The sequence below is a fragment of the Carettochelys insculpta genome, chromosome 2 (assembly GCF_033958435.1).
Source record: "Carettochelys insculpta isolate YL-2023 chromosome 2, ASM3395843v1, whole genome shotgun sequence".
NCBI classification, from domain to species: Eukaryota; Metazoa; Chordata; order Testudines; family Carettochelyidae; genus Carettochelys; species Carettochelys insculpta.
The window spans coordinates 278,948,344-279,016,653 of NC_134138.1; the positions used below are offsets into that span (position 1 = coordinate 278,948,344).

At 45.9% G+C, this 68,310-nt stretch overlaps 2 protein-coding genes across 6 annotated transcripts in view; both read left to right on the forward strand.

Moving 5' to 3' along the window:
• Positions 1–10,587, forward strand: part of GJC2 (gap junction protein gamma 2) — a 10,922-nt gene extending 335 nt beyond the window's left edge. Inside the window, exon 2 of the mRNA XM_074986354.1 lies at positions 7,591–10,587. Coding sequence (XP_074842455.1) covers positions 7,611–8,855 — 1,245 coding nt within the window. The 5' untranslated portion in view covers positions 7,591–7,610 and the 3' untranslated portion in view covers positions 8,856–10,587. The remainder of the gene's footprint in view (positions 1–7,590) is intronic.
• Positions 10,588–25,114: 14,527 nt separating this feature from the next.
• IBA57 (iron-sulfur cluster assembly factor IBA57) lies at positions 25,115–56,472 on the forward strand. 5 transcript variants are annotated; one of them, XM_074986357.1, is made up of 5 exons: positions 25,115–25,524; positions 34,316–34,662; positions 37,929–38,171; positions 43,869–43,935; positions 56,423–56,472. In XM_074986357.1, the coding sequence occupies exons 1-5, from the start codon at positions 25,190–25,192 to the stop codon at positions 56,430–56,432; spliced, it is 1,002 nt and encodes a 333-aa protein (XP_074842458.1). In that variant the 5' UTR covers positions 25,115–25,189; the 3' UTR covers positions 56,433–56,472. The 5 variants fall into 5 exon arrangements, with proteins under 5 accessions (XP_074842458.1, XP_074842456.1, XP_074842457.1 ...); XM_074986355.1 differs by lacking the exon at positions 56,423–56,472 and adding an exon at positions 45,799–48,608; XM_074986356.1 differs by lacking the exon at positions 56,423–56,472 and adding an exon at positions 45,694–48,608 and having other exon boundaries at positions 37,929–38,021.
• The last annotated feature ends 11,838 nt before the right edge of the window (positions 56,473–68,310 follow it).

A 68,310-nucleotide genomic window follows, 5' to 3' on the forward strand; every position in this document is an offset into this window, starting at 1 on the left:
AATCAAAACTCTCCAGCCAGCCGCTGCTGTTACTTTATATTTTCACCTACATAAGGGCTTGATCCAAATTCCTCTGAAGCTGGTGAAAAGCTGGTAATGTGCTTTGGATCAGCCCGAGGGGAGTAAAATCTGACACACACACACACACACACAGTCTGTGTTTAATTATCTGGGAATGAAACATTTATCTGGCATGCATTGTATAGGCTGGATTGGAATTTAGATTCATAGATTTTAAAAACAGAAAGAACCCTTCAATGAGCTAGTCTGAGTTCAATGGTAGGTAATCTGCATGATGTAGTCCTCCTGTCCACTAGTGCAGAATTGTTCCTCACTATTTTTGTCCAGAGTCAGAGGATTGCATAGGCTCTTATACTGTACAGTGAAGAGATATGTAGGTGCCTATATGGCATAGGGCTTAATAGATATTGTTTATCTTCTTTGTTCTTTGACAGCACACAGCACTGGGAGATGATAGGTAGTATTTGCAGAATACTCTCCTGTCCTTTAAGAAAAATTAGTTTATCTTATGCATGCTTTGAAATTATAAAGGGAATATTAAAAAAAAGCAAAAAACAAACCTGCAGTTGACGTTGTCACCGTTATTTTTGGCAGATATTTAGTTTCCTCGGCTGAACAGTTGCAAAAAGTTTCCCCACTCCAACTGAACTGAGCATTGCAACTGGAGCTCAAACACACTGAGCATCTATTTCCATCGTTTCCTGGCCTGGTGAAAATACTCACAGCTATTTTGCCTAAAAGGGGGGTGGACTCGTAGCATTATAACATGGCTGCTAAGATGTATGAATTTGCCTGATGATGGAGGCAAAGGGACTGTGCTGGAAATTAAAGAAGCTACTACATGCAAAATTAGGCCCTATGCCTGTGTGCATTCAAACATGCGTTTCAGTGCTTGGGCAAGCTTTGAAGTACACTGAGCTCAACTTTGGCTGATAACTGAATAGTCAGTTAAAGGTTCACATTGACTATTGTAGGAGTCAAATAAGAGAGTTAATTGCCTGTGCCCCGTAGCCACAATTAATTTAATTACATTACTTTGCAGTCTTCCTCTATTCTCTCTGCCAACCCCCACCCCAGTTTGGCTTGTGGATTTTTCAACCTCCCAAACTGCTTCCGCTGGAGGGGGTGGGAAGTTAGCCAATGACTTCAGTGAGAGCAGAAGTAATTCCTTACATCCTTGCTTTGCAATCAGACCTTGTGACCGTCCCTACGGCCTTCCTCAGCCAAAGCTGCCAGTTGAGACACCGGTGAAGTCAATGGGAGCCTTGCCTCAGCCATGACCATGAGAGTCTGGCCTCTCTTCTTAGCAAGGCTGCGTAGCTGAGCAAGGAAGGGCACAGGGAATATTTCTGATGGTAAAACACGTTTGACTGGAAGACTGAATCCCATTTAACGAACACGGACTTCAGAGGAAATACTCTAAGGTCCCCCTGGCTGCCCACTGGTCACATCCAGCCCACAGGACAATTCCCTCCAGCCGTTACAGTGTCTACAAAATGGCCTCCTCCGTATGACCGCTCACGTGTGGCGCACATGAGGCTATGCCACATGGAGGACGCCATTTTGTTTTTTCCAGGGGCCTGAAGAGGTGCCACGAAATTGCCCAGGAAAGTACTGGAGCTTCCAAATTAGGGCCGGATTTTTGAAGTAACCTCTAACTGTGTGCTTGTGATTAATTGCAGTGGCAAATGATTGCAGTTAGAGGTCTACACATGCCCTGGATCCAACCCAGCGCTCTACTTTGCTATCCTGCCCCCCTCAGTCGACAGCACCAGTGGGTCTGACACCCTCACCTGGACCCTGGGCAAGTCTGGGTAGGAGGGGACCTGGATCCATAATCCCAGAAGGGGCAGGGCCTTGGGTGGAAGGGGTGTGGCTGGCTTTCCCCAGACAGCCTCAGTGCTCCCTGGAGCATGGCATGCCGGTTTCCAGCATCACTTTAAGGGGTTTGGGGCTCCAGCTGCTGCTGTTGCTGCAGTAGTAGTGGTGGTGGCTGGAAGTCCCAGGCCCTTTTGAATCACCGGGCCCTGGGGAAGTTGCCTCTTTGCCTCCCTGCCCCTGTCATCAGGCCTGGAAAGCACCAGGGACTTTAAAGGAAGGTGTAAGAAACCCTGAGTGGTTAATTATAGCATAGCCTGCTCAGAAGGGAAGTTTCTTCCTACCCTTGCGCTGTGAAAGGCTGGCTGGATGCTCAGGATTTATGCCTGCAAATACCTGAGCTTAGACTCTATCCATGTTTGACAATGGACCTCAAATAAGATATTGGTTAAAGGTCCCTTAAAAACGCAACCACTGGAGTTTGAAGAACAGGCAAAAATCTTGTGAGAGAGAGAAGGTGCGGGAGGTGATATCTTTTATTGGACCGAGTTCTGGGGGTGGAAGAGACAAGCTTTTGAGCTCCACAGAGCTCTTCTGCAGGGCTGGGGCAGGTACTTGGCATGTCACAGCTACATGCAAGGTGGAACAGATTGTTTGGAGTAAGTAGTTAACAGCTATTCTAAGGGAGGATGTCTGTGTACCTTGCCCGGACCAGAAGAAGAGCACTGAGTGAGCTCCAAAGCTCGTCTCTTCCCTCAACAGAACTTGGTGCAGTAAAATATATTCACCTTGTCTCTCTAATATCCTGGGACCAAGGTGGCTTCTAGCAACATTGCAAACAAAAATCATGTAACGAATTTAGGGATTTTCCCCTGCTTGCTCTTGTTTTTCAGTCCACACATGGCGTGAGACACTTTCTGCATTGTCGCAGGGGAACGTGGTGGCATTTCCTTGAGTTGTAGTTTGATTACACTCAGGTCGAACAAAGACATTGTGTAACTACCACTTAGTCTTTCTGAAGCATCACGCAGCATTTCCCAGTAACTCGTAACAGAACTGTCTCCCTTACCTGTGCTCACTAACCTTAGATCATTTGCATGACGGGGAAACATTGGATCACAGATCAGAATTCCATTGTGCTAGGTGCCATAAAAGCACAGAACAAAAAGACAGTTTCTGCCCTGAGGAGCTTACAGTTCCCCAGCGTAGTTTGCTGCCTTGGGTCACATTCATGGCTGGAGATACACAATTTGACCAAGAAGGCTTTTGCAAGATGTTGGGATCCAACAGCCAGGCTTGTGGTGTAGGAGACACTCCCATCCCGGCCATGAACTGGTTTGCAAGCACCTGCAACTGTTTTGCCTCTCTGTCTCAGTTTCTCCATTCTGTAAAATGGGGATAAATAATACCACCCTCCTTTGTGAAGCTCTTTGATGGAAAGTGCTAGATTATTAGTGTTCCTAGAAATCTTGTAGCCAGGAAGATTTTAAAGACTGGTGGTTCTGTGTTTATAAAGAGATTATTATATGGAAAATATCAGCACAGGAAATTTCCACCAGACCTCTTGACAGCAAAAGAATTTTCACTGTATTTCAAGTCCTGGAGCTGATTGTTATCTTCCATGGTAAAATCAAGGTTGTTGTTGGAGCAGGACTGTTGTGTTTGGCTCATATCCTAAGAACCATCAGTAGAAAAAGGTCTCCTCCATCACAAGAACAGAATTTAGATGTAAAAGGAAAAACGTCACTGAGGTACACTGGCTTCAGATGGATCAGGGAAAGCTCTCAGTGACTTCAGTGATCCAGACCTGGGTCATTCGAGAGGGAGCCCATACCATGGGAAAGTTTCAGTAATGCAGATAAAGTGACAGGCACTTCTGGACAACAGGTCAAGCCCAGACCTATGTATAGGGAAGGGAATGAGAATTTCAAGCCATCCCTCCGGCTGCAAAGGAACAACCAAAACCAACAGGGCCTGATTCTGCTTTCGATGGCAAACCTAACGTGTGTGAGATCAGAACTGGGTCCATCAGTTTTATTTGTATCATGTGTAGCAGGGTTGCTTGATCATCTTTGCTTGAAAACCCATGGGGAGAGGCCTGGACGTGCACCATGTTCTGCTGCAGGAAAACACTTGGGGTTTGGTCCTGAACTACACCGGGTGAGTCAACTCAATGGGCTGGAGTGATCCCTGGAATAATTCTATTGACCAGCCGCATTAATGAGCACCTGCATTACCGCCAGCAGCAGTGGTCAGCTCTGCCCCCTCCAGGCCAATGATTCCTGCCTGGGAGTGTGAGCAATCTACACTGGGAGCTCTGCCTAAGAGTTAGTGCTGGAAGATGACTGGGGGATATTCAAATAGGTCCCAAATCCTGTGTGCAGCTGAGCACCTGCAGCTCCTATTGCCTTCAACAGGCCTTGCAGGTAATTGGTGCTTTGTCCATAAATATGTAGGCCAGGCCCCGAGTCCCAGCTCCAGAATGTCCCTCGGTGACCTGCGCACAGAGCCCCATTTTGTAGTGGGAGTCAGCTAGAGAGGTGGCCATATTTGGCACCATGCTATCATCATTGGGCATGGTAGAACAAGAACATAAGAACAGCCACACTGGGTCAGACAAAGGTCCATCTAGCCCAGTGTCCTGTCTGCTGATGGCGACCAATGCCAGATGCCCAAGAGGGAGTGAACAGGCCAGGTCAGCATCAAGTGGTCCCTCCCCTGTTGCCCATTTGCAGCTTCTGACAAAGAGAGGCTAGGGACACCATTCTTACCTATCCTGACCAATGGGTATTCTGGATCTAACTTCCATGAATTTATCTCACTCTTTGTTTGAACCCTGTTAAAGTCCCAGTCTTCACAACCTCCTCTGGCAAGGAGTTGCCTCTCGGCCGGGGGGTGGCAGCCATAGCTGTTAGGGTTTAGCCTCAGTATTCAATGTGTGGCCCCTATGGTTTATTTATGTCACCATATTCAAATCCCCCTCCCCACATGAATTTCCTTTAGGACTTTTCTTGGGCGCGCATCACTATAATATCCAGCGCTTCATACGGATTGATTTATTTTCAAAATGCCCTTGTGAGGTGTGAGAATGGTGTTGTGCCCATTTCACAGAGGCAGAACGCATAGAGAGAGTCAGGTCAAAAGAGTAATTGAGGGTGATGCAGCAGGGACCTCATTTGTCAGCACTGAATAGCATTGTACTCACTCAAGCCACAGCTCCTGGGGATTGCAATTGCAGCTGTGAGTGTTCTGCACATTGGACTTCAGGGGCTCAAGTTGGGCTTCCAGAGAATGAGGAACCACACAAGTGGTGAGCCCGGGAAAAGTTTGGGTTAAGTGACATGCCCAACACCATATGGGGACTCAGTGGCAGAGGCAGGGATAGAGTCCAGATCCCCCAGGATGCACTCAACTGCCTTAACCCATATGACCATCCTTTCGCTTACTGGGATTCCCCCATCTCATTCATTACAGGCTTTCCTGCTTCCTCATTAAATGAACAATGTTCGCTATCCATCCCCAGAACAGGCTTGTCCTGTGCACCGAATGAGTCAGGAGTTCTGGGCAAGGGGCAGGGCTAGCCTCTTTTTGGTGGGGAGGCTGCATCCCCCTTCACCCTGAGGCCCTGTCCTTCTCCATGGCTCCATCCTCTGTTCCTCCTGATACCCTATCCCCTGCCCCCCATTGGAAGCCGGAGGTGGGGAATGCTGGCAGCTGCCATGGGTAAGAGTCACTTGGGCAGTGGGGGACCCGACTCTGGGGCAGGCAGAGCCTTCAGGAAGCTGTCCTGGGCAGCAGGTCCCAGTGGGCAGGGACACAGGCCAGGCACTGCTCCCAGGCATTCATGCCTCCACCCCTGCCAGGCCCACAGCTGCCACTCTCTCCACTCTGTGCCTTCAGAACCGGGCAGCTGGAGGGGGGCAGCTCCTATAGGAGAACTAAAGCCAATTTTGGAGTGCATCTTGCCCCCTGCAAGCACTCTTCCACTCTCCAGCCCTGGTTCTATGGAAAACATACTCTGTCATCTTGTGAGTAGAGCCTGTCATAATGCGTAGACAGAAGGGAGCCAAGTTAAGGTTGCACAGGCCACCTTAATTCTGGCATCTCCACACCTTTGTCTGCTTGACTTTGCAACTTTATTACATTCTTTTAATGTAGCATTTGTGTGCATAATGTATATATGCTTCCAGCATTGATGCTCTAATTGACTCTCTTTTCAAAATTGTGACTGACTACTATGTACGTGTATTATGGCACACCACTCAGATCATGACAGCTGATGAGCTGTGTCATAGGGTCTGTACAGCTAATGCAGCCTTTCAGCAGTTAGCTCATGTGGTTGTGGGAGGGGCTGCGCCATTGGAGTAGGGGAATCAGATCTCTGTCCTCACTTGATCAAGTTCAACATGGCAGTGGTGTGCAGCACATTTACAGCTGTGAGAGTCCTAAATCTCATAGTAAACAGTGTGCCTTTGTAGCCAAGAAGGCTAAGGGCATACTGGGGCGCATTTGGAGGAGCATTTTCAGCAGATCTAGAGAAGTGGTTGTTCCCCTCTATTTGGCACTGGTGAGGCCACACCTGGAATATTGTGTCCAGTTTTGCCCCCCCCCCCACAGTATAAAATGATGTGGATGTGCTGGAGCAGGTTTAGCGGAGGGCAACAAAAATGATGAAGGGGCTGGAGCACAAGACCTATGAGGAGAGGCTGAGGGATTTGGGCTTGTTTAGTTTGCAGAAGAGAAGACTAAGGGGTGATTTAATAGCAGTCTTCAACCTCCTGAAGGGGAGCTCTCACGAGGAGGGTGAGAAACTGTTCTCAGTAGTGTCAGATGGCAGAACAAGGAGTAAAGGTCTGAAGTTAAAGAGGGAGAGGTGTAGGTTGGATATTATGAAAAACTACTTCACCAGGAGGGTGGCGAAGCACTGGAATGCGTTGCCTAGATTCTCTATCCCTTGAGGTTTTTAAGTCCCAGTTTGACAAGGTCCTGGCTGGGATGACTTAGTGGAGGTTGATCCTGCTTGAAGCAGGGGGCTGGACTAGATGACCTCCTGAGGTTCCTTCCAACACTATGATTCCATGATAAATGGCCATTGGTGAGATTATGGTATAAGGCGCTGATGCATCAATGAATTTGCTATGGACAGACCTCTCAACCCACCTGGAGTCCCACTGATTTCAGGGGTTCGTCCATGGGAAGTTCACTATAAGATCATGATCTAAACATAGCCCTTGTATTGCATTTATAAGGAAAACTACTAATAATGGGTTTGGACATAGTAACATAAAGGAGGAAAGTTGGTCACCCCCATGATAAGTGGTCATCCAGCTACCTAAATTCATGCTGGATTATGAATGCTGCTGGACAAGAGAGTGCCAGACTAGAGAGTTTCAACCCTTAGCAGCATCCATAACCTGGCATGATTTTAGTTAGCCAGATGACCACTTATCATGGGTGTGGACATGTTTCCTGTGGTCCCATAAAATTTGTTTCCAGCCACCAGTCCTGGCTCTCAGTGTTCGGTGCTAGTGTTTAGTTGTACTTACCCCTCAACATGTTCTAAGAGCCCAGTAAGCAGTGGAAGTGTTGGTACTGCTGTTAGACAATGTTGACCTCCTGTGGTTCGGCAAATTCATCTGGTACCAGTCAGGTCCTGAGGATTCAACCTACATTGTAGTAAGGTCTGTTGCCATGAATACCGAGCTTCCTTAACTCATATGTTATGTTTTTCTCTTCCTGCATTTCTTGCAGGTTATAAATGATTAGCCCTTATGACCAACATGAGCTGGAGTTTTCTCACCCGTCTGTTAGAAGAAATTCACAATCACTCCACGTTTGTGGGGAAGGTCTGGCTCACCGTGCTGATAGTCTTCCGTATCGTCCTGACGGCTGTCGGAGGGGAGTCCATATACTCAGATGAACAGAGCAAGTTCACGTGTAACACTAAGCAGCCAGGCTGTGACAATGTCTGCTACGATGCCTTTGCACCACTCTCACATGTCAGGTTCTGGGTCTTCCAGATCATCATGATCTCAACGCCTTCCGTCATGTACCTGGGCTATGCCATCCACAGAATTGCTAGGTCTGCCGAAGAGGAGAAGAGGTTTAAGGGACTCAAGAAGAAGAAGCAGTTTGCTTTGAACTGGCAGGCTGTCCGTAACTTGGAAGACCCTCTGGAAGCAGATGAAGAGGAGCCTATGATTGCCGATAACGTGGCAGCAAACGAGAAGGCCAAAGCAAAGAACAGCAAAGAGCCACAGAAGCATGATGGGAGAAGACGCATCCAGCAAGAAGGACTGATGAAGATTTATGTCTTCCAGCTCATCGCCAGAGCTTCGTTTGAAGTGTGCTTCTTGGTTGGGCAGTACTTGCTCTACGGCTTTGAGGTGGAAGCGTATTTCGTCTGCAACAGACTCCCTTGTCCTCACACGGTGGACTGCTTTGTGTCCAGGCCAACGGAAAAGACCATTTTCCTCCTGGTGATGTACGTTGTCAGTTGCTTGTGCCTGTTGCTCAACTTGTGTGAGATGTTCCATTTGGGTTTTGGGACCATTAGAGATGCCATTCGCAACAGGAAGATCAACAGTTTCAGGCAGCCTCCCTACAATTATTCCTACTCCAAGAACATCACTTGCCCTCCGGAGTACAACCTGGTTGTGAAATCAGAGAAGTCTGCAAAGATCCCCAATAGCCTGATGGCCCATGAGCAGAACTTGGCTAACGTTGCTCAAGAACAACAGTGCACAAGCCCAGATGAGAACCTCCCTCCGGATCTGTCCGCTCTTCATAAACACTTGCGGGTGGCCCAGGAGCAGTTAGACATAGCATTCCAGAGCTACAATGCCACTCAGGTCAACACGCAGCCTTCCAGAACCAGTAGCCCTGCTTCAGGGGGGACTGTGGTGGAACAGAACAGGGTCAATACTGCCCAGGAGAAACAAGGAGCGAAGCCGAAAGCCAGTTCAGAGAAAGGTAGTTCAAGCAGCAAAGACGGAAAGACTTCTGTATGGATATAATTTAGGTGCTTGACCGTAGCTCATAGAGCAATGTAAGTAGGAGGTGCGTGTGGGTTTTCCCCGCAAATTGTCTAGAATTCAATTCACAGAGCACAGGCACAATGTGTGTATGAAGGTAAATGAGAACGAAGGCTGAATTGTTACATTTGAATAACGTCTTTTGGTGTGTCAACCAACAACACTCCCTTTCCTGCCTAGTCCTGACATATTCTCTCTGGGATCTTCCATCAAGGTAGACTGAATGGTCCCTATCCCCTCACCCCTATCCCCACGTTGTTTGGGAGCGGGAGTAACAGCTTTCCTCCTTATGTCACTCAGTAGCTGTTTGTCCAGGACAACCCGCACTGTAGGATCTTGACAACAGAGACGATCCTGACAAGTGAGATGCCTTGTGGGAAGGGGAGTCTGTTGACCATTTGGAAGAAAGTCTTGACTGCCCTGAGCAGCTCATGTCGTGCCTCCTGAGGCTGTAGTACTGTACTTGCATTGAGCAGTGTTTAATTACTAAATGTCCTTCCTGAAATTAATTATAACTCCTTTCTTAGAGGGGAAAGCTAGGACATGTTGCATTAAGGGCCACGATCCACTAGCATTACTAGTGTCCTGCTTGGATTCTTACATGCACTAAGAAGAGGCGATGGTAACATAACTGAGGGTTGCAGCCAACCGTTCTAACCATGCATTAATCTAACGTGAAGACTGTCACAAGCACTTTAGCCACATTTAAAGAACGTACACGACCCCGAGTGATTAGCCTTGAGGTAAATGTGGTATTTTTTCCGCATCACCATTGACCTGCAAAGCAAACCCGATCAAATGCTGCATGGTGTTTGCTTTCAAACATTGTAAAGATGCTGCAGCCCAGCAGAGTGGGGGGTGAATGGCAACAGGTTTTTAACACTGCTATTGCACATCTTAAGCACAAGTGCCTTTAAGCAACCAGGAAAATGAAATTCCACATTCCTGATGTCTGTGTTAGCGCTTGGCAGAGATCAGAAGACCATGTACTTTTGTTTAATCAAGAGCTTACAAATAGTTGTGACATATAGATCAATGCTTAGTGTGGAGATACATATGAACATTGTGTGCGAGATACAGCAATATCTATAACATACTATCAACCCCACAAGGATTTTTGCAACTCCCGCTGCCCATCAAAACCAGACCCATGCTGAATGGCCGATCTTCTGCTCCTCAAGAGCAGATGGACCAGATCCTCAACCACTGTCCGTTGGCTCAGTTTATTTACTTCAGTGACCGACGCTGAGAATTTGTCTGCTTGACTTTAACGGGAACAGGAAAGGGGCCATTCACAAGAAGTGCTTTTCCACTGTATAAGGATCAAATCTCCCTGTCCTTGCTCACATGAGTAGTTCCAATGGACATGTCTATTCCGGGGTATTTTCACTAAAGTTTAGCACCAGGGGTAGCTGCGATCCAATGCTAGTGCTGACCAGGGTTCCCTTTAATTTCTTCTATTCACAGGTGGAACTAATTTTGTTATGTGCACCCAGGTGTGTGCAGATGCGCACCACCAATAGAAACACACGCTGCCCCCATGGATGGCTTTGGGCACCCTGCTAATCAACTGAGCAGCCCTGAATCTCTCCTGGTCAGCCACCCGAGCGCTCAGCTTACCAGGAACATAGCTAATGACATGCTGCTTACCCAGCAAGCAGCTAGAGGCAGCTTGCCTACTTTGGTGCGCCAGGAGGAAGAGAGCCGATGGTGGGAGGTGCAGGGAAATTTTAAGAAAGGAAGCTCGGTTTAGACATGACCGTGGACTTCCATGTCTACTCATGCCAGTGAGGCAGTGCAGCTGACGAGGAGAGTTTCTCTTTTTTAAAAGCTTCCCGTAAGTTACACGTTGACCATATTTTTTCATCTCATAGCTGACTTGTAAAAATATGACTGCGGCTGGGGCTTCAATGCGCTTTAATTCCAATAACTCAGAGCAGAAGCATAACCCTGACCACTGGGAACGTGGCTGGTGATCTACCAGGCTAGGCATCTGTGTTCATAAGTAAATAACTGCCTCATTTTCTGCTCTGTTGCCCCTTGTGCAGGGCCTGATCCTGCCTGGTGCCTAAGTCAGTTCCTACTGCAGCTTTGCAGGATGCATTTAAGAGCTCCCAGGATTACGCTGCTCAATCTCAGCTCATGATAAAGATCTACATAGTCGGAGGCCGTGTCTACACAGCAGCGTTATTCCTAATAAGCTGTTTCGCAAGAGGTGTTCTAGAATAGCTTATTCCAAAATAGCGCAGCTACGCACCAAATGCATTTCAAAATTGTACTCAGCTATTTCGCAATAGGGCACCTACACACAACAGAGCCTATTTGTAATAGAGCCATTGGACACACTAGAACTTATTTCAAAATAGCCCCTATTTCCTGTCTTAACCGCACCTAATTTGAAATAACTATTTTGAAATAGGCAATATTCCTCGGACAATGAAGTTTCCGAATTCCGAAAGAAGGCATTGGCTATTTCAAAATTATTTTGAAGTAGCGGTTGTGTTGTATGGATGCTCACATAGTTCTTTTGAAATAGCGGCTGCTGTGTAGACCTACCCTGAATGAGCAAAGCACTTAGGAATGTGCTTAACTCTAAGTAAGTAGCTCCATGCCCAACTCCCGTACTGTGTTGAATGAGGATGCAGGAACGCACTGAAAGCTGTATGACATCACCAGTGAAAGAGACAGAGCAGATGATTGTTTTATACAGACGACAGTGAACAACTTGTGAGAGCTGCTGGTTAAATATTGAATGCGTTTTGTTTAGTTGCCCATGAGCTAATTGAGGGTGTGATCCTGCTCCCATTGGTGGGCATCTCCTGGAACCACAATCTGCTGTTAACCATACTGCCTTGGAAAATGAGCAAGTGACCCGAAGTGAACAATCCCAAATCATCCGTTCTATTTAACGGAATGCAGCTTTATTCTGCTGAGCTGCAGGGCAGGTGTTGAGGGTATTCTCAGCAGGAAAGATCAGGCTTGCGCCAGGGGTCTGTCTCAGAGAGGACCTGACTTTTAGCTATGGGATTTGCACAAGAGACTCCTAATATTTACAACATAGGAGAGAGGGGAGAAACATATCTGCTTGTCCTTCAGGGCAGAGCCCTTTCTCTGTGCTCCGTGGAACGACTTCACATTTTACATGGAGTTAAATTAATCCTGTGAAACTTGGGCCAGACCTACAAACCAAAAAGGGTTGTTTGATAATGATGAGTTACATTAAAATTCAGTGCGCTGCAGAGCCCTTGATTCCAAGCCGTGTTCAGAACAAGAGAGAGGCTATGATGAAGTTGGGCCCATAGCTGGGCAGCAGCGTATGCTTTCTGCTGTCCAGTGCAGATGTTTATAATGCTCCTCTATGGGAATCTCCCTAGTTTAGCTGTGGCCCCCACAGGAAATGGAAGGCATTTTACAGGATGGAAGGTCTGAGGGTTGGCTGCAGTGTGTTTGTTCCTTAGAGATGACTCACAATGCAGCAGACCCATTGAAACGTGTCCTCCTGGAGCACTGCTGGGATTCTCTGCTGCATGGGGGAAGTCTGGTTTGTAAGTTTATCCTGGTTATAGCAGCAACAACAGCCTCCGGCCCTCAGGACTTCCTGGCCGTGTCTACACATGCCCCAAACTTCGAAATGGCCATGTCCTTTTCGAAAGGACGCCGCCTACTTCGAAGTCCCCTTATTCTTATGAGCAGATGGGAATAAGGGGACTTCAAAGTAGGCGGCGTCCTTTCGAAAAGGAGCCCCACCTGGACGCGCCGCGCAGCGGCAAGGCGCGGCAATTTCGAAGCGCCGCGGCAGCCCACATGCTAATGAAGCGCTGAATATGCATTTCAGCGCTTCATTAGTAAACTTCGAAATGGCCATTTGCGTGGCCATTTCGAAGTTTGGGGCACGTGTAGACACAGCCCCTGAGTAATTCTTGAGGGATGTCATGGACCTCAGGTTTCCACAGGACTCCTCAGCTAGTCATTTATCTTCAGGGAGTGCTATGTGCCTCTGCGGCTGCTGTGTAATGCAGTCCTGCTGTGATTAGTGTTGCTGTACCGTGAGTAGCCAGCAAGTGAACCAGAGCCAGACCCTTGGCTCTGAGTTTAGCTCGAAGTGTGATTGAGGCAGAGCATTTGCCTGGGAGGCAGAGAAAGACACTTTCAACTGGAAAGCTCAGTCTATCACATGAGCACAGGCTAATAAATATATAATTAGCCCTTATTGTTCATTATATTAGGAAGGGTTGCACAACCTCCTTGGGTCTGTGAGGGCCTTGTGAGCCCTGCCTTATTGCAGCCACAAGCCTTGGGGAGGATTGTCTGCTGTTGCAGGACTGTGCTGTTAATACTCCCTTGTCTGTTCTAGTATAACCTCCTTTCTGTGTGGTCTGGAATGATAATAATATCGTTTCACCCAAGCCTAGGGCTGTACAAAGAGCTAATTAACTATCTTTACTCCTGGGGGGGTAACTATTATTAACCCCACTTTATCCAGCATGGTTAAGACACACACCCAAGGCATCCGGCCGGTCAGTGTCAGAGAGAGCAATAGAATTCAGCAGTTCTAACTGCCCCACCCAATGGCCATCCTTTTGGCTTGGGTGACCTGTTTTAGGCAGCCCATGGCAAGCATGTTTCCTGGGTAGGAACATCTTCTGTTACAAGATGCCTGTGTTGGGGAGCTGGTTGGTTTTCTGGCTTTTCTTGCTGTGGTGAAAAGCAGAGTATTTGAGATCCCTGAATTCAGACTTGGTCGTGATGCCTTGTCAAAAAGAGAGTGCATTCAGGAGGGGATTTCAGACGTCTCTTTGAATTTCCTGACCCTTCCTGGTAGCCTGTGCCAGGAGCTTTGTTACCATAAGTGGCTGAAGAGCTGTATTTCTGCTGGAGGGGCACCAAATTATAACCCACACTGTGCAGAGAAGTTGGACACTCAGTATCTGTTCAATGTTTCTTTCTGTGATTCCTGCCCTCCCCCAGTTCCACATGAGCTTAACGGGCCAGATGATGGTTGCAAGCAGGTCTGGGTTGCACACGGAGTCGTGCATGTCCACTTTCTGGCCTGATTAATTGGCTGCTGTGGTCAAGTGAACCTATAAAATTAGTGAGGTGCATGGGACATAAGACATAAGGTCCCCAGAGACCTCTGTGGGTGTACACTGCAGTGTTGCACAGTATGCCTGCATGGTTAGGCAGTGACAATGTGACTTCTGGACCCATTCAAGTCAATAGGCGTCTTCCCAGTGACGTCAATGGGGACAGCATTTCACCCAGAAAAGACAGAGCTGGGCAAGAGCTAGGAAGTCACATCTGGAGCCAGCACTAGCTCACTCCTGGCAGCACATTGTCCAGGGCCCTGTCCAGTCTGGTGTTAACCTGTATAAGACCCAAGCATGGTGCTTCCACCACTCCCCTTGAGAGAACTTTTCACTTGTCATGGTTAGGAGATTTTTTTCAGGTATTTAGCCCATAAGGCAGCTGTGACCTAGTGGTTGGTGATAAACCTGAATCAAATGACCTGTGTTCTGTTCCCCGCCCTGCTACTGATAAACTTGGTGACCTTGTTTGAGTCACCTACCTTGTTTCCTTATCTGTAACATAGGGCTGATAATGCTTATGCACCTTTGTAAAGCACCGGGAGACCTGCAGGTGAGAGCATATGCTCCGTGCTGCAGCTCGACAGAGCTTCTGTAACTCTAACATCATTGCTGAGGCTGTCTCTGGGGCAGTCCAAAGGCCCAAATCTCTATAGCATGCAGTGCTGTGGTAGATTCCCTCCTAAATTCCAGCCAGCTCAGCAAAAGCCCTATGCTGGGGCTGAGAGGAGAGTAGCTTGGGGACACTTACAGCAGTTCTTACACTGGGAGAATAAGTCCACAGTTCCTTTGAGACTCAGTTACAGTGCTCATTTGCCAGGGGAGCAGCATGCAGGAGACACAGCCAGGGACAGAATTAGCCCTGAGAAATGTATATTGATGTTGTTCTTATACTATGTGGAATGTCCTCCAATTACTCCTTTCCCTTCCAGTGGGACCCTTCCAAGTCACTCTCCCTCTCTGGTAGGCTATACTCTCCACGGCCTTCCAAGCTGATTATTGCACCCTTCCCTGGGTCATTACCTGGCTCGCAGGATTGAATAAATACCTTCTTGTGAATGAATCCATTCAGATCTGAAAAAAGAACTCCCTTTTTCAAGGGAACGAGAAAGATTAGGAGGCCCAACAAACATACCCTTCCTAACCAACATGGCAAAAGGTAGGATCACAAATGAGGTACATATCCATCATGAGCTAACCATTCGCCTGCTCCTGCAATTGCAATGAATTCCTATGCAGCACCCTTACTGAAAGCGATCACTGTATGGTATAATGCTTTGCTTCTTCTACAGGTTAGTAGTTTCATTCACAGAGCAGATGGGTTCCACTGTGTGGTTTTTTTAATTCCAAATGCTGAATATATTCACTGAAATGTGTCAGATAATGCACTCATCTTTTTATTCAGGGCCTGGGATGTCCCAAGAAGCCAAATTACCTTGTTGCTTGCATTCCATTCCACTGGAAAATACTTGAACTTAACTAAAGGCCATAACAAGTTTGTGCTGTCACAGAGTTTCTTTCTTTCTTTCTTTCTTTTTTTTTTTTTTTGTACTAACTGTATTTGTATTTGAAACTTTTTGTGTATGGAAATGTTTCTCATTGCATACTTCCATCTGGAATGTAGTTAGAATGTTACACATATTTGTCAACAAAACAAAACAAACCCTAGCTCTTTGGATATTCAATTTCCAACATGACTAATAAAATGGACATATTGTTTACATATGCACTGTGTGTGGCATTTGTGTTGCAAGGATCATTTTGATGCTAACATTGGAAACATTAAATTAATTGGAAGATGCTGGTGATGGCATTAGAGATGGCCAAGATTTTTAAACCTAATTGGGTGGACAATACAACCATACAAATGATACAAATGATATATTTTCATGGATTTAAGTACATAAGAACACATCCTGGTTCAGAACAATGATCTAGGCAGCCCACTATCCTGTCTTCTGAGGAAACCAGAGCTAGGATTTGTCAAAGGGGATGAACAGAACAGGCAGCTAACTGAGTGATCTATCGCCTGTCATCCAATCCCAGTTTCTGTCACTCAAGTTGTGACCCTGCCTGTCTTGGCTACTAGCCATTGATGGATCTATCCTCCGTGAATGTATCTAATTCTTCTGTGAAGCTAATTATACCTTTGGTCTTCACAGTCTCCCAAAAGCAGTGACTTCCACAGGCTGACTGTGTTGTGTGAAAAAGTACTTTTTGTTTTTATCTGCTGCCTGTTAATTTCATCAGTTGACTCTGAATTTGTGTGTTAAGGGGGTAAATAACACTTCCCTATTTACTTTCTCCACACCACACATAAACTTAGACCTCTGTCATATCCCCCCTTAATTGTCTCTTTTGTAACCTAAACAGTCCCCACTTTTTTAACCTCTCCTCACAAAGGAGCTGTACCATATCCCAATCATTTTGTTACCCTTTATCATATCTTTTCTAATGTATCTATCTTGAGATGGGGCAACCAGATGTGCGTGCAGTGTTCAAGGTGTGAGCCTATTGTGGACTTACACAGAGGCATTATATTCTGTTTTTATACTTTTCATTGTGCTTCCAAATAATAGATTTTTCAACTGCCCCCACTGCATGTTGATGGGATATTTTCAGAGAAAGATCACTTATAAGTGGTAACAGGTAATTCAGAGCCTATCATTTTGTGTATATATAGTTGGAATTATTTTTTCCAGTGTGCACTGCATGTTGAACCTCTCTAATCCAGCACCCTTGGGACCTGAACAGTGCCAGATGAGGGAATTTGCCAGACCATGGGGAGGTCACTATTACGTATCATATTACTAACACTTCCATTGCTTACTGGGCTCTTAGAAGGTATCTGGGGTAAATTACAGCTAAATAACAGCTCAGAACATTGATAGCCAGCACTGGTGGCTGTAAACAAACTTTATGGAACCACAGGAAACTTGTCCACACCCATAAATGGTCATCCAGCTAACTAAAGTCATGACGGATCATGGATCTTTTCAGATGAGAGAGTTCTGGATTAGAGAGGTTCAAATTGTATTTGCAAATTACTTTTGCTTTACTGCGGACTGCTGGTTATCAGCACTCTGCTAAGAGGCAGAACCTACAACTCCTTTATACACCAAGTAACAATGGAATACACTGCCTAAATTTTCAAAATTCACCAGTGATTTTGGGGACCCAACTTGGGACATCTTAAAGGGCCTGATTTAAAAACTGGACCCATTCAAGATGACACTGCTTCCAGGAGCTCTAATGTGAAATACTATGTCTACACAGCAGGTTTATTTCAGAATATTTTGGAGTAGGCACTAGTTCTCATAGAATGAAGTTTACCAAATCCGAAATAAGACGTCCACTATTTCAAAATCATTTCAAAATAGCGGTTGTGTTGTGTAGACACTGGCAAAATTATTTTGGAATAGTGGTCATTATTCCGAAATAACTCTGCTATGTATACACATTCTAAGGCTACTTCTACATGACAAAGGTTTTCCAGCAAAACTGGGCTTTTGTGGGAATCACCCATGGAGCATGTGCATGCAAAATGTGCTTTGTCAAAAGTCTGGTGACAAAACTTGGCACATCCGCCGGCAGCGTTACACCTCTCCACATTCAGGTATAACGCCTTTCTCAACAGCTTTCTATTGACAAAAAAGCCGCATAGATGCTCTGGGACCCTCTGTTGACAGGGCTTCCATTTCACTGGGCAACCCTGTTTGCAGAGCTTCCCGTTGGCTGTTCTGTTGAGAGAGGGCCAGGTAGTCTGGCTGCTCTTTGTCAGAGCGGATTGCTCTTTCGATCTGCTTTTGTGTGTAGATGCAATCTGCCGACAGAAATTTTGCTAGGAAATCCCTTCCGACAGTGACTTCTGTCAATGGAGGCTTCTTGTGTAGAAGTAGCCCAAGTGTTGTGTCTGGGTGAGAGTCAGCTGGTGTCCTGACACTGTTCTCCAGTACTCCTGTACTGGAGAGCATTTCTCCCAGCCTGAGCCCAGGCAGGGAAACTTCTATGCAGCCTGTATTCTCTATTCTGCAGCAGCTTCCCATCATTCAGGCACTGCACTGTCCTCCAGCTGATTAAGAAGTGAGTAGCTCTTGAAGCCAAATTATCCTTGATTTACACCAGAATTGCCTAAACACATATGGGCATAGCGAGTTTCTTCTCCAACCTAAACTAGCAGTGGCACTTTTGAGGTGGCAAATCCAGACACAGGTTTACTAACAGAGCAAACAAAACTGGAGCTCACGCTACAGAAAACTTGGAGCATGATTTGTCCAGAGTCCAGCACCGAGCTACCCCTTTAGTAGGGCCAAATCTGCCAGCTGAAGCCCTGGCAGTTGAAGCTACAGGCTGTTGTACAAGCCTAAAAGCCATTATATCCCAAATATAGACTTGAGAAAGGCTGGCTGCCATTAAAGCAATGTAATCCCTGGGAGGAGAGGCAGCCTAAAGCATTTACAGTTGTTTGGATTTCTAAAAAGTGGAGTTTTTCCACCTTTTATTTGTACTTGTTAAGTAACTTAACCCTTCAAATTCGCCCTAATATATTTGCCTTAACTTCAGTGACTTACACCAGAGATTGTTTTGGCCAACTGTCTTGTACTGAAGAGATGCATGTAAAATGACAGAAGTCTGGGAGACCTGGCTTGCCCATATGATTCCAATAAACGGTATGTTTCATTCCCACTCCCTGCTCCTCCCACCCACACAATAAGCACACTAGGATGACAGTGGTCTCAAACAAACAACACTGTTAACTTGAGTAGTTAATATTATCAAACACTGTAGACATGTAAGGCAGTCAGGCATATTGTCAATCAACAGGTGTGTTCTGTCAATGCTGCAGAGATGCTATAATATACCAGTGCATCCGTCTGAACTAAAGTTTATTCTCAAGTTCAACACCCTGTGGCCTCTCTGTCTTTGATATTCCTAGTGATCTCAGGCATGTCACTTAACAGACACTTGCAGTAAGTAATTTTCTTCCCCCTTTTCCCAGGCCTTCACCCCATCCTCTCTCCTATGCAGCTGATTTGTCAATTTTCATTTCTTTCTCTCTCTCTCTCATATTTTTGTCGTGCCAGTTTACTTTCATCAGAATTTCCAGATCTGAAGAAGTGGGGCTGTCCCACAAAAAGTCATCACCTAATGAATTATTTTGTTAGTCTTGGAAGTGCTGCAGCAGTGCATTTTTGTTTTGTGAAGACACAGACTAACATGGCTACCTCTCTGTGACCGCTCAGTGAATCCAGAGACAGTAAAAGAAAATGGATAGCAAATTGTTTCAATAGGTTTGTTTAGTACTTGGCAGAAAGGGGCCACCCTTCAAGAGTCTGTAATGCCATGCCTGTTGCTTGAAGAGGACGCAGTTGCGGTCCCAGGAGAATGGCAAAATCTGGCTTTGTATAGTGCGTGGGTATCAGGTGAAGTACTTGTAGAGCCAAGTATTGCTTAGCATGGGTGAGGGAGGGTAGCAGTGTCTGGTCCAGGAAACAACAATGTTCAACAGCACATTTCTGTAGCAAGGTATGATTCTCTCTGGCCCTGAAATTGGCTGAGATGCTAAAGAAAAAAAAAAGGTTAATCAAATGTTGTTTAAGTCACCAAGAGCTGCAAGTCTGAGGCACGTGCTGCAGGATGAAAAATGAGAGCTGATGGCAACCTCTGACAAGAAGCTGGCCAAGCAGGAATGAACAGTGCTCTTCTGTCATTCCTTGCCAAGGAGGCAGAACAGTCGGAGCAGTGACAGCTGACGAGGGTCACTGCAGCAGTAGTTTTTGCATCTGAGTAAGTCAAATGTCCTCAGCTCACTTGGCTGAAAATCCTAGCGCATTGGTTATCATAATTCCCACTTCAGTTCTTTAGTGTCCTGGAGAGATGACGGAACAGAGCAATGGCAGGAGAGAGCTGTGGGCTTGATCCACCACTATAGTCCTCGAGCCCAGTGTTTCCCCACCAGGGGTCTGGTACCCGGGAGAGGTACACTGAGGTCTTCCAGGGGTACATCAGCTCATCTAGATATTTGCCTAGATTTACAACAGGCTACATAAAAACACTAGTAAAGTCAATACAATCTAAAAGTTCATTCAATGTCTTGTTTCTACTTCTTCATATACCTTATTCTGAAATGGAAGTACAATATTTCTATTCCAATTGATTTATTTGATAACAAGATGGTAGAAAGTCAGCAAGGTTTCAGTCATAGTCTGCTGTGATATTTCTGCATGTTTTGGTAAGTGTTTTTAAGTGAAGTGTAACTTGGTGCTTTACAAAACAAATCTGAGTCCTACAAAGAGTACAGTAATCTTGAAAGGGAGAATGGCATCTGTTTCAAGACCTCAGGTTACCTTAGGACCATGTTTCTCAACTACTGGTATGTGTGCCCTGAGAGGTACATGAGCGGAGTCTGGGGGTAGTTATAATTTCTTTTGAAAAAGGGGTACTTTATTAAAAAAAAGGTGAGAAACACTGGTCTAGTTGAGGATCTGGACCTGGTCCTTTGCCCTTGATTAAGTGTCAGAATGCCCCTAATGAACATCATGTTACAGGTTCAGAAATAGGCACAAACAAGTAATGCAATTTGCTCAGTCACATAAAAAAAAACACATAAAACAAAAACAAAACAAAAAAAAAAACCCTCTTCTATGTCCAGCTCATCTGGCTCTCACACAGTACTTGAAACACATCATCCCGCATCTCCCCTTTCTCCCTGCCTCTCCTTGTGGCTGTTAATCCTCATCACCACTGCTAGCATTTCCACCGGCTAGAACCCTGCTAATAACTCAGCAAAATGTGTCTGTTGGACTGTCCAAGGTCATTCAAAATCACATCCCCAGGCTCTTTTGCTTACTTCTCAACATTGTGTTTTTCTGTTTATGCAGCTGCCTACTGATCATCTACTTTCATCTGGGAACACCCTGTGCACTAACCAGAATTCAAAGGTGGATAACACTGTACTGAAAGGGAGGGAAAACCCTACACTCTTCAAAAGGGGCACTGGGAAGAATGTGGCTCCAACTGAAGGCCTGCTGTTTAAAACGGGAGTCAAATCCACCACGGCTACACAGTTGTTGCAACCACACAAGGTTGTATGCCAGAGAACACTGTGGACTGTGGTCATGGTTGAGACACTGCTGTCATGCTGCTAATGCAGGCACATGGGAGAGGTAACTACTGTAGAGTGAATTTCACCTGGTTGCAGAGGGCTAATACAAGGGCCATTTAAATTCAAGATCTGCTCCCTGTCCCTCCCCCTGCTCCCACTCAGCACCTGCAGGATCAGCTCTTTTTTAGCTTTGAGTTCAGTGGAACCCTGGCCTTATGGATTTCACCCATGGTGCTCAAACATGGCTGAAGCCATAGTAAGCCTACTATCACAAGGGCCCTACATTTTTCAGCACTGCACCACTCCTTATGCCTGTTTGTACTCACTCCCCGCCCAGAGACAGGCCATCCATCTAGGGGAATGAGGCCAGCTAAGAGAGCCAATGTTAGGGTTGCAGCTGGGGGTGGTCTGGGTCATGGCTGTTGTCAGGGGGTGTAGCTGAGAGTGGAACAGCGCTGGGTGGCACTCCTCCTTTGCTCCCCCCCAAACATTCCTCTGACCTCTTGGGGGATGCACCCCATGGTTTGGGGATGTGTTTCACAAGCTTCACAAGTCCCAGATAACACTGTGAGCTAAGGCTGTCACAGTGTAACCATAAAAGATTATTTGACATTCACCCTGTGCCCAACATAGTTTGTATTTAAGTACAAATTAATTTACCCAGCATCACACCCCAGAGGTTGACTGAAACAGATAAAAGCTGGGAAATTCAGGGTGAAGCAGACACTAAGTCCTTATTCATCATTGCATGTCTGGCTGCTGAAACCAAATATGGTATAAAGCAGCCTGACTCCCCCAAGATCCTTATAGAGGAGTCAGAAGCTGTAAGGCAGCAGAGATAAGTGCTGGATTGGGAGGCTGGAAACCTGGCCTTGATCACTATTCTGCTACCTGATCTTGAGTAAGTCCCTGTCCCCTCACTCTGTCTTTCCCCACTATTGCTGGTGTCTGTCTCTTCTATTTAAACCAGGGGTGGGGCACCCCCCCAGTTCATGGCCTGGATCCAGCTCCCCATGCTTCGGTCCCCACTTCCCAGCATCAAACCCATGGTGAGGTGTGGGGGGTGTAGGGCCCCAAGCTGCAGAGGGCAGAGTCTGGCAACCAGGGTTGAATCTGGCCCACGGGCCCTGCCTGGTTTGGGGCAGTGGACAGGAAGCAGTTCCATGCTCTGCACACTTACCTCCACTGCCACTGTTTGCCTTTCACCTCTCCTTCCCCCAGAGTGGGGAACGGCAGCACAGCAATACTTGGAGAGGCTCCCCCTCCACCACTCTGATTGGTTGGAATTCTGGCCAATCAGAGTGATGGGGGGCAGTGCCTGGGAGCAATGGGGGAGCTGCACCAGGTCCCACCCATTGCCTGGCTCCTAACCCCCAGACTGCTCCTGCATCCTCTCTCCCACCAGTCCCAAGACTACTCCTGTACTCCACCCCCACTAAGGCCCCCTTCCCCCCAGCCTGCTCCAACACCCCTTCCCACCCAGATCCCGATGTCCCTTGCTTCTGCACCCACCCCCCACCCAGACCCCCCACTCCCAGCCTACTTCCTGGCAGCCCCCTTCCACGATGATCCCCTCTTTTTTAGGTCCATTCCAGAGCCTAGGGAGCCCCACAAAATCTACGAGTCGTGACTCCCCTATGTTCTGTGTGAGGGGCATGAGAGGAGCGTACTTTTTTGATATTCAGTCAAGGACCACATCAGTGAGGTTTTTTTTTTTTTTTCTTTTTGTTTTTTTTTTGCAGGGAAGTGGGTTTGGCTTCTCATTTGTGTGGCCCCCAACGGATTTTTTTGTGGTCAGTGACTGCCCCCATCCAGAAAAGGTTCCCTACCCAATTTAAACTCTGAACTCAAGGGCACAAACTCTCCTAATTATGTGTACAAATAGCACCTAGCACAATGGGGCACCAGTATCAGCTGGTCTGCAGGCACTACTGTAACATAAATAGTTCAAGCTGAGTGGCAGCCTATAGACTGCTTGCTTCTGTCAGTTCTAATACATTAATTTTATACTTTCTTCAGTTTTGAAATTTCTTCCTCATTGTACAGCTGAGGTTCCGGGGAGATAACTGCTGCTGCAAAACTTCAGTCAGATCATTTTTGCTGTCCTGAGTATGCAGAACAGCCAACAAGCTTCTGTGGCAGAGGAAGAAGGAACACAGAGAACACGCCTTGAGAGATGACTCATTAGTATTCTTTAAATCTGTGAGATGAATTCCACTCTAATGAGCTGAAGCTTAAAGCAAGGTTACCATAGCTTTGAGCATGTTCCTCAGAGTTATTCTAGTGATAATGAGCCAGGGAATGGTAATTTTTAAGCTCTCATTTCCACGTTGGTGAATCATGATAAGACACACACCTACCAGGGGACTTTTTAGTACAGAGCAAAGTAAGTAATTCAAATTCCAATCTTACTAAATATTCTGTGAACTACCAACAAGTGCCACAGTGTGCTAGCAAAGAGGCTTTTGATAATGTTCTGCCTCAGTTTTCACTGAGGCCTAGGGGGTGCTGAAGTGCTTAGAGTGCAGCAGAAAGCTTGGGAAATGCCAGAGAACAAGCTTGAACAGGCAGGCTTCCAGGAAGGCAACAGGCAGAGCAGGAAAAAGCAGAAAGTCAGGACACAGAATCAAAGGAGAATTAGACAAGGCTCAGGGAGCAGATAAGTGGGGAAGAGGCCCCAGCAGAATGGAAGAATCTGCAGAGGAGCAGGGTTGGAAAAGCTTAACCCTTTGAATGACAGTATTTTCCAGTGTCTAGCCAGAGTGCTAAAGAGGCCTGCTCCATTGATTAAAGGAGAAACAGAAACATTTGGACAAGATTTTAAGCAACCTATTGAGGGGCCAGAGAGACAATGGAAGAGGATAAAGGAGAAGCCCAGACCACAAAAGACTGTTAGAATAAAAACTGATTTTGAGGCATGTCCCTTTGCTTCTTTAGATATGTACCACACTTCCATATGTGCACTATGACATGTCAGTAAAACCCTACCTTCAACCCCGATGGCTAGCAAATAATAATATAGATCTTAAAGTAATCCAAACTTATAGATCAGAGTATAACAGCATTGCAACCAATACTGAAACTCCATAGCAGATACATAGAAACATACTGAATAAGATCCCCAGGCCCAAAACCTCCAGGTCCCAGACATCCTCCTCTTACCCCTCCCTACCACATGGCTAACAAAGCGTGAAAGAGCAGAGCCATAGCATGGACAGATAACCCCAGCTGGTTTAGTCAGAAGATAGCACCACACAGTGTGTGTCAGAACTGCACCTGATCAGAACACACGTTACAATTTAATCCCAACGACTTCAAACCCAGACACGTTCAAAGAAAGCCAAGCAGGTGTTCTTGGTTCAGGCTACGTATGGGCCAAGTAGATGCTATGCTGGGTTACTAAGGGGCTTAGGAGCTTGAGCACTAGCCTAGGATTTAGGAGACCTTGGTTCTCTTGGTTAGCCCTGTCACTGGTCTGCTGGGTGGCCTTGAGCAGTCCTCACCTCACCACGCCTCAGTTTCCCTGCTTCTCCAATGGCAGCACTGACCGCTGCTGCCTCGTGCTGCTGCCGCAGGCCGGCATCGCATGGTGCTGGAAGGGGCAGTCTCACCCCACGCTGTCTCACATGACGGGCATTCCCTAGGGCTGCTGCTGCTCTGGGGAAGCACCCCCCGAGTCAGTCCGTCGGCAGGGTGCTGCTGTGCCGTGGGGGCGCGCGTGGGGAGGGCGAGGGGGAGGGGGCACGTCAGGGCAGCACAGAGCCCTACAGGGCCAGGTGCTGTGGGAAGAGTGCATGGGGGTGGCTTCCGCCCCCGCCTCCTACGGGGCCCCAGTAGGGACCCCACAGGCAGCCGGACAAGTCAAGCCTGACCTGCGCCCTACGCTGTGCCACAGGCGCCACCCCCTTATCCATCGCCCCCGCCCTGCTCCAAAGCGAGGCTGCAGGGCTGCGGCAGGGCAATGGGCGTGGTTAAAGGCTCAACAACGGCCGGACGGCGCCACGCGAGGTGGGAGGGAGGAGCCAGCCCTCCCCCCCCGCCCAGGTCTGAGACACGCAAGATGGCGGTGGCTACAAAGGTTGCTCACAGCGGTCCGCCCTGACGGCCTTCGTGCCTCGCCGGTCGCCATGTTGGTGAGGGCAGGCCTCTGCCTCCGCCCTCCCCTGAGGCCAGGTGGGGGCGGGGGGCTGAGGCGGCTGAGCGGGGCACACGCTCCTCCACCCGCGGCCGTTCGGTGCTTCCCGCTCAGCCGCGCGCTCCTGCGCGTGCAAGGGCCCGAGGCGGCCACCTTCTTGCAGGGGCTAGTCACCAACGACGTGGCGCGCCTGCTGTGGGGGGGTGGAGCGGCCCGTCCCCCCGAGGGCGGGGCCCCCTCGCCTCCGCTCCTTCCCCCTGCGCGCGCACAATACACGCATGCGCTCAACGTGCAGGGCCGGTGCCTCTACGATCTCATCCTGTACAGGTGAGACCAATGCAAGGCGGGGGGGCGTGGGGTGGAAGAGACCATGGCTGGCTTCGAGACTCAGTACACTGGCTAGGGACTGTGATGAGTCTGTGGATTGTGAAGTCATGGGGAACTCGTGGCCCTTCTTGTGCACCTTGTTCTGATGGGGTGCTTGCAAAGTCAATTTAAGACCTGATTGAGCAAAGCACTGACACCCCAGGAGTGGCACTATTGAAACTGTGGGTTTGTGTCTTGCTCATCTGGGGTTTCTTCAGTTACTGGGTGTGGACTTCTAAAAATGTAACAAATCCCCGAGGCCAGTGCAAATTAAAGCAATCCTGCAATAATAAACTGGATGTCCTGTGCTATGGAGGGAGATCTTTATCCCTTTACAGGGATGGCTTATTGTGAATAATTATTGGGCAAAAATACCTTTGGAAAATGATGGTATCCTTTTAATGCCTTCTAGGTGCAGGTAGGATCAGTGGGACTACTTACATATGAACTTTACGTACTGCAGGTCTTTGTGAGATCAAGACTATATTTGAGTGTGGCTGGTCTTACAACATAAAAAAGGTGGATAAAAGATCTCATTTTTCCTCCTTTAAATGAATTTGTATGGTTTTTCTCCTTTCATTTGTGTTCTGCAGAAGTAATACCAGCCACTGTAGCGTAGCGTAGCATCCTTCAGTCTACATAGACTATGGAACGCGCCCTTCGTAGTTCCGTTTGGCATCCTCATTTGCAGCATTGGCTGTGACTGTGAAGACCCACACGAGAGTGACAGTCCTTCCTGCATCTGTTGCATCTGTAATGGGTGTCTGGCAAGTCCTTGCTGTGCTTTCTGTGGGCTCGCTTCTCTTTTGCTAGCTGTCTGATCCTCAACTTACCCTTCCGAAGGCCCGTGTATAGTTCCTGCCTCCATCTGCTGCGATCGTCTGCCAGCTCCTCCCAGCTGTCTGGTTTGATGTCTGCTTCCCTGAGGTCTCTCTTGCGAACATCTTTGTAGCGCAGCTGTGGCTGTCTGGGAGGTCTTTTGCCAGAGGCTAGCTCGCCATACAGGATGTCTTTTGGGATCCTTCCATCATTCATCCTGTGGACGTGGCCAAGCCAGCGGACCCACTGCTGCCTGAGGAGGGTGTGCATAGTTGGGATTCCAGCTTGCTCAGGGACAGTAGTGTTGGACACTCTGTCTGTCCACAATATTCCAAGGATGCGCCTGACGCAGCGCAAGTGGAAGACGTTCAGCCTCTTTTCCTGGTGGGTGTACAGGGTCCAAGTCTCGCTGTCGTAAAGGAGGGTGCTGAGGATGCAGGCTCTGTAGACTTGCATTTTGGTGTGAGTGTACAGCTTGTTGTTATTCCACACTGTCTCGCTGAGTCTGGACAGAGTTGTGGCTGCTTTACCGATCCTCCTATTTAGCTCAGTTTCCAAGGACAGGGTGTCAGTGATGGTGGACCCGAGGTAAACGAACTCGTGGACGACCTCTAACGTAGAGTTGTCAGTGCTGATTGATGGAGAAACAGCAACGTCCTGAGCGAGTACATTCGTTGTCTTTAGGCTGATGGAGAGCCCAAAGTCCTTGCGTGCTTTGGGGAACCGATCCAGCAGCTTCTGAAGCTGGTCTTCTGTGTGTGACACAACAGCAGCATCATCTGCGAACAGCATATCTCTGATGAGGACTTCCCACACCTTAGGTTTAGCTTTCAGCCTTGCAAGATTAAACAGTTTCCCCATCAGATCTTGTGTGCAAAAAGATGCCCTCTGTTGAAGATCCAAAGGCGTGTTTAAGGAGGAGTGCGAAGAAGATCCCGAACAATGTTGGAGCAAGGACGCATCCTTGTTTGACGCCGCTCCTGATGCTGAAAGCATCTGATAATGTGCCATCATATTGGACGGTTCCTCTCATGTCTTCGTGGAAAGACTGGATCATTTTGAGTAACCGTGGCGGACATCCTATCTTGTGGAGCAGTTTGAACAGTCCATCCCTGCTGACCAAGTCAAAGGCCTTGGTTAGATCAATGAGGACAGTATAGAGTGGCTTCGTCTGCTTCCTGCATTTCTCCTGCAGCTGCCTCAGAGAGAAGACCATGTTAACGGTAGATCTCTCTGCATGGATTCCGCACTGAGATTCAGTATAAACCCTCTCAGCAATCGTCTGGAGTCTGCCGAGGATGATGCGAGCAAACAGTTTACCAGTCATGCTTAGGAGGGAGATTCCACGGTAATTGTTGCAGTCGCTTCTGCTCCTTTGTTCTTATACAAGGTTACGATGTTAGTGTCGTGCATGTCCTGTGGAACTTCTCCCTCTCTCCAGCACAGGCACAGTAGCTCATGTAGGGGTTCCAAGAGAGCGTCTGTGGCACATCTGATTACCTCTGGTGGTATACCATCCTGACCCGGGGCCTTTCCTACTGCGATGTCATCGATGGCTTTGGTTCCTGGTCCAGCTCATCCATTACTGGTAGGAGTTCGACAGCATCGAGGGCTGAGTTGACCACAGTGTTCTCGCGTGAGTACAGCTCGGAGTAGTGCTCGACCCAGCGCTCCATCTGTTCGGCTTTGTCAGTGATGACTTCACCAGATTTGGATTTCAGAGGTGCCATCTTGTTCTGGGTGGGTCCTAATGCCTTCCTGATGCTCTCGTACATTCTCTTGAGGTTACCAAAGTCAGCACTGGTCTGGATGCTGCTGCATAGCTTGAGCCAGTAGTTGTTGGCACAGTGCCTGGCCGTCTGCTGTACCGTTTTTCTGGCTGCTTTGAGCGCTTTGCATGGTATTCTGGCTCGGCGAATGTTTGTACTCCAGAAGCGCAGCACGCTTTTTTTCGATGGCTGGAATCATCTCATTGGAGTTAGCTTCGAACCAGTCATTTGTGTTTCTAGCTCTTTTTCCACACACCAACAAGGCCGTGTTGTACATTGTATCCCTCAGATGCTGCCATCTGGATGTCACATGGGCACCCCCAGGGTTTCTGCGCAGATTCTCCTCAAGGGTCGCTCTGAACTTTTTCAGCTCTCTCTGAGTTAGCTGTCTTTCTGGCATCGATGCGGGGCCTTCCAGTTGGTTTAGAGTGGTGCAGCTTCTTGGGAATCACCTTGAGTTTGGAGCAAACTAACGAGCGATCTGTATTGCAGTCAGCACTATGATAGCTGTGTGTCAGAAGGACGTTTTTGAGGTTATCACGTCTAGCAATGACCACGTCTAGTTGATGCCAGTGTTTTGAGCATGGGTGTCTCCATGACACTCTGTGCTGTGGCTTGGTTTGGAAAAATGTGTTTGTGATGCACAGATTGTGGTACGTGCAAAGTTCGAGAAGACGCTGACCATTTTCATTCATTTTTCCCACCCCAAAGTGGCCTAAGCAGGAAGGCCACGAGTCACGATCGGCTCTAACTCTCGCATTGAAGTCACCCAGAATGTGCAGTTGTTCGCGAGCAGGTATTTGTGCTATGGCAGCACTAAGCACATCATAAAAGCTGTCTTTTACTTCTCGTGCGGCACACAGGGTTGGGGCGTAAGCGCTGATCAGGTGGACAGGACCGGCGCGAGTTTGAAGTGTGACCTGAAGGAGTCTTTCTGATCCACCCATGACTAATTCCACCTTTTGTAGAAGGGTGTTTCTGATGGCAAAGCCAACACCATGCTCCCTGGCTTCTTCTCAGGCTTTACCATGCCAGAAAAAGGTGTAGTCCTTTTCCTTTAGAGATCCTGAATCTGCAAGACGTGTCTGTTGCATAGCAGCAATGTCAGCTTGGAGCCTCTTCAGTTCCTTATTGATGACAGCGGTCTTTCGGGTGTCGCTGATGTCCTGAAGATCTTCAGTCAGACCTGTCAGCATGGTCCGCGGATTCCAGCAAGCAAGCTTAAAACTTTAGTTTCCTTTTCTTGTTGATTTTATTGGTTTGCCTGGTGCTCAGCTTTCAGGTCACTTATCAGGTTTGGGAACCTTAAGCCTCACGCACCCAGTGAGGCAGGTGAACTGTGGTGGGACAGTACCCTATTGGCTGGGGGCTGCCCAGCTTGAGGCGGGCCGTGACTGTCCAGTGAGATGCGATAATCTCTCCCACTGTCGGAGGCAACCCCTGGCGCTTGTTCTCTACGTCAATCGAGCAAGAGCTTATAACCGGTATCTGTTGCCTCCCGTGTTAGTTCAACGCTGTTAGCGATGCTGGAGAACCTCTCCAGGCGCGAGCTTGGGCAACTATTGGGACCCTGGGCTGCCCAGACGCCAGTGTTCCCCTCTCCGCTTTACTGATATAGTCCAAAGGAGAGGATAACCTCCACGTCTGGTACCAGCTCAGCTGCAGGAGTTGCCGGGTCAATGCCAGAAGCTGACACAGAACTGCCTTAGGGCTCCCCTCCGGATTTTCTGTCAGGGTTTACTCCCTTAGCCTTGCTCCTTTCCAGGATAACCCACAAGGCAGTGGGGCATGGAGAACGTGGGTACGGTCCCACTACCTCTTGCACCTTCCTGGCGCCACTTGTCCCCAAAGCTCCTCGTGATGACCACCTCTCCTCCCCAGGACCCTCCTCCCCACCCCCTGCCTCTATTTAAATATTTATGTATTTCACATTTTGCATGTAATAATCCCCCAAGCTCTTTCACGTTTCATATTTATCTTTTTAAATGTGTAAATAGTGCTAACACAATGGGCTCTTATTTGCTGAGGGGTTTGTAAGCACTATCCTAATATAAATAAGAATAAGGTGTCTTGCTAATGTATTTCTCACTACATTACTGAAACACCAACTCTAAAATAAAGACTAACAAAATACTTTATTAGGTGATGAGCTTTCATGGAACAGACCTGCTTCTTCAGATCATAGCTTTACCAGAACAGGCTCTTACCAGTGTGTTTTGGTAAGGCTATGCTCTGAAGAAGTGGGTCTGTCCCACAAAAGCTCATCTAATAAATTATTTTGTTAGTCTTTAAAGTGCTACATGATTGCTTTTTTATTTTTTGGTAGAATGCAGACTAACATGGCTAGCTTTCAGTCACTATTCAACTCTACAATAGTGTATGATAGTGTGTGTGTGGTGGTGGGGGGTGGGGCGGAAATCAGACCCAATGTGTTTGTATGCTACCATAGCCAGCCATTTACATCTGTTCAAACTTGGCTTCACTCTGCCTTGAAGCCTCTAGGGATTCAGGGCAACTACCAAGCCTAGTTAAAGGAGGAGGGTTGGTCAGGTGAGTGTTGATGTGCTAATCATAAAACAATACAAATGAAATTTGATGCCATTATCGGACGTTGTCTGGTTAAACAAGGTCTATGATACCAATTGAGCAATTGGGGTTGGATTGATAAGTTGACTACCGAAAGAAAATTACAACTAATGCATATACTATCAGTCGGAACCTCTGAACGCTATGGGTGACTGGAAAGTTAAAGCTGCTTCGAAAGGAGATGAGATACCGATGTGATATACTTGGACTGGCAGAGACGTGTTGGAGGGCATTGAGAGATATCTGCGGTTGCTAAGTCATTTTGGTCAGGAATGAAACAAAGCATGAGGTAGGAGTTGGATTCCTTCTTAGCAAAAGAGCTAGAGGGACATTGTTCGGATACAAACTGGTGTGTGTGAGAATGACAGTAGCAAGAGTTCAAAGCAAAACTATTATTAAGCATTTCGGTCGTTCATGTGTCTGCACACAGGTTGAACAGCACAGAGGAGGAGATTGAGCCATTCTATAAACACTTGACAAAGACACTGGAGCAGATACCTATGTTGATCATTGAAGGAGATTGGAATGCAAAGGTCAGAACATATAAAGAAGGTTGGGAAAGAGTCGTGGGAAGGTTTGAATATGGAGAAAGAAACAAATGAGGCAAGAAACTACTAGAGTTTGCTATAGAGCATGAGATGGTGATCTGCAACATGGGATTCCAACAGAAGGACGGTAGGAAGTGGACATAGCAATCCAATGATGGGAAGTCCGAGAACATGATAGATACGATTTTCATAAGAAGATGGGTAACATCAATACAGCAGTGTCAAACTTTCCAAGGAATGGATTTGGACTCAGACCCCAGTCTAGTGACTGCAAACATCAAGATGAAACTCAAGAGAAAGTATAAGACACAGCTCAAGAAACAGAGATGTGGCGAGGCTAGGTGAGGGAAAAATAGGGAATGTGCACAGAGCAGCATTCAAAGAGAAGATCAGGAATGTGAGCACAAAGAAAGACCATTGGAGTGTAAGAACTACAGAATGGTTGCCCTAACGAGTCGCCCTAGGCAATGTGCTGCTGACACTGATGGAGAGATTGAGATCGCAGACAGAAGAACATATAGCAGACGAGCAAGCAGGATTCAGGAAAGGTAGAAGTATCATACAGCAGATATTGGCACTAAGATTGATGGGGGGGGAAGCTCGATGAAAGGACAAGAACATGTATAATTGCTTTGTTTTTTTTTTTTTTTGTTTGTTGTTTTGTTTTGTTTTTTGTTTGTTTTTTTTTCCAGCATGCATTTGACAGTATAGATCAGAAAGTAACTTGGGACGTGATGGAGTCGTACAGAGTTGATAGACTGATATGGTTGAAGGATAACAGCAATGCAGAGGCAGCGTTGAGAACATGTGGAGAGTTGGGAAGCTGGTTTAGAACAAGTAGAGGTACGAGACAAGGAGATCTGATATTGCCTAGTATCTTCATCGTGCGCCTAGAGAGAGCGATGGACAAGATCGAGGAAGAGGTAGAAGGGGATATCTGTGCATGATATGAGAATTAACCTGAGGTTCACGGATGATATCGTTATTGAGGAAAATGAAGAGAAACTGGCAAGAACGGTGCACATGCTAAATAAGGAAGGCAAGCACTATGGACTGATTATGAACATTGATAAAACAAAGACAGTGGTATTTGGAGATAAGGAAATAGGAAGGAAGATCAGTGTAGACAGGATGGAACTCGAGAGTGTAGAGTAGTTCACGTGTCTGCGGAGTAACATGACCTATGATCTATATTGTAAGAGCGAAATAGTGACTAGAATAGTGAAATCAAGCAAGTTCAAAGGCAGTTAATAAGATTTGGAACAGCAAAGTGCTCAGCTTCAGAACAAAGCTGAGCATCTTGAAAACGTGTGGTTTTTTTCACCAGTATGTTTTAGGATATGAGACATTGGTGATAATGAAAGATTTGAAAAGAAGAATATTGGCATTCGAGGGAAGTTGTTATAGAAAGAAAGATCCTGAGAATAGGATGGTTGCAGAAAGTCGCCAATGCGGAATTATATAGGAAGATACAGCTGAAATAGAACCTATTGCAGAAGATTATACAACAGAAGTTGCAGCTATTCGAATGCATCGACAGAATGAATGATGAGTGAAAAGCCAAGACCCTGGTATTTGGCATAATGGACAGCTCAAACAGGAGAGGCACACCCCGCAGAGAATGGGTAGATTGGTGTGGAGCTAGTCTACAGAAACTAAGACACTTCATGCTGGACAGGGGAAGATATAAGGAAATAGTGAGGGAGGCATTGGACACCAACAGGCACTGAACCCATGGATGATGAGGATGATGAAGAAACTTGGCTTAAACTGCTCCAATGAAGAAAGGTTGTGAAATGTTGCCATTCTACTTAATTGTAAGCAGTTACAAATTGTTCACTGGGATATTTGCACCTCAGTTATTATTACCTAACATTTGCATTGTGAATAGTCACAGGGAAGTAGCTGTATGAGTCTGTATCGTCACAAAACAAAAAAAGCAATCCTGTGGTACTTTAAAGACTAACAAAATAATGTAGTAGGTGACAAGTTTTCATGGGCAAGACTCACTTATTCAGATCAAAATTTCCAGATCTGAAGTGGGTCTGTCCCATGAAAGCTCATCACCTAATAATAAATTATGTTGTTAGTCCTAAATGTGCTACAGGACTGTATTTTTGTTTTATTTATATTGTGGTAATGCATAGAAGGCATAGACAGATCAGGCCCCATTGTGCTAGGTGCTGTGCAAAAATGTACAGAAGCTGCTTATAACAAGTGTATGAGATGAACAAGCAGTCTGCAGTAGGGAACATAAAGTATCTAATATATTAGAATGAATAGCTAAGAATTAGTAGTCATGGTCACAGAGTTCATCACAGTGGGGAGGAATAGGTCAGTGGTTTGAGCATTGTCCTGCTAAACCCACCGTTGTGAGCTCAATCCTTGAGAAGGCCATTTAGGGATTGGGGCAAATAGATGTCAGGGATGGTGCTTGGCCCTGCCAAGAGGGCAGGGGTCTGGACTAGATGACCTCCCGAGGTCCATTCCAGTTCTAGGAGATGTGTATCTGCATTACATAGCTTCCTAGCTATTATCAGACTACAATTTAATCTACTTATTGGGGAGGAAATTAGTTTTGAGGAGGGACCTTAAGGAGGGTAAATTGATGGCTTATTGGGACTCAGAGCCTTTTTTCCTTTCATTGAAGGGAGGCAGGCACATGGGAAAAGTATAACCTTTGTTGGTGCTGTGGAGGATTGGATGCTCAAGACTGGCATCGCTAATGAAGTCAGTAGCTGATATTGCAGTAATTAGAATAGGGTGGACAGGTTTGGTGGGCCTTGGTATGTCTAAGTCTAGATGTCCATTTCCTACGTAACTTTACAATTTTTAGTTTTATTTCTTGTATTTTTAAACTGAAAGTAAGGTGTAAACCTTTGCTTGTTGCCCAAAAGTTTGAGTACTGCTCATATCAGCACCAGTAGCATTCAGTAGATTCTATGTATCCTTGGACTTGGCCCAGGAGTAAGGTAATTAATGCTCTGATGAAACTACTTCTTCTTAACCTTGCATGTGATACTTTTTCAGGCTTCATCAAAGTCAAGAAGAGGAGCCAAATATCCTGTTGGAGTGTGACTACTCAGTGTTGGATTCAGTTCAAAAGCATTTGAAATTGTACAAGATCCGGAGGAAAGTAAACATAGCCCCCTGCCTCGACCTCTCTTTGTGGGCCATCATCCCAGGGGAAGAGTCTGGAGACATTTCCAGTATCCTTGATAAATGTGCACACAAAACTCTGGTTTTAACTCCTGATCCCAGAGCAGAAGTCATGGGTTGGAGATTGATCATGAACAAAGAGGGAAATCCACAGGAAATTGTCCCTGGAAGTCATATTGGAGATGTTAGTGATTATCACAGGCACAGATACAAACAAGGTAAAAGCTGACTTCATTTTTTATACACTAGTGAATTTAGAAAATGAGGGAGATATTTGTTACTAGGAGAACTCCACGCTCAAGCTCTAATGCAAGACAATAGAAATAATAAATGCTAAGTATTGGATGTCTGAATGCATTTGCTGATTTTTGAAAAAAGCTCTTGTTTAATGCTTTTGGACTAAATTTAGATTTAGAAACTATATTTTTAATACAATAACTAGCTGCTGGGGATAAATACATGTATGGATGTGGGCATGCCTATAGGGTTGCTGGTTTCCACATGATCAGACACTTTTGTGGTTTGAGTAATTTTGTTTATTTTTTAGAATATTAACTGTGCTGGATATTTATTTGTCTGTTTCTGTGGGGGAAAAAGACAGAACATGGCTTGTTTAATAAAAACATATGACTGGATTCATAACAAAACTTATAATCAAAGTGATATGTTTTTGCTTTGAGTTGGTAACTAAGGCCCTGATACTTCAATCTCATGTGCATGGGTGACCATTGTGCCCATGCAGAGCCCTGTTGACTTCCATGGGAGTTTAGCCAAGCATCAAATGAATCTTAATTACTGGATGGGAAGTTGCATTCAATATGGGCAAAGGAAGGAAGGTTATAAAATATACATTTGATGCTTTAAAGGGATTAATTTCTGAAAGCTAAGGAAAAGTATGTGTGAGGTTAATGGAGAGGGGGAAATTGAGACAGAAATGTGTGAAATTGATTGAAAATTCTTCAAGAAGATTTTTCTTAAATGTACAAAATCCGTAATTTTACAATCAAGAAAAAGGACAGTTCTGTATGAAAGCTTGTCCTGGTTCAGTGGCAGAATGAAGACAGTCATTACAAATAAAACAGTATATAAAATGGAGAAAGGGGGAATGCATAACTTCTTATTTATTCTGAAGTGCATAATGCATGGAATTAAAATAATTGGGGAAGAATCTATGGCTGGCAGAGCTAAGGACTATAAGTAGATTTTACTTAAAGTGAAATGTATTAGGAATAAAAGAAATCCAAGGAATGTTATAGTCCCACAACTACATAAGGGTGGTAAAATTATTAATAATGACAAAGAAAAGGCAGAAATGTTAAATAGATATTTTCTCTATATTTGGAAAGAAGCAGAATGATGTACTTGGCATCATACAAGTCTGAAGTGCTTTCAATTCTGTTGGTAATGAAGTAGAATGTTAAACATCATCCACTAGATAATGAAAGGGCTGAATAACCTGAATTCAGAGATCCTAAAAGAGCAGAATGAGGTGCTTTTTGGACCACTGGTGTTAATTTTCAATTAATGTTGGAAAGCCAGGGAAGTTCCAGAAGTCAGGTAGAGTGCTGATGTTGTGTCAGTTTTCAGAAAAGGCTAACGAGATGATATGTGTAACTGGTTAACCTAAGAAAACCTAGACAAACAAATGGAAAATCTGAAATGGCATTCCACTGATAAAGAAGAAAAGGATAGGAATATAATTAATGCCAGTCAGATCTGAGCATACAGTGGTATTAAAAATCATCAAATTAGCTAATATGTTCTCCTTTCTGACAAAATAAATGACTGTTGTAAGGTAATTGATGTAGTACTGCATGATATTCTGATTTAGAAAAGTAAGCAATTCAAAATGTCAGGAAAGCACTACTTTCAATGTATCTGTCAATGGGAAATCAGCACTAAATGGGTTTGGCCCTAGATGGACTCTGCAAGGGATTGGTGCTAGGCCTGCAGTTAATGCATAACTTTTATCAATGATCTGGAAGTAAATATAAAATCACTGGCTCACATAAGGATTGACTTAGATAAATAATGATGAGGATAGGACAGTCATTCAGACTGGATCATGGCACATGTGGTAAGCTTGGCACATATAAGCACAATGTATTTTAAAACAGCCAAATGCAAAGTCCTACATCTAGCCATAGGAAATGTAATCCATCTTCACGAAATGGAGAAATGTATCAGGGATGGTTTAGATAGTACTTGGTCCTGCCATTGGGGCTGGACTCGATGGCCTCTCGAGGTTCCTTCCAGTCCTAGTGTTCTATGATTCTATCTTGGAAAGCAGTGTTTCTAGTGATCGTGGTGGACAATTGGGTAAATAAGGGCTCCCAATACAATTTTAGCAGAAGGAATAATGTTATCATTAGTATATATATGGCCCCTTTTTGTCTCGAGAGACAGTTAGCAGTGGCAGTGAGGATCTATGGGCAGCGTTTGAGTCTGCAGCTTCTCTCATGGCTTATCTGTCTAATATTGGATTTGCATGGTTGATTGCAATAACTGCATGTCAGTCTATTTCCAAATTTTTGAGTCAGAGTTTTTTTTCCTTCTAAGACGAAGTTCTTTTGCGTGGCTTGCACATATACTATCGAAGGATGATGTGCCCTGTTGTAGCAATCGTCGCCAGGTATTTCTATTGGTATTTTGTTAGTATAAGGGTGAGTAATGAGTAGGAGCAGAGTGAGACCAACACAGGAATACTGCAAAAACAAGTCGTCCTGTGGCACCATGTAGACTAACAGATTTTTTTGGAGCATAAGCTTTGGTGGGCAAAGACTCCCACTTTATGCATCCTTGTACTAGTGAATGATAAGAGACTTCAGTTTAATACATGAAACACTTAAGGTTTAAAAAAAAAAAGTCTGAGCTCCTAGAATATAACAAATCCAAGGAGATTTTAAATGGATCCACGCTGGTATTTCGTTCCATAATTGTTCATCTGAAGTTACATTTGTCAGAAAGGAGAACATATTAATGTTTCCATAAAACTATTGTTAACTAACTTTGATTTTTTTTTTGAATATCACTGTATTCTTGACTTTTAAGATTAAAAAGTATAGTTGGACTGTTTGCAGAGTCTCCAGTTTTTATTACATATCATTTGACCAAAAATAACTTTGACTCTAAAATCTACTTATGTGATTAAATAGAGCAGGATTTTGTCCTTTGTATTAAATTTATATGGGTTCATTAGGGTCTGGTTTGACTACTCTCCATTTCAGTGGAGTGCTGATGAATACGTCGAACATCAATAAATCCGTCTCTAATGCTGCTTTTTGGTTACCTTTTAAATCAGCTTTTGCTAATCCTGTTTATTTGTGTCTAGTGATTTCAACTTGGCAAAGTGTTGGAAGACTAGTAACTTAAATTACTTCTACTTTTTTAATGACATTTTACAGGGAACAAGATAGATGCTAAAAGTGCTATATATTGTGAGAGCATAACAGAATTTACCAGTTGCTTCTATTTTTTTCCCCAGGAATAGCTGAAGGCGTGAAAGACATCCCCCCAGGAATAGCCTTACCACTGGAATCCAACTTGGCCTACATGAATGGCATCAGTTTTACCAAAGGTTGTTATATTGGGCAGGAGTTAACAGCTAGGACCCACCACACAGGTGTCATCCGCAAACGCCTGCTACCAGTGCAGTTTTCGGCTCCTCTGCTATTGGGAGGCATTCCGGAGGGTGCTGAGATCTTAACTGACTCGGGAAAGTCGGCTGGCAAGTACCGGGCTGGTGCAGACGAACTTGGCATAGCTTTGCTGCGATTAGCTAATATAAATGAGCCACTTCATATTAGTTTACCAGGTGACACTAATGTGAATCTTACTGCATCTATACCTAACTGGTGGCCAAAAACTACCAACAAATAAATGAGTCCTCTGTGACACATCTGCCTTACTTAAAAACTTCATCTATAGACTTGGGGAAATGCATTTACTCCTTCATTGCCTTCCATGTTTTACTTTTCCCTTTACATTTTATTTGCAACACTTGAACAGGGTGTATTACAGAAGAGGCCCTTGGGAGATGGGCCAAAAAGGCACCTGATCCATGAGCAAGTTACTGACAAAACAAAGGGCTAAGTGGAGAAGCATATAGGAGAGTAGAGAATATTCAGCAAAGGCTGTAAATTTGTCTTGTGGGATTTTTGCTGCGTGCTTTCCCTTAAGGGGGAGAGATTTAAGAGAGCCTTTTTTGTTTTCTGCTTTCAGCACAGTGGATGGTGGCATATATCTTGAAGAGTCTCTCTGGAGCAGAGGGATGAGTCTTGGGGTGGGTGAGGAGTGTTAACGAGCCCAGTGCAGTAACCAAGGAGTCCAGCTTCCTACCCTATGGGATGGTGCACCGTGTTTGAGTGGTTTGGGTCATGCCGAGTATTTTATGTTGGTCATCCTGTAGACGGATTAAAACTTAATCTGAATATAGTGCTGCGTCTTTTGAAATTCTGAAAGGGGAATTGGGAATAGGAGTTTTGTCACACTGTGGCTGTGTCTACAAATGTCCCTCCCTTTCAGAAGGGGCATGTTAATGAGGAAGTTTGAAACAGGTTCACGAGGTGCTAACACGCATAATCAGTGCCTGATTAGCATAAGAGGTGCCCAGTCATGCTTCAGAAGTGCTGCTTTTGAAACACAGACTGGCTGTGTAGACTCAGGCACTTTGAAATAAGCACCATACTTTGTAACTCCCTTATTCCCAATTCGTTTTGGGAATAAGGAAATTTCAAAGTGTGGTGTTTATTTCAAAACATCCATGCCTATACAGCCAGCCTGCGTGTCAAAAGCAACACTTTTGAAGCATGACTGGGTGCCTGTTATGCTAATGAGGCACTGAATATGCATGTCAACAACTCACTAACCTATTCAGAAGTCCCTCGTTAATGTGACCCATCTGAAAAGGAGGGACATGTATAGACATAGCCTAAGTGTCAAACGTTTTTGTCAAGATTACTTTTGTGGGTTTGCAGGCTACACTCTGCAAAAAATGTTCACTGTGAAGGTTCCCTGCATCAGGCTTTCTGCACAGCTCTACTGCTGATTGAAAGCTGCTTTTTTTTTTTTTTTTTTTTTTTTGGCAAGGGGGCATTCCTGTTAGCTCTCTCTAAAGGAAGAGGAATAGATTGTACTCTATTTGAAATAAGAATTTTGCTTTTAACGCATGGTCACATGGGTGAGCAATGTATGCAGCTGTTATAATATTACTATGTAGTCTACAGCATCAAGGACACTAGAGGGAGCACAGTGATCAATAGTATACTTAAAGCTGCCCTCCCATGGCCAGGATACTTATAATAAAGGTCTGGTCTACACGTAGGTTTTATGCCAGCATAATTATTTCATGTAGAGAGATGTTGTTTTACTGAAATAGTTACACTGGTACAACCCCTCAGCCACACTCAATTATACTTGTATAAATATACCTTCCCCATCCTTCACTGGAGTAAGCCGCTGTTTTATACCAGTGTAATTGGCTTAACTTAGTCAGCAAAGCTTGAGGGTTTTATGGGCAGAACTTGCAAGTACGTCTATGCAAGAAAAACTACAATGGTACAGCTACAGCTGTGCCCATTGTAATTTTAAGCACTTGCTACAGTTGTGGAAGGGGTTCTTCTATTGCTTTAATAAATCCACCCCTCTGAGAGTTGGCAACTAGGTTTGACTGAAGAATTCTTCCAGTGACCAACCAGCATCTACACTGGGGGCTAAGCATGGCTTAGCTGTGTTGCAGAGAGCATGGGAATTTTTCACAGTCCTGAGTGCTGTGGTTAAGATGACCTAACATTATAGTATAGATGAGGCCTGATTGTAGATATATGTAGGACTGTGCTACCAGAAGGAAAGTTTTGCCAGTAAAACTTTCCAGTGTAGATCACTGCCTAAGTGTATCCATGCTATGAAGGTAAAAATACTAGACACCTCTGTTGTAGATAAGCCTAAAGAAAGATACCAAGAAGACCTAAATAAAATATTAGGACCATGTGCCTTGTAACTTAAAGGTTTATGGCTTTTTTTTAATGAGGTATCCAAAACCCCAGGCTGTGTGACTGTTGCTATGTAATCTCTTCAAAGCCAGTGAAGGGACATGTCACCTTCCCCACCAACATGAATCTCAGACTCAGAGGGCTGTCTGGTGGATGGGGATCAGGACACGGACGTGCAGAAGAGAGTCAGAATTTTGCCTCCTATTTTTAAAAAAAAAAAATAAAATAAAAGCTGAGTACAGGCTGTGCAGTGCCCAATGGGTGTGAGGCCTGCTTGCCACCCACATTCCATGTCCTGTCCTTCCCAACTGCCTAACTCTTTTGCCCTTATCTAGGGAGTTTGTGCAGACCCTCACTTTCCCAACTGCTTCCCTACTGCCCCCATCCTGCAGCAGCTTCATGTGGCCCCCCAAACATGGCCTTCTGGTTAGTCCATGCTGCTGGCTCTTACTGGGGGTTTCTCTAGCCACCTTACTTCCTGGTTGCTCAAAATCTGCACGTAGTAATTCAGAGCCCCTTTGGCGGCTGCTGCTTCACATTGGCCATGAAGCTTTTTCCATCTTCGTGTGTTATTGCCCCTCCCTTACCCCCAGTCTGCTCCAGGCTTCCTTTTCTCATCCTACTCCAACCCTCAACTAATTTATAGAAGCTGTGTGTATTTTTATGCTGTAAGTCATATGCACAACGTTCAGAAGTGAAGTGTCTGGTAGAGTGAGAGGGGATGAATGAGTAGGGCCCTGACTGAATGGGTCTGGAAGGGGCCCAAGATAATGAACTTGCTTTGTTTAATATTTGCTTGAAATAACAATTTTCCAGAGGGCATTTCATCGTTGTCTTGCTGTAGTCATAATTATGAAGTGAAATGAATATGAAAAATGCCTGTATTTTTTAAAATCCATAAGGCTTGCTGTAAAAGGAATCTGTGGGGTTACTCATTAAAACCTAGCTATGTCAATGATTTAGTACTGGTTCTTCTATTTGATTGCTTTTCCAACTCCACCTGACCTAAAGGCCAAAGGTATTTAATTTTTCAGTGATAGAAGCACCTTTAGAGAATGTGTGTGGGGGGGGTCCCCTGATACACCCACATAGCCCATTCTGGATCAATACCAACACGTTAAAAGAAGCATCCTCTAACTGCCAGAACAGGAAATTAAAGATGAATTAGAAGCCTTGTTACATGTCAGGACCCATCTTTACTTTCTGTTTCTCCTGCAACAGATGATAGTATAATTTAATGCCTTAGAGCAAGAAGATGATTTTTAGGTGGTTACTAAGGCAAATGTGTGCTTTTTAAATAAATCTCCACACACAGTTTGGAATTCTCATTTATCTTAATTTTGGAAAAAGTCATTTTTCTTAAGTTTATCTGACAGAAGCAGAGGTTAAATGCAATCTTTTGGCCACAGTTATATTTCCCTCCTTATGCCAGTACAACTACCTGTTTTAACTAGCATTGATTTTGAAGACTTCTCCTATTAACAGCTTATGATCCGTGCTAAGTCTGCCTGACAGTCATCACTCTGATGCTACAAAATTAAAATGCCTTTGGGTATAAGAAAATTGATTAAAAGAACAATAGAAATGTAGGGCTAGAAGAGACCTCAGTAGGTCATCTAGTTCTGTCCTCTGTGCTAAGCAGCACTAAATACTATTGACACCATCTCTGCCAGATGTTTGTCTAATCTGCTCTTAAAACCTTCCATGAAGTAATATCACATGTGTTACTAGATGGGTTTATTTAAGTTTTTAAGACACAAAAGGAATTGAGACTATAAAAGATGAAAGGAATCCTTCTCAATAATGGAAATTATCCCAGTATTCTTTAGTTACATACAAGGTTCAAAATCTAATCAGGATTGTGAAATAAGTTACTTCTTTGTTCTTAAATGTGTTTTGGTTATTCCTATTTGAAGTATTCTATCTAAGCTTCTCTGAACTCAGCCATAATGGTAGATGGGAGGAGAAGCAAAGAAATGCAGTAGCCAACATGTAGTAGTCACTGCCAAAGGGTGCAGGTTTGAGCATCCAGGAAGTTAAGATGGCTAGCAAAATCCCATTAAGAGCCAGTAGCAGGAACTAACCAGAAGACCTTTTTTTGGTGTAGTGTTGTACAGAAGTTCTCCAACTTGTCCATCATTGTAATAGTCCAGTTTAGCCTGTTACTGGAAATTGTGCATTGTCAGCAAAAATACTGTTTTCTAGGGTTAAAGAAAAAAATTCAACTTGAAATGAAAGAACTGGATACCTTCTCATTTATCTATTATAGCAGAGAGCAAACTGACTGTCAACTTCTAAAATTCATCTCAAAGTTGGTCAAATAAAGAGTCTAATAATCACCATTATTGTTGTTGAAAGTAGGCTAGAAGTCTTGTCATGAAATCATACTTGGCTGCTTCCTTAAAGGACAAAATTGAAAAAAGCCTCAATTTTAATTTACTTTGTGCAAAGATCTTTTTTGTGTGATTGAATAATTGTTTGGCTGCGTACTGACATAGGAATGAGTTCCTGAAAAGTCTTTTTAGAGCTCTCTTGTTTGTATAAATTTCCTTAGTCGTCTTAGGTTGCTGATAAGATTTTGTTTTGAAGCTTTAAACTAGAAATTGCACTCTTGATTCTCTGAAGGTGATAAAGGTATGACTGTGTAAAAACATGTTTATGCCAGTGTGTCAAGGAAAGATTTTTCCTCTGCCACCAGTTTTTCTCAGAATAGTTGTACTACTGTATATGCAGCATGAATAAATATTACTTATTTAATTTAATGAGAGCTGTATCTTTTCATAAACATGGATCACAGTTTTCAAATATGGCTGCCTAGTTAAACACAAAATGTAGGCATTGAACTGAAAATGGCTTGATCGTCAAAGGTGTTAAGCAATGGCCACTGGTATCGAAGGCAGCTACGTGTGTTTTCAGCACCTTTGAAACTCAAGCTATTTTCTGTTAGATGCTTATGCATGCACATAAGCAATTCTAATTAGGCATCAGTTTGCAAAAATGGTTTTGCATGTCATGAAGTTACATTGAAATTCAACGTATGGGTGGTAGAGTATATAATTCACCTTTAAAATATTGTTAGACTGACTGAAATGAATAGAGCAGTCTCTTACAGTAAACTTTTATCCAGTATTCGTTCACCTAGAACAGTCAGGTAACTGGGACGAACATGCTGCTTCCCCCCCACCCCCACCCAGCCACATCACTTCCTAAGTACCCCGTCTCAGCTGGCTTCTGGGAGCTGCTAGCATTTCCCTGGACGGCATTCTCCTGGCTCTGGTGGCTTGCTGGCATTCCCCCAGCCCCATTCAGGGATCCTGTGGCTTTGCCTCTCCTAAGCCCTGCCTGTGCCTCCCCAGCCGCTCGCCATTAACCAGCTTGTTTGCATATCTGGGAACCTTCCAGTCATGAAAGATTTTACTGTATGTATATTTCAGAGTCTGCGTATCTGTCAGTGATTGTGTCCTCCTGCGAGTCCATTTGTTCAAGAATCTCCTCTCAAAGGTAAGAGCTAGGACCACCAAAATTAGTATGCAGCTTCCTCTTATCCTACCTTAAAGCAAGGTCAGGGTTGGATTGTGCTAGGACAGTCAGATGTGCATGGAATTCTATTCTTTCCATAGCATGGAAAGGGAGGGGGGAACTAGAAGAGTCATATCTCTGCTCCATAATTATCACAGGGCAGCAAGCACAGCAAAGAGTTATACTGCGTGGTAACTGCAATGGGGCAAACACAGCAGGAAGAGTAGCCAGCTGGGGCCAAGTAAATAGTCCCCCTGCTCCGAACCCCTTCCCCACCCTGACCCTTGACTGCAGCGCTAGATACGGGGTGCGGGAGCCCAACCAGCATCCCCCCCACTCTCCCCTGGAGCTGCTGTCTTCTTCACCAGTGAGCCCTTCCTCCCACCCTGAGCCCCCACAAGGGCCCCAGCAACACCAGGTAAATCCTCTAGTATATAAAGAATTTAACTTAACTTGTCAAAGTAGAAAGTAACCACTTAACTTACTCCTAAATGTCTTCTCAGAGCCCTGTAAGCAGTGGAAGTGTTGGTAATGGGGCTAGCCATTATTGAGCTCTCGTGGTCTGGTAAATTCTCTCATGGGCACCCTCGTGACTTGACAGGTGCCAAGACTAGAAAGGGTCAACCTGTAGTAAGGCTGGCAAACTGGAATGCTTTTCACTTTTAAATTAACTGTTCTTGGGGAAGGAGTCACCAGTTTGCAACTTGCAACAGCTTGTGGTAGAAGCACTTGAGAATGGTCAGACTAGGGAGAGGAGGCGGGGAGAACTTGAGCACTAAACCCAGGGCAGGCATTGTCTCCCCTTGCCTCTTATACCTGCTGCCCATGTCAGAAGGATAAACACTAGGGAAGGAAAGGCATTATTTACGCTAAGGCCAATGATGGCAAAGGACAAAATGGATAGAAACTGGACATCCGTAACTTTACACTTGAAATAATGGTTTCTAATCATCAGAGGAGTGAAAAAACTTTCAAGAGGAATAGTGGGACAAAAAACACTAACTTGTTTTAAGACTGCTAGGTGTATGGAAGGGATAGTACAATAAGATCTGCCTACACTGAGCCCAAACAAGAATGTTGTTAGCAACTCTCTCCAAGGGTAAGAGAAATGTAGCCACGTTAATCTGTATTCTAACAAAACACATCAGCAGTCATGTAGTCATTCAAGTGCTAACAAAATAATTTATTAGGTGATGAGCTTTTGTGGGGCGGACCTACTTCCTCAGAGCTGGAGACCTAACATTTCGAGTACAGCACTGGTGGTTTTATAATACAAAATGCCAAAAAAAAAAAAAAAACCCTGACAAATCAGATGCACAGAACTGAAAATGGAAGGGAGGTGAGGAGTGTGAGATAGTGTCCTGTCTGACATTATGAATATCAAAGGTAGGGAAAATGTCTTAATGCATGAGGGATCAGAAAGACTCCTTCAGGTCACACTTCAAACTCACGCCAGTCCTGTCCACCTGATCAGCCCTTACACCCCAACCCTGTACGCCGCACCAGAAGTAAAAGGCAGGTTTTATGACGTGCTTAGTGCTGCCATAGCGCATATACCTGCTCGCAAACAACTGCACATTCTGGGTGACTTCAATGCGAGAGTTGGAGCCGATCGTGACTCGTGGCCTTCCTGCTTAGGCCACTTTGGTGTGGGGAAAAATGAATGAAAATGGTCAGCATCTTCTCGAACTTTGCACGTACCACCATCTGTGCATCACAAACACATTTTTCCAAACCAAGCCACAGCACAGTGTCATGGAGACACCCACGCTCAAAACACTGGCATCAACTAGACGTGGTCATCGCTAGATGTGATAACCTCAAAAACGTCCTTCTGACACACAGCTATCATAGTGCTGACTACGATACAGATCACTCGTTAGTTTGCTCCAAACTCAAGGTGATTCCCAAGAAGCTGCACCGCTCTAAACAAACTGGAAGGCCCCGCATCGATGCCAGAAAGACAGCTAACTCAGAGAGAGCTGAAAAGTTCAGAGCGACCCTCGAGGAGAATCTGCGCAGCAACCCTGGGGGTGCCGATGTGATATCCAGATGGTAGCATCTGAGGGATACAATGTACAACACGGCCTTGTTGGTGTTTGGAAGAAGAGCTAGAAACACAAATGACTGGTTCGAAGCTAACTCCGATGAGATGATTCCAGCCATCGAAAAAAAAGCGCACTGCACTCCTGGAGTACAAACATTCGCCGAGCCAGAATACCCTGCAAGCGCTCAGAGCAGCCAGAAAAACGGTACAGCAGAGGGCCAGGCGCTGTGCCAACAACTACTGGCTCAAGCGATGCAGCAGCATCCAGACCAGTGCTGACTTTGGTAACCTCAGGGGAATGTACGAGAGCATCAAGAAGGCATCTCTGAAATCCAAATCTGGTGAAGTCATCACTGACAAAGCCAAACAGATGGAGCGCTGGGTTGAGCACTGCTTCGAGCTGTACTCACGCAAGAACATTGTGGTTGACTCAGCCCTCGATGCCATCAAACTCCTACCAGTAATGGATGAACTAGACCAGGAACCAACTGTGGATGAACTGAAGAAAGCCATTGAAAACATTGCAGTAGGAAAGGCCCCGGGCCAGGATGGTACCACCAGAGGTAATCAAGTGTGCCGCAGACGCTCTCTTGGAACCCCTACATGAGCTACTGTGTCTGTGCTGGAGAGAGGGAGAAGTTCCACAGGACATGTGCGACGCTAACATCATAACCTTGTATAAGAACAAAGGAGACAGAAGCGACTGCAACAATTACTGTGGAATCTCCCTTGTAAGCATGACTGGTAAACTGTTTGCTCGCATCATCCTCAGCAGACTTCAAAAGATTACTGAGAGGGTGTATCCTGAATCACAGTGCGGATTCCGTGCAGAGAGAGCTACTGTCGACATGGTCTTCTCTCTGAAGTAGCTGCAGGAGAAATGCAGGGAGCGGAGGAAGCCACTCTATATTGCTTTCATTGACCTAACCAAGGCCTTCGACTTGGTCAGCAGGGATGGACTGTTCAAACTGCTCCACAAGATAGGCTGTCCGCCACGGTTACTCAAGATGATCCAGTCTTTCCACGAAGACATGAGAGGAACCGTCCAATATGATGGCACATTATTGGATGCTTTCAGCATCAGGAGCGGCGTCAAACAAGGATGCGTCCTTGCTCCGACATTGTTTGGGATCTTCGCACTCCTCCTTAAACACGCCTTTGGATCTTCAACAGAGGGCATGTTGCTGCACACAAGATCTGATGGGGAAACTGTTTAATCTTGTAAGGCTGAAAGCTAAATCTAAGGTGCGGGAAGTCCTCAGAGATATGCTGTTAGCAGATGACGCTGCTGTCATGTCACACCCACAAGACCAGCTTCAGAAGCTGCTGGATCGGTTCTCCAAAGCATGTAAGGACTTTGGGCTCTCCATCAGCCTAAAGAAGACGAATGTACTCGCTCAGGACGTTGCTGAATCTCCATCAATCAGCATTGACAACTATACGTTAGAGGTCGTCCATGAGTTCGTTTACCTCGGGTCCACCGTCACTGACACCCTGTCGTTGGACACTGAGCTAAATAAGAGGATCGGAAAAGCGGCCACAACTCTGTCCAGACTCAGCAAGAGAGTGTGGAATAACAAGCCGTACACTCACACCAAAATGCAAGTCTACAGAGCCTGCATCCTCAGCACCCTTCTTTATGGCAGCGAGACATGGACCCTGTATGCCCGCCAGGAAAAGAGGCTGAACATCTTCCACGTGCGCTGCTTCAGGCGCATCCTTGGAATATCATGGAAGGACAGAGTGACCAACACCGCCGTCCTAGAGCAAGCTGGAATCTCAACTATGCACACCCTCCTCAGGCAGCGTCGGCTCCGCTGGCTTGGCCACGTCCACAGGATGAATGATGGAAGGATTCCAAAAGACATCCTGTATGGCAAGCTAGCCTCTGGCAAAAGACCTCCAGGACGCCCCTAGCTGCGCTACAAAGATGTTTGCAAGAGAGACCTCAGGGAAGCAGACATCAAACCAGACAGCTGGGAGGAGCTGGCAGATGATTACAGCAGATGGAGGAAGGAACTATATAAGGGCCTTCAGAAGGGTGAGTTGAGGATCAGACAGCTAGTAAAGGAGAAGCGAGCCTACAGAAAGCACAGCAAGGACCTGCCAGACACCCATTACATATGCAACAGATGCAACAAGGACTGTCACTCTCGTGTGGGTCTTCACCGTCCCAGCCCACGCTGCAAATGAGGATGCCAAACGGAACTACGAAGGGTGCGATCCATAGTGTATGTAGACTGAAGGATGCTGCTGCTGCTGCTACTACTACTACTACTACTACTACTACTACTATTATCAAGGCCAAGATTCAATGTATTGAATTTGAGTATGAACGCCAGTTCACGTCTCCCTTTGTAATCTGCTGGGAAAACCTCTGTTATAGGACACACATTCTCACGTCTTCAACAGAATGGCCCACTACATTGAAGTGATCACTGAGAGGTCTGTGTATTCAGATTCCTACTGTCTGCTCTGTGCCTGTTCATTCTTCGGCCGAGTAATTTTCCAGTTTGTCTACTATACATAGTAGAGGGACATTGGTGGTGGGCGATGGCATATGTAACAGTAGTGAGGTACAGGAAAACAAGCCCTGATCTTGTATTTAGACCTAACCCTACTAATGATGGTATCTCCAGAATAAATAGGTGAACAAAGTTGGCACTGGGGTTTGTTGCAATTAAACCACAACGGTGGCAGGGCCCTACTGATGGAGGCGTGGAGTGCAACTAGGGAACCTGTCCTGTATGTCCTTGGCAGGAGACTCTGGAGAGAGGGCAGACATGGGCCAGGAGCTGTTCCCAGGAGGTCAGGGAGGGGCTGGCTACCTCGACCTACTCTGGTTTCTGACTTGCTGAGGTGAAGGGGGTAGTGGCCCCTCACCTCCCAGCTCTTGGGAAGGGTCTGCCTTTGGCACCAAGTGACTCTGCAGGTATGGGGAAGTCCAGCAGGTGGAACATACCTCCAAACCTTTCTAAATCAGTCAAACACAAAATGCCAAGTAATTTTCTGCAGGGGGTGCGTGTATCAACCCAGCCTTCAGGTCCAGGCTGCTGACTTGGCACCACTGCATAGCACTCTGAGCCTGAGTGTGGGTGTTGAGAGTGGGCCTCCAACTTCTCCTCTCACACCAAGGGCTGGGTACAGAGCTGGTGACCCCCAGCACTGGAACAGGCTGAAGATACCGAGCCCATTGCCCAACCTCTGTGCCTGGTCCCAAGTAACCTGTGTGTGCAGGGCACACTGTTCCTACCCTTTGCAGCTTTGCAATGGTTCACCCCAACATCTGCTCCCCGCCCATCCGACCCTGAAATAGTTTACCCCAACTCCCCCTTCAAACTTGAAATGGTTTGCCCCTACTCTCCACCCCCTTTTTAGCATTGAAAGGGCTTGCCCCTCAAACCCTACCCTGTCCCTTACAAACCTGGCCTGACCCCTCCTCTTTTCCTCGACTTCGTCCAGGCGTGCACCCTACTAACCCTGAAATGGCTTGTCCCAAATCCCCCATGCTGCCTTCTAACGATGAAGTGGTTCGTCCCGGACCCCTCCCCGAAATGGTTTGCTCCAACTCCACCTTCCTCCCCAGACCGGAAATAATTTGCATGCGCGGGTCACGCGCCCTCCTCTTCTACACTGTTCGTCCCAGGCTGCTCCCGGCTTCCTGCCCATGGTTTGTGGCCGGCCCCAACGGTCGTTTCTCCCAGCGACCGCCCCCCCTCCCCCCGCTGGTTGCCAAGGGACGTTCCCTTTCCCCGCCCGCGCGTCCTGCCCGCGCTGCTCTCGGATTGGTCGGCCGGAAGGGCGCGGCGGAGAAGGGGAAGATGATTGGCTGCTGCGCCTTCCCGCCTCGCTTCGCGCGCGAGAGGCGGTTGGGGAGGTGCTCGGACTCGGGCGTCACCGTCTCGCGCCCGGGCAGAGAGCGGGCGGGGAAGGGGGCTAAGATGGTCACGACTAGTGGCCCGCCGCTGGTTCTCTGGGCCAGAGCCCTTTGGCCGGAGGTGAGGCCAAGTCCCGCCCACCGGACTGCAGCGTCTGGGCAGCTTGCCTGCGTGTCCGGTTCTCGGGGAGCAGAGCTGGGAGGGTTGCCCCCACCTGTATGAGGAGGTGGCGGGATGGTCCCTCCGGGGGGCGGCGGTAGGGAAGGCGCCTCTCTGCCCCACTGCAATAGGGGTGGGTGTGAGTACTTCCTACGAGCCGCGGGGGGCAGTTGTGGGTGCAGCGCCTCCTCCCCTCAGATACTGGCCAGGTGAGAGGGACTGCCATGCCGGCAGCGGGCTGGGCTGGCCTGGCCCGGCCCCTTCCCTTTGCCTGGTGGGGCAGTTTCTCTCCTGGCCAGCTGGAGGGGAGGGGGAAGGGGATGGTCCCCAACCCCCACAACGTGTCTCAAAGCATTTCCCCCCGCCCCCCAGCCCGCTAAACTATTACATAACTTTATTGCATCTGGCTAGTCACTGCTCTGTGCCCCAGAGGTGGCTGCATTTCAGAGGTGGCTCAGAAGAACTTTGTGTAGGTGATAGGACTTAAGTACTTTGCATTAGCCTTGGAACAGGACTGTAGAAATGTAACACACATTGGTAGTATGGCATCCACAGTGGTTAACAGCAGACTTCTGTTATGAGCTGGGGAGGTGTAATATTTTGTGTATTAACTATTGGCTAACCCTGATGAATTGTGTCCCCCTCAAGCTGGAATTTCTCACCTCTGCAACCATTTTCTTTGGGTTCAACTCTCTTGATGCATTTTTTTACTGGAACAACAAGAAGAAATCCTGTGGCATCTTATAGACTAGCAGATATTTTGGAGTATAAACTTTCGTGGGCAAATACCTGCTTCATCAGATGCATCTCTCATGAAGCCCGTGAAGGCTTATGCTCCAAAATATCAGTTAGTCTGTAAGGTGTCACAGGACTTCTTGGTTGTTTCTGAAGATACAGACTAACTCGGCTACCTCTCTGATACTTGTCAACATGTAAGGCACTTCTTTTTCTAACTGGGTGGAAAATTTTCTTTGTCACTCTTCAACCCCTTTTCCCCATCATCAACGAATATGTTGAACAGAACGCATCCCAGAGCTTCTTGTGGTACTCCATTATTCACCTCTGCATGTGAAAACAGACTATTCCTACTATTTGTTTCCTGTCTTTCCTGTGTCCTCTACAGCTTAAAATGAGAGCCAGCTAAACTGTTAGCTGATGCTGTACCTGGGTGCATATGGGGTGTCTGGGGTAGAGGTAGTACCTTTGACTCTCCAGCAGCTGTGCCTTTTCAGGCGGACAGAAGCACTGGTCATCACCCACCACTCAACTCTCATAGCTGTTGTGCAGTACAGTGATGCCATCCTCTGGGCAACTGCGTCAGCTCACAGGCGAAACACAGTGAGGGGGGTCTGATCTGTCTCACATACCGACCTTATGAAGGGATTTGTTCCTTCTCCCTTCTAATGCACAGTCTCAATGGCAGACCAGGAGTTGTGGTGCTGCCAATCGACAACTCCTGTGGAGGTGGAGGAAAACGCCCCACTGCCTTGTGGTTTATCCTGGGAAGGAGTAAGGCTAAGGGAGTAAACCCTGACAGAAAATCTGGAGGGGAGTCCTAAGGCAGGTTCTGTGTCAACATATGGCAGTGTCCGGGCAACTCCTGCAGCTGAGCTGGTACCAAAAGTAGAGGTTACCCTTTCCTTTGGACTATATCAGTAAAGCCGAGAGGGGGGCCTGGTGTCTGGGCAACCCAGGGTCTCCATAAAAATTGCCCAAGCTCGCACCTGGAGAGGTATTCCAGCATCGCTTAACAGCGTTGAACCAACACGGGAGGCAACAGATACCGGTTATAAGCTCTTGCTCGATTAGCGTAGAGAATGAGTGCCAGGGGTTGCTTCTGACGGTGGGAGAGATCATCGCATTTCATTGGATGGTCACCGCCTGCCTTAAGCTTTGGGATCCCTAAAGGAAAAGGACTACACCTTTTTCTGCAAGGGCAAAGCCCAAGAGGAACCCAGGGAGCACAGCGTTGGCTTTGCCATCAGAAACACCCTTCTGCAAATGGTGGAATTAGTCACGGGCAGATCAAAAAGACTCCTTCAGGTCAAACTTCAAACCTGCACCGGTCCCATCCACCTGATCAGCACTTACGCTCCAACCCTGAATGGCACACCAGAAGCAAAGGACAAGTTCTATGATGAGCTCAGTGCTGCCATAGTGCAAATACCTGCTCGTGACCAATTGTACCTTTTGGGTGACTTCTATGCAAGAATTGGAGCCAATCATGACTCATGGCCCCCTTGCCTAGGTCACTTCGGTGTGGGAAAAATGAATGACAATGGACAGTGTCTCCTCAAACTTTGCACATACCACAATCTGTGCATCACAAACACATTTTTCTGAATCAAGCCACGGCACAGAGTGTCATGGAGACATCCACGTTCGAAACACTGGCACCAGTTAGACTTGGTCATCACCAGATGCGACAACGTCAAAAACGTCTTCCTGACACACAGCTACCATAGTGCCAACTGTGATACAGGTCATTCGCTACTCTGCTCCAAGCTCAAGCTGAGACCCAAGAAGCTGCACCATTCTAAACCAACTGGAAGGCCCCGCATTGATGCCAGAGATACGGCAAACTCAGAAAAAGCGGACATGTTCAGAGAGACCCTTGAGGAGAATCTGCACAGCAGCCCTGGGGGTGCTGATGCAACATCCAGATGGCAGCATCTGAAGGACACAATCTACAATACAGCCTTGTCAGTGTTTGGAAGAAGAGCTGGAAACACAAACGACTGGTTCAAAGCTAACTCCGATGAGATGATTTCAGTCATCAAAAAGAAGCGCGCTGCACTTCTGGAGTATAAACACTCACCCAGTCAGAGTACCCAGCAAGCACTCAGAGTAGCCAGAAAAATAGTACAGCAGACAGCCAGGCGCTGTGCCAGCAACTACTGGCTTAAGCTATGCAGCAGTATCCAGACCTGTGCTGACTCTGATAATCTCAGGGGAATGTACGGGCATAAAGAAGGCAATGGGACCCATCCAGAACAAGACAGCTCCTCTGAAATCCAAATCTGGTGAACTCATCACTGACAAGCCAAACAGATGGAGCGATGGGTCGAGCACTACTCTGAACTGTATTCATGTGAGAACACTGTGGTTGATGCAGCCCTCAATGCTGTCGAGCTCCTGTCAGTCATGGACGAGCTGGACCAGGAACCAACTGTGGTTGAATTGAAGAAAGCTATTGACAGCACTGCAGTAGGAGAGGCCCCAGGCCAGGATGGTGTACCACCAGAGGTAATCAAGTGTGCCTTGGACACACTCCTGGAACCCCTACATGAGCTCCTGTGCCTGTGCTGGAGACAGGGTGAGGTTCCACAGGGTATGTGGGATGCTAACATTATAACCTTGTATAAGAACAAAGGAGACAGAAGTGACTGCAACAATTACCGTGGAATTTCCCTTCTAAGTATCACTGGTAAATTGTTCACTCGCGTCATCCTCAGCAGACTCCAGAAGCTCGCTGAGAGGGTGTATCCTGAATCCCAGTGCGGATTCCGCGCCAAGAGATCTACCATTGATATGATCTTCTCCCTGAGGCAGCTGCAGGAGAAATGCAGGGAGCAGAGGAAGCCACTCTGTTGCTTTCATCGACCTGACCAAGGCTTTTGACTCAGTCAGTAGGGATGTACTGTTTAAATTGCTCCACAAGATAGGCTGTCCACCACAGCTACTCAAGATGATCCAGTCTTTCCACAAAGACACCATAGGAACCATCCAATATAATGGCACATCATCGGATGCCTTCAGCATCAAGAGTGGCATCAAACAAGGATGTGTCCTTGCTCCGACATTGTTCGGGATCTTCTTTGCACTCCTCCTGAAGCATGCCTTTGGATCCTCAACAGAGGGCATCTTTTTGCACACAAGATCTGACAGGAAACTTTAATCTTGCAAGGCTGAAGACTAAGTCTAAGGTGCAGGAAGTGCTCATTAGAGACATGCTGTTTGCAGATGACGCTGCTGTAGTGACACACACAGAAGGCCAGCTTCAAAAACTGCTGGATCAGTTCTCCAAAGCATGCAAGGACTTCGGGCTTACCATCAGCCTAGAGAAGACAAATGTACTTGGTCAGGACGTTGCTGAACCTCCATCAATCAGCATTGACAATTACATGCTAGAGGTCGTCCACAAATTTACTTACCTTGGGTCCACCATCACTGACACCCTGTTGCTGGAGTCTGAGCTAAACAGGAGATTTGGAAAAGCAGCCACAACTCTGTTCAGACTTAGCAAGAGAGTGTGGAACAACAGCAAGCTGTACACTCACACCAAAATGCACACACACTGAGGATGCACACTCACACCTGCATCCTCAGTATCCTCCTCTATGGCAGCAAGTCTTGTACGCCCGCCAGGAAAAGAGGCTGAATGTCTTCCACTTTTGCTGCCTAGGCGCATTCTTGGGATATGGAAGGACAGAGTGCCCAACAACACCGTCCTTGAGCAAGCTGGAATTCCAACCATGCATACCCTCCTCAGGCAGTGGCGGCTCCACTGGCTTGGCCATGTCCACAGGATGAATGATGGAAGGATCCCAAAAGACATCCTGTACAGCGAGCTAGCCTCTGGCAAAAGACCTCCCGGACGCCCCCAATTGCACTACAAAGACGTGTGTAAGCTGGACCTCAAGGAGGTAGACATCGACCCAGATAGTTGGGAAGAGCTGGCAGATGACTGTAGCAGCTGGAAGCAGGAACTACACAAGGGCCTTCAGAAGGGTGAGATGAAGATCAGACAGCTGGCAGAGGAGAAGCGGGCCTGTGGAAAGGACCGCAAGGACCTGCCAGACACCCACTACATATGCAGCAGATGTAGCAAGGACTGTCACTCTCGTGTGGGCCTCCACAGTCACAGTCCATGCTGCAAATGATGATCTTAAATGGAGTTATGAAGGGTGTGATCCATAGTCCATGCAGACTGAAGGATGCCTTGGAGTGTTTCCTGTCTTTCCTGTTACTAATCAATGAGAGGGCCTCCCCTCTTATCCAGTGGTTACTCAGTTTCCTTTAGAGCCTATGATGAGGAGTTCTGTCAGACATTTTCAGAACCTTCAAGTATGTTATCCCCATGCTTGTTGACGTTCCCCCAGCCCCCAGGAATTCTAATAGATCATTTTTTTCCTAAATATAAAACATTTGTGTACCCCTTTCAGGACTTCAGTCTTATCAGCATACCGCCTCTCTCAGTGCCAGCCCAGTACTTATTTCTTGATATTTAGTCATTTATTTTCTTCAGCATACTCCTTGAAATCCTTTTGCATACCACCATTGGTGCGTGTACCACACTTTGGGAAACACTGTAATAGATGGTTGAGTCATGACTTCCCTTTACAAAAGCTGTGTTTACTCTTCCCTAATAAATTGTGTTTAAATGCTCGAAAATTCTGTTCTTTACTATAGTTGTCTAACAGTTTGCTCCATACTGATGATAGGCTCCTTTGCCTGTAGTTGCCAAGATCTCCTCTCAAGTAATTAAAAAAAAAAACTTGTTATATTAGCTAACGTTCCAGTCATCTTGTAGAGAGAGTGATTTCAATCAGATTATATATGACAGAAGTTCTGCAGTTTCATATATGATTTCCCCTGTGATTCTTGGGTGAATGCTACCTGGTCTTAATGACTTATTACTGTTACATTTGTGAGTTTGTTGGAAAACTCTTCAGTTTTTGTAATAATCTGGGATACTATTTCAGATGTGTCATTCAAACACTATTTCTGAGGAGTGTATCTTCCCCTACATCCTCTATAGTGAGGTAAATAATCAGTTTAGCTTTTCTGTGAGGGTACTGTCTTCCTTGAGTGCTCTTTCAACACCTTTATCCTTTAGTAACAGAGAGAAAGCAACTGCCCCATTGCTTATTTGTCAGGCTTCATGCTTCTGTACTTGGAAAAAATTACTGTTTTTTTGCATCCTTAGCAAGTTGGTTCTGCAATGTTTTCATGGCTTGTGTTCTTATACTTTTACCTTTTACTTGCTAATAAATTATTTTGTTAGGCTTTAAAGTGCAACATGACGGCTGGCTTTTTTTTTTTTTTTTACTAGAATTAGTGATTTCTTCCTATTTTCCTTTTTATTGTTTTTTACAATTTTAAGTAATGCCTTTTTACTTCTAAAGGCCTATGCCATTTTGCTCTTTAGCCATGGTGGCATTCTTTTTGTCCCCATACTGTCCTTTTATTTGAGGGTACACATCTAATCTCAACCTCCGTTGTGGTGGTTTTAAATAGTCTTCATGCTGCATGAAGACAGTCTATCCTTCTGACTACTTTTTTAAAGTTCAATCTAACTGGCATCCTCATTCTTTTGTATTTCCCCTTTCTAAAGTTAAATATTAGCGTGCTGAGGTATCTTTTGGTGTTTTCTTCCCTACAGCTACCTTTAAATTCGTTATGGTTGCTGTTAATGAACATTTCAGCTACAGGTAATCTCTTGAACAAAAACCTGTGCTCTCCTGAGGATTAAATCAAGAATTATCTCTCTTTTCATGGGTACAAGGACTAGGAGCTCCAAGTAGCAGTCACACGTGATGTCTAGAAGTTTTTTCTCTCTATCCTACATGAGGTAACATTTACCTAGTCTGTGTGAGGATAGTTGAAATCACACATTTTTTTCCTGATTTTGTAGCCTCTCTAACCTCCTTTTGCATGTCAGTTATTGTCATGATACTGGTCAGGTAATCAATAATACAGTATATGCATACTGATGCACTTTTATCATTCATTACTCGCTGGAGAACGGGGGACAGCAGCTAACAGGGAAGGGAGTTTGCCTCTGGGCAAAGCATCCTAGAGGAGCTTGGGTGAGTGTGGGATTTGGGGGGTTGTGTGGTGAGCTGGTGGGTGAATGTCTGTCTGTCTGTCTGTGCAGCTATGTTACTTTGCAGAGAAGGGCAATTTGATGAGATGCCTGTGTGCCTGAGCAGTTTGCAAGGTGTGAATTGGGGGAGTTTTCTGCCAGGTGAGCCTTCAAGGGCTGATTAGACTGGAGGCAAGGCTTTGAGCCAGGCCTAACCAGCTCCAGCTCTCTCTATAAGAAGGGGGCTCCCAGTGAACAAGGGGTGAGCAGCGAACAGGGCAGGGAGTTTGCGTCTGGGAGTTCGCCGAGGGAGGAGCCCCGTGTTTGTTGTCCTTTTCAGGTATGGTGTGCCTCCTGTGCCCTGCAAGGCAGCATTATCAGGAAAAGGAGTCTCTGAAGAGAAGACCCTGAAGAACGATGGGGGAAGGTGGACCTGGGGGCACTGAGAGCAGCTGGGGGGAGAGGGGCCAGTGCAGTGAGGAGGGTGGACATGGGAGCAGATGGGGTAGTGGGTTGGGGAGGGTCCTATGGTGATGGTAGCTGGGGGGGCCACGAAAGGTGGGGAGGAGGGTCCCAGGGATATGAGGTCATTGCTCCACAGGGAGCTATGGTGACTCGTGGTGACAGGGAGGTATGAAGTAGTGGGATCCTTAACCACATTCTCCACACCCCACTGCCTTGTGGGTTATCCTGGGAAGGAGAAAGGTTAAGGGAGTAAACCCTGAGAGAAAATCCAGAGTGGAGTCCGAAGGTGGTTCGGTGTCAACTTCTGGCACTGTCCCAGCAACTCCTGCAGCTGAGCTGGTACCAGACGTAGAGGTTATCCTCTCCTTTGGACTGTATCAGTAAAGCCGAGAGGGGGACACTGGTGTCTGGGCAGCCCAGAGTCTCCATAATAAGTGCCCAGGCTCGCACCCGGAGAGATACTCCGGCATCGCTGAACAGCATTGCGTCAACACGGGAGGCAACAGATACCGGTTATAAGCTCTTGCTCGACTGGCGTAGAGGACGAGTGCCAGGGGTTGCCTTCAACGGTGGGAGAGATCCTTGCATCTCACTGGACAGTCACCGCCCGCCTCAAGCTGGGCAGCCCCCAGCCAATAGGGTACTGTCCCGCCACAGTTCACCTGCCTCGCTGGGTGCGTGAGGCTTAAGGTTCCTGAACCTGACAAGTGACTGAAATTTGGGCACCAGGCAAACCAATAAGAAAATCAACAAGAAATGAGAAACATCAACAATTTAAGCTTGCGTGCTGGAATATGTGGACCATGCTGACCGGCTTGACTGAAGATCTTCAGGCCATCAGTGACACCCGAAAGACCGCTGTCATCAACGAGGAACTGAAGAGGCTCCGAGTTGATATCACTGCACTGCAAGAGACGTGACTTGCAGATTCAGGATCTGTAAAGGAAAAGGACTACACCTTTTTCTGGCAGGGTAAAGTCCAAGAAGAACCCAGAGAGCATGGTGTTGGCTTTGCTGTCAGAAACACCCTTCTACAAATGGTGGAATTAGTCATGGGCGGATCAGAAAGACTGCTTCGGATCACGCTTCAAACTTGCGCCGGTCCCGTCCACCTGATCTGCGCTTATGCTCCAACCCTGTACGCCACACCAGAAGTAAAAGATGAGTTCTATGACGTGCTTAGTGCTGCTGTAGCACAAATACCTGCTCATGAACAACTGTACATCTTGGGTGACTTCAATGCAAGAGTTGGAGCTGATTGGGCCTCATAGCCTTCCTGCTTAGGACACTTCAGTGTAGGAAAAATAAATGACAATGGACAGCGTCTCCTTGAACTGTGCATGTATCACAATCTGTGCGTCACAAACACATTCTTCCAAACGAAGCCACAGCACAGAGTGTCGTGGAGACACCCACTCTCGAAGCACTGGCATCAACTAGACGTGGTCATCACTAGGCGTAATAACCTCAAAAAGGTCCTTCTGACATGCAGCTATCGTAGTGCTGACTGTGATACAGATCACTCGCTAGTTTGCTCCAAGCTCAAGCTGAGACCCAAGAAGCTGTACCGCTCTAAACCTGCTGGAAGGCCTCACATTGATGCCAGAAAGACGGCAAACTCGGAGAAAGCTGAAAAGTTCAGAGAGACCCTCCAGGAAAATCTGCGCAGAGGCCCCGGGGGTGCCGATGTGACATCCAAATGGCAACATCTGAGGGATACAGTTTACAGCACGGCCTTGTCGGTGTTTGGAAGAAAAGCTAGAAACACGAACGACTGGTTCGAAACTAACTCAGATGAAATGATTCCAGTCATTGAAAAGAAGCGCGCTGCACTCCTGGAGTACAAACGCTCACCGAGCCAGAGTACCCAGCAAGCACTTAGAGCGGCCAGAAGAACAGTACAGCAGACAGCCAGGCGCTGTGCCAACAACCACTGGCTCCAGCTATGCAGCAGCATCCAGACCTGTGCTGACTTTGGTAATTTCAGAGGAATGTACGAGGGTATGAAGAAGGCATTAGGACCCACCCAGAACAAGATGGCACCTCTGAAATCCAAATCTGGAGAAGTCATCGCTGACAAAGCCAAACAGATGGAGCACTGGGTTGAGCACTACTCCGAGCTGTACTCACGCGAGAACGTTGTGGTTGACGCAGCCCTCGATGCCGTCGAGCTCCTACCAGTAATGGACGAACTGGATCAAGAACCGACTGTAGATGAACTGAAGAAAGCCATCGACAGCATTGCAGCAGGAAAGGCCCCTGGCCAGGATGGTATACCACCAGAGGTGATCAAGTGTGCCGCGGACACGCTCCTGGAACCCCTACATGAGCTACTGTGCCTGTGCTGGAAAGAGGGTGAGGTTCCATAGGATATGTGCGGCGCCAACATTGTAACCTTGTATAAGAACAAAGGAGACAGAAGCGACTGCAACAACTACCGTGGAATCTCCCTCCTAAGTGTCACTGGTAAACTGTTCGCTTGCGTCATCCTCGGCAGACTCCAGAAGATTGCTGAGAGGGTGTACCCCGAATCACAGTGCGGATTCCACGCAGAGAGGTCTACCATTGACATGGTCTTCTCTCTAAGGCAGCTGCAGGAGAAGTGCAGGGAGCAGAGGAAGCCACTCTACATAGCCTTCATCGACCTGACCAAGGCCTTCGACTTGGTCAGCAGGGATGGTCTGTTCAAACTGCTCCACAAGATAGGCTGTCCTCCACGGTTACTCAAGATGATCCAGTCGTTCCACGAAGACATGAGAGGAACCATCCAATATGATGGCGCATTATCGGATGCTTTCAGAATCAGGAGCGGTGTCAAACAAGGATGCATGCTTGCTCCGACATTGTTCGGGATCTTCTTTGCACTCCTCCTGAAGCATGCCTTTGGATCTTCAACAGACGGCATCTTGCTGCACACAAGATCTGATGGGAAACTGTTTAATCTTGCAAGGCTGAAAGCTGAGTCTAAGGTGCGGGAAGTCCTCATCAGAGACATGCTGTTCGCAGACGATGCTGCTGTAGTGTCTCACACAGAAGACCAGCTTCAAAAACTGCTGGATCCGTTCTCCAACGCGTGCAAGGACTTTGGGCTTACCATCAGCCTAAAGAAGACAAACGTACTCGGTCAGGATGTTGCTGAATCTCCATCAATCAGCATTGACAACTATACGTTAGAGGTCGTCCATGAGTTCGTTTACCTCGGGTCCACCATCACTGACACCCTGTTGTTGGACACTGAGCTAAATAAGAGGATTGGAAAAGCGGCCACAACTCTGTCCAGACTCAGCAAGAGAGTGTGGAATAACAACAAGCCGTACACTCACACCAAAATGCAAGTCTACAGAGCCTGCATCCTCAGCACCCTTCTTTATGGCAGCGAGACTTGGACCCTGTATGCCTGCCAGGAAAAGAGGCTGAACATCTTCCACTTGCGCTGCCTCAGGCGCATCCTTGGAATATCATGGAAGGACAGAGTGACCAACACCGCCGTCCTAGAGCAAGCTGGAATCCCAGCCATGCACACCCTCCTCAGGCAGCGTCGGCTCCGCTGGCTTGGCCATGTCCACAGGATGAATGATGGAAGGATTCCAAAAGACATCCTGTATGGTGAGCTAGCCTCTGGCAAAAGACCTCCCAGACCCCCCCAGTTGCACTACAAAGATGTCTGCAAGAGAGACCTCAGAGAGGTAGACATCGAGCTGGACAACTGGGAAGAAACAGCAGACGACCGCAGCAGATTGAGGCAGGGGTTACACAAGGGCCTTCAGAAGGGCGAGATGAGGATGAGACAGCTAGCAGAGGAGAAGCGAGCTTTTGGTAGCTGCACCCATTGGTTACAGCAATCAGTGTGAGTAACAAGAATAAACCCATTGCAATTGTACATTTGCATTGTTCTTTGGTATACCACAACATTTTGTGTAACGTTCTTGAGAATCTGGCATTTTGGGGCTAAATGGCCGAGGCCTTTCCTTTGCAAAACCAAATTCTAATCTTCCTCTTGTCCTGTGGGGTGGAATCTGATCTCTCTGGGTGTGACCTCCCATCTAACAAGAGCTAAGCCATTGATGATCCTCAGGGAGACTGCCCCCTCCTAGCCAGTCTGGAAATTTGCATATCAAACTGCTGCTCTTTTGCTTTCTGAAAGTTGCTTTGTGAGTCACAGGTGCAGAATCCACATGAAGGAATCCCTGTTTACCCCTTCCTGGCCTGCCAGGCCCACAGGTCCTTTGTCCTTCCATCTCCAACTTCTGCCTCCCCATGGAATCAGAAGTGGAGTCCATTATGAGAATAAAAGTGTTTCCAGCATCTGGAGATGGGGAATGGCTGGTGCTCTCCTGCATCCTACAGAGATTGACTGTGCAGCTGTTTTACTTGGTTATCACAGGGCTGCTCACATTCCCTGATAGTTTTCTATCAGAGGAATTTTCACAACACTCTTGAAAGAGGCTGTGGAACTCTCTTTTATATTCAAATTCAACACATTAACACATGATTTGAACTGGGATGGGAATTTTCTGGGTCATTATAGGGGCTCGTTTGCATACTTGGCTTAATCTAATTCTTGACACCCCACCACTTCTGCCCCTCTACTCTCTGATTTGCTCACCTTGATAATTTTTTTTCTGATTTGTCCACCTTGATTACTATTTTTGGTTCTCTGTGCCTTAAATATTGAGTCTGTTCTGGTATGGCTATGGTCTGAAGAAGTAGGTCTGTCCCATGAAAGCTCACCTAATAAATTATTTTGTTAGTCTTTAAAGTGCTACTTGAGTGCTTTTTTGTTTTGATAGTATAGTATAGTATATAGACAAGCACGGCTTTCTCTCTGTTACCATAGGAGAGACTTTTTCTTTTCCCTTTCCTTCATTGTTAACAAAGAGTCAGTATTGACTTTGTGGTTTGTTTTGGTGACAGAACTGGCTTCCACCAGCATGCCACAATGCCTGCTCTGATGGCTTTGCTCAGTGTTTTGATCTCTGCCGCTCTGCAGGCACACATCCCTCCCCTTTCCAAGCTTGGAGAGGTATTTGACAGCTGAGTGTGCTGCTCCACCTGGGGAGTGCTTCTGTTCTGCCCTGCAGGGGGAGAGGGATAAGCTGCTGTGGTGTTTTGATATACCTCATCAGAGAGAGCTCACAGAGTACTCATGATGCTACTCCTGGCTGTCCAGGAGGCTGTGGGAGAACAATCGCGGGAATCCCAAGAGGCACAGGGATCAGCTCTGCCTTTCCACAACATTGCACTCTAGGCTACGTACCCAGAGAGCATTGCTCACACTGTTGATGACAATGCTCACAGAGTGGACATGATCTGTCACCAGAAGGAGTAAATGTGAACACGCTGTGGCAATTTTTCCCATGTCAGCTTTTGGGTGTTGACAAAAGATTTGTTGACAAAACTTGGTAGTGTAGACAAACCCTAAGGTTTTAAATGTGTGGCTAGTAGTATGCTAAGCCCTCCTATAAAATAGTTTTCAAACACTTACATTAAGCCTTTGAAGTTCAAATTCAGAATTTAACTTAAAGCTCTCACTAGAAAATTAATAAAATAATGTAAATGAACAAAATGTAAAGAAGCTGAGTAACTGGGGGATTTGCAGTTACCTGCCTTATAGTGCTGCCAAACTGTCACTTTAGCAACTCACTCAGCATCTGTGTTCTCTCACTTGTCATGGGTTCTCTCTGCTTGTTGTAAATCATCATAAAAGTGGGAGCTAATTCCCACTTCATTTATTTATATGCTGTGTAGACATCGACCATGCAAATCCAAGATTGGATGGATAAGCCACGAGAGAAGCTGCAGACTCAAACACTGCCCATCAATCCTCACCGCTGCTGCTAAAAACTGTCTCTCGAGACAAAAAGGGGCCATATAGTAGACATACTTAGTATGTCATTTCAGAGGGGTTGCTATGTTAGTCTGTAACTTCACAAAAACAAGCAGTCCTGTAGAACCTTAAAGACTAACAAATATGTTAAATAATGAGCTTTCATGGGTAAGACCCACTTCAGATTTTCAGATTTGCAAAGTATGTCAGTAGCATGTATATGCATACCTATGGTATCTTTGCTTTAGCTAGCACATGTAACAGAAGTAAAGAAACAGTAGCATGAGCTTCTGTAATTTAAGTACGTAATTTGGTCCCTGGCGGGTTTGAACTCAGATGAATTGCTTTTGCCACTGTGTCTTAATTACATTTCAATCCATGCTGTCTAGGTTAAAGCTAGCACAGGCATACCTTCCTGTGCTACAATCACACTTCTATATGCTGTGTAGCTGTATGCTGTGTCAGACCAGAGTCATTCCTTTGCTGTTGCAATGGAGCATGAAGCAAGCTTGGAGTTGGAGTAATTCACATATATATGAGAAACAGGGCCTATTCCAGACTTTCCAAACAGTGGCTTACAAGCTACATGCCAGTCTTTCACAGTTAAGGCTGGCTGACAGTCTTGTCCCCTACGTTCTCCATCTACCAGACTGAGTGGGCCAGAGCTCAGGACCTCTGCCTTAAAACAGGGCTAGTAGGTTACAGGCTTTTGACCAATAGGGAAGGGAGGGTCTTGAGGCTTCGGCCTGGTGGAGCATGCCTGCCAGGGCTTGGTTCTTTAGCATGAGCATGGCTGAAAAGCCCTGAGCTGTGGCCAGTACCTCTGAGACTGGGGCTGAAGCCCCAACCCTTGGCAGGTGTGCCTCAGCTTCTCAGACTTCTGAAGATTGTTGTACGCAACATGACCTTCAGTTAGTTTGGCATTCCTGGCCTATCCCATCCTGACAAGTAACAGTGGAAGTCAGGAACACTTGCAACTAGGAAGCATTTTGTTCCTTCTCTCTTCTGTGTCAGTCTAGAAACCTGTTTTGCACCACTATTACCCATACACAAGCTTTGTTTACCTCAGACTTTCTGAGGAGGAAAAAATCCCACTATTGCTGGTGCAGCTTCACTGATGGTGGTGGAAGAAGTCATGTTACTACAATCAAAAAATGAAAAATAATTTAAAAAAACCTCTATACTGGATGTAGAGCCAAATTTATTCTAAAATAAAATAATGAAAACAAAAATGTGTCCAAGGCTTACTTTTGAGTTGGAAAAAAGACGGGTGAGACAATATCTTCTATTCGACCCACTTTTTTGTGGGGGAAATATTTTTTCTGTCACATTCACTATGACAAACGTAGCATGTACACAAGTATCAGAGGGGTAGTTGAGTTAGTCTGTATCTTCAAAAATAACAAGAAGTCCTGTGGCACCTTATAGACCAACAGATATTTTGGAGCATAAGCTTTTGTGGGCAAAGACCTGCTTTGTCAGATGCATGAGTGGGGGGTTCCAGAGGAGGATTTAAATACGGGCTTGTGAAAAGGATGGAGACGTACAGTTAGTGCATTGCTTCTTGGAGATACTTCTTCCACCCAACCCAGTAATATCTGGGATTAATTTATTATCAAAATTCTTATACTATACTTCCTAACGTAATTAAATGCCTAGCTAGTAATGTTTTCCCAAGGGGTGGTGCTTTCTGCTTACAATTTAAATCCCTGTTGGAAACATGCGATCACCTTATAATTACTTCATCTTTAATGAGGAATGGAGGCAGAAGAGTCCTTACGTCTTGCAGTGCTTTTCCCTTTTCCACCGTGCTCACATTAATTACGACTTTAGCTTTTTTCTGTAGGCAGATCTACAGTAAGGCGCTCTCACGTGTGAAGTACGTTACCTTGAACCTTGTACTTTGTAGCGCTTGCTCAATAGGGAGAAGACTACAATTCCCATAGTACTTCCACATACTGGTACTACAGTGACATCACACATGACATGGCTGAGAATGGTTGTACAGCAAGAGGAACGAAAATGTAAGCTCGCTGTTTCTTTCCTGTGGTAGGGCCTTGGGCGGGCTGCAGCCATTCATCAGAGGGAGAGCCCTTGCTCCAGCAGATGCATTGAAAGAGGGGAGGGGAAATGCTGGAAGATCCCGTGCGGAAAATGGCATCAAAGTGCAGTCAGTTCGCAGTGTGGTGGTGTAGGTGCAGATTAGTGACTGGCTAGGGCAAGCCATGAGAAGCGAGTGCCTAATGCTAATGCTGCTGCTAGTTTATCTCCTGAATTCACACTAGGGGCCTTTTGCTGCGCTTAGACCAAACTCTGTCCGCGCCTCTCCCGTTTGTTTATCGTGCAGCTGAAGTGGGTGGAAAAGTCACTGGCGATAGCCTGGCAACAGTTTCTATATGCAAGTAGTAACTGAAGTGTGTGGTGTGCGTGTGTCCCATGGCAGCGATGTTTGGGGGGTGGACGAAGCGCAGCACAGGTTCAGCAAGGTAGGGACTCCGCCACTGGACTTCATGGCACTGGGATCAGCCGGTGCTGCAGTGCTTTAGTGCTTGTGGTTGGTATGTTTTAAAACTCAGCTGCTTTTCTTCCTCAGTGGTTTGAGTCGACGGAAGGGAACAGCAGGCTGGTGGTAATGTTTGTGCTGATTTGTTTTGGTAGTTCATTCTCACACCTGGAATTCAGATAGATGTGCTTTGTCTAGATCAGGAGGGATGTTTGGGAATTGCATTAATATTGCTGTTGTAGTGTGTGGAAAATACAGTCTAGAAAAGCAATTTTTGCTGAGTATTATTTCCTAAAGCAGCTAGATTCATGTGCTTAGAAGAAGCTGTGATGATCTAGTTGCCTGTCTGCGCCCAACTTTTATAAATTATCACTGAAATGGCCTTATAAGCACAAATGACAAAAGCCATAATGTCCAAACCAGAGTTATGTTACTGATCATGGAAAAAGAGCGTTTTAGGGGAAAAGACAGATGCGTTAGTGGGGAGGACAGGTAGGGATCACCTCTGTGCTCTAATTAAATTCTAACTCTGCTTAAAAGTATACTAACTTTTCAGCCTGAACATTTTTCCTCTAATTTCTATATTTTATGGCTTATATTACTTGTTAAATGTCATAACACAGTGTTTATCTCAGTCTGTGATTCTTGCTGAAGAAATTGCAAAAATTGCTGAGAGAACTGGGATGTGGGAAGCAGTTTGTTAATCACAATAGTTTAATGCAGTGGTTCCCATCCTTTTCGCTAGCGTGGACCCCCAATCACCCCCTCCAAGCCATTCACAGACCCCCAATCACCCCCAAACCGTTCACAGACCCCCCCATCAAGGCCAATTGTAGTCCCTATGTACATGTCATTAAATGAAAAATGAAACCGCAACATAGATTTTTGGACAGCAGTTAATATTATTGGAAGATATTTAATGTAAAAATAATGATTGTAACTTTGCAACTTATTTAAAACTTATTTTCTATGATTATTTTTATTTATCTCTTATTTTTTACACAGATCCCCTGCAGTACCTTCGGGTCCATAGACCCCAGGTTGGGAACCACTGGTCTCATGTAAATAAGAAATAAATCATGATATAACTAAAATAAGGAGCTGCCTAGTGCATTTAAATCTTGACACAGGGGGTGGAAGAGTTCTCTTGATAACAAACATTGGCTTGTTGCATTCAGCTCCTTTTTAGGCATTTAATACCAGTCAATTTCTTAATGCAGTGGGAATATTTTTATAAGTATCTGTGTTCATCTAAAGTAGGAATGCATTTTGAAGGAAAAAATACTTTTCTGTGTTGTGCGCAGTGTGGAATTTGAACAGGTATTAACTAGTGCCCATTAAAAAAAAACAAACAAAGAAACTTTGGAACCATATATGATAACTTCACGTTGATCTTTGGGTTTTTTTTTTTTTAAATGGCAGGTTCATTGATTCTGTACCTTGTCTCTTTTTCAAAAATATTTTTGAAATTGTATTTCATAATCTGGAGTGTAATCTGTTCTGCACGTTGAATACATTTAATATTGTTATGAGGTAATTATAATTCATGATATAAATACTGGCTTCCAAAACTAGAGAGCCAGGGTAAGATCCTCCAAACCCTTTGCAGCTGGAACAGCTCTTTATATCTGTGGTACTTCCATGTACAGAAGTTTTGAGGCATCAGGTGACAGGTATAATTTGTAGATTGATTCTTTTTTCCTTGAAGGTACTATAGAAGTATGTCTGATTCCAAAAGAATGGAAGAAGTTGGTGTAGAAATAAGTCCTCTTTTGTAATCAATTTTAATTTTAGATAAAATGCTATGTCTGTAAATTTGTTTTTGACATATGGAAGTAACGTTAAAGTTCTTATGATCACATGATCACATCTATTTGCTTACGTTGTCCATACAATTTACTGTTGCCAAAAGGGGTTTCACATTTGCATTTCTTGCTGTTGAAGTTTTGACTTTGCAACCTTAACACTGCATTAATGTTTGTGTTTAATTTTTTAATTTTTTATATCTATTATAAAAAGAATGCATACTTCTGTTCCGAGCAGGGGTCTGCTTCCTGTGGCTTTGGAGCTCTTTGTGGCTCCTGAATCTATAATTGCAAAGTTTAAAAAAAAAAAACCCTCTTGATTATTTTTGATAAATGGTGAATGTCTAAAAGCCCAAAATATGAACAACTGATATCTAAATAGCAAACGAGATGTGATCTTGAAAGGTTGGAGAACTCCCTCTAGCCTCTTCCAGAGAGAGAGAAGGTTTAGGAGTAAATGTGAAGGAGACTGGGTACAAACACATACATAAAGTGTGAGGGAATAGAATATGTAAAATGTTTGTGAACATCCTGCAGTAAACGCATCACATTACAAATCATTGTGTGTGCGCTGTTCTTAAAACAGGGGCTCCTTCCAAAAGTATGGTTTGACATTATTTATTAAGGACTGTCTCATATTCATCCGGCTCTTGAATTGCTGACCTTTTTAACAAATTGGAAAAAATGGCTATTTTTACTAATTTGGTAGCCAGCTCCTGCTTCTGAGGCACAGGTGTGGTATTAGCTGAGGTGTGCATCAGAGACCTCTGTTCCTCGTCATATTTTCAAAATTTTCAGGCTCTATGGCTTTGCAAACCAGAATACATGTAGGCCTCCGGAGTGAAGAAGATTCAAAGTAGGTGCT

Bases quoted from the DNA above. Each gene is read 5' to 3' on its own strand.
- IBA57 (XM_074986355.1), top strand. From the start codon at position 25,190: ATGTTGGTGAGGGCAGGCCTCTGCCTCCGCCCTCCCCTGAGGCCAGGT. The intron at 38,172-43,868 runs GCAAGTACCGGG...TGTATATTTCAG, and splicing joins TGACTCGGGAAAGTCGGCTG to AGTCTGCGTATCTGTCAGTG. The intron at 43,936-45,798 runs GTAAGAGCTAGG...TCTGACACACAG, and splicing joins TCAAGAATCTCCTCTCAAAG to CTATCATAGTGCTGACTACG.